Source organism: Maylandia zebra, linkage group LG9, assembly GCF_041146795.1.
Source record: "Maylandia zebra isolate NMK-2024a linkage group LG9, Mzebra_GT3a, whole genome shotgun sequence".
In the NCBI taxonomy this organism is placed as follows: Eukaryota; Metazoa; Chordata; class Actinopteri; order Cichliformes; family Cichlidae; genus Maylandia; species Maylandia zebra.
The window spans coordinates 32,596,910-32,668,834 of NC_135175.1; the positions used below are offsets into that span (position 1 = coordinate 32,596,910).

Consider the following 71,925-nt stretch of genomic DNA (forward strand, 5'->3'; position numbering starts at 1 on the left):
TACTAATTAAGCCACATGTATGTTAAAGTGTTCGCAGAAAGGAAACTGTTATATGTCATAAAAATGGCCTTCATATATTTATGTATATGTATATATGTGTTTTTGTTTTTTGGGGGGGGGTTTTGTTTTGTTTTTTGTTTTTTTTTCGTTTGGTTTCTTATTCAACCTTTTCAAGATGTTGTTGCACTAATGTTGTCTCCCAACGAGAGATTGTAATTGTCATGGTCCTGGGCCATGTGGGCCCAGTATTCTTAGTTTCTTGTATTTTTGTATTTCGTTCCTTATTTAGGTCATGTTTCCTGAGTTGTCCTGTTATGTTGTTCCTTATTTGACTTCCCCTTGTGACTCTTATCCCCTGTGTGCCCCTCTATGTATCTGTGAGCCCTCATCTCCCCTCCTTGTGTTTCATTCCATGTTTCCCCAGCCCACTATGCCCGTGCTCTCTCTCTCCTCCTGTTTGCACCTCTGTGTACTTCCTGTTTTACTTTGACAGTCTCCCGTCAGTGTTGTTTACTCCTGCCTTGTCTTGTTATGTTTATCTGTGTCAGCTGTGTTCCCATGTGTGGCCACTTCCCCTGATCATCCCTCTTGTGTATTTAGTCTCTGTGTTTCATGTAGTCTGTGTCGCGTCGTCTGTGTTACCACCCCCTGTGTTCCGTATCTCCAGCCATAGCTTTTCCTTAGTTTATGTCCAGTTTAGGTTTCTGTTTGAACTATTACTCTTATGCTGCCCTCACTCTGTTTTGTTCCTTTCATCAGCCAGAATAAAAGGCTCGCTTTTGTTTAACTCCACTCCTGCATCCTCGCTTGTGTTCGCTCCTGGGTCCACCACACACATTTCCGCACGGTCTGCCTCCGCAGACCGTGACAGTAATATGTGCATAAATTTAATTAAAGTATGAAAAAAAAAAAAAAAAAAAAGGACCTTGGCAGTAGTATGGAGAGCCCGGAGCTGTCGTTTACTCTGGCTTACGTCGTCCTCTCCTTCTGTTTTGTGTTCACGCCCAATGAGTTCCGCTCGGCCGGCCTCACCATCCAGAACCTGTTCTCGTCGTGGCTGGGCAGCGAGGACGTGGGCTTCATCCAGTATCACATCAGAAGGACCAGCATCACCATCGTGGTCCACTCCGCGCTGCCTTTAGGTTACTACATGGGAATGTGTGTCGCTGCTCCAGAAAAAAACCTGGTTAACATTTACCAGGTTAGTGACAACTGGAGAGCGTTTCTCCTTCTGTCTCTCTGCCTCCAGTCGGTCAGCTGGATAATTGTCTTCTACTGGTCCCGGCGTCGCTGGCACAATCATCCAATCAGTAAGGTGCTGCAGGCCCATGTGCAGCCCCCTTTCTCCAGCTGGGGCTCTGTGGCAGTCAGCATCAACACTGAGTTCAGACACATAGATAAGTTTGCTACAGGAGCACCGGGAGCTAGAGTCATCGTCACTGACACCTGGGTGTTAAAGGTGACCACGTATCACATTTACATGGCCCTGCAGAGCGATTGCCACGTCACAGTGACAGAGTCCACACAGAACCACCTGAGTCCGGATTCGGCCTCGCCCACAGAGATCCTGTCCCTGAGAGTTGACAGCATTAACCCTGCTGTCACACCATTCAATATCAAGCTCAACTCTACGGAGTACGCAGAGCTCCGGGAGAAGCTCCGGGCTCCCATCAGAAACTCTCCTAATGTGGTGATCCATCGAACACTCAGTGAACTCTTTTTGGAAACGTTCAAGGCTCAGGTGGACCTCAATCAGCCGTATGCCCTCCCCCACGGACAGGAGTTAGAGCCCTGTATCGGCCGCATGCAGGTTCCAGCAAACGCCAAACTGGTCACGCTTTGCCACGAAGCAGAGACCGATGATGACGATTCAGACTGCCAGCAGTGTCACTGCAGACCCATGTGGTGTCTGTTGTGTCTGGGTTGATGGTTCGCCAGCCGTCTAGACGAGCAGACACCGGAGACGTGGTTGTCCAGCAGGGTTCCCTGCCCTACTTGTAGAGCCAAGTTCTGTATTCTGGATGTGTGCGTAGTCCGATGACGGGCACACGTCTCCCCCCACACTGACTTTTAATGTTTCCAATGTTGACCAAGGGTTTCTGCTCAACATCCTCCAACCAGAGCGGCACCTGGACTGGATGTGGTCGTGTTCTATTTCTGCTTTTATGGAAACAAAATAAAAACAATTCTATGAGGAATCATTTATTTCATATTTGTATGTTGTTACAGCACCAAATCTTCTCATGAAGGGCCCTTTCTGCATCTTTTCTTATGCAGCGTAGCAACAAATATGAAATAAGTAAACATGAAAAGTTTTAGATGGAACATTTATCATGTAAGGGCAAAATTCTGATTACTGTGATGTGGAGCGAATGTATGAATCTACAGTTTAATAAAGTTTAACTCAACTTGGAAAAAAAAAAAACAAAAAAAAACACTAACTGGAAACACATGACTTCCACAGTAACAGGAAACACGTGACCTCCACATTAACCGGAAACACGTAAATTCAGTTTAATCGATTTTTACAGCGAAAACTAAATTGTGTTTTTGTTACTAGTGATGCTGCTGATAAATAAATTTGGCTCTAAGTGTTTTTAATACTCTGAGTTTATTTAAAAAACATCACCATACCTTCAGCTTGTTTGTGGCCAAAAGTGTCCATGTGTTATTTTTTATCTTTTCGTTTTTTTGTTACGTTTTCTACATAAAGGCTTTTTCATAAATTTAAAATAATCCTTCAAACGCCTTTTTCTAGTACAATGCACTTGTTTCAATACAACCTCAAAACTCAACATTTCATATATCAGCAGTGCTACTGGAAATTATTGTACAGTGGTCACTCGCTGTTTTTTAATTATTTATTTTTTACAGCACATTGTGTTGTGCATTCTGATTGCTGTGTAGACCATTGTCAATAAATCTAGTGCCGTGTCTCCTGTACAACAGCGGTTCCCAACACCCGGGCTCATTTGGTACCGGGCCACGAGAGTTGAGGCTCGGGTGGGAAGTGTATGGTTTTCAGGGTTTTTAATCGTTAAGTTGGTTTCCCCTGGGTCTCGTGTTGTAGTCATGTGTCTTATTTTGAAAGAACTATTTACGCGTTACCATAGCGACTAGAGAGCATCAAAAAGCAGAGAGGAGGATGTTACTCTCAGCGTTGTTGGTTTCAGGAGTACGCTGCTAATAAAGTTACACAATTACACAGTGAATGCGCGAAAATACCACAGTTTTTTTCTTTGTCTGTATCATTTTATTTTGTTGTATTTATCCGCGACATCTTAAAGGCCGGTCCATGAAAATATTTTCTGACATTAAACTGGTCCGTGGTGCAAAAAAGGTTGGAGACCGCTGCTGTACAGTACAAAATGCGTTCAGGTTGTCGAATTCATATAAATCTTCGATCGCGAGCAGTGTAACCCTGAAGTGCTGTGGCCTACTGTATGTTTGTAAGTTTTCTCCTCAACACAACAATGCCGATGAAACGTTTTGCATGGTTTCATTTGGTAATACTGGACTTATGTTTCTATGAAGGTTTGAACTTTAAGAGTGTTTAAACAAAAGAGAAACGTGTGAAAAGGTTCGTGCCTGTCTGAGAAAAGTGTATAAAGTGTGTAGTGAGAGGTTTTACGGTCTTAAAACATCTATAATAATTTTTCCAGGATAACTCTTCATTTGTAGGTTTTAGTAAACATTTTTATGGGACAAAGGCTTGTATTCCAACATTTGAGAGATTGTAGAAATGAGCAGTGATGCCCTTCTTGCCATCTTTCCAGAAATATAAGTGATCTGGAAGCTGTTAGGCTTACTTACAGCAGTAGCACTTTCTGCTTTAAAATTACAATTCAGTGTTAATTTTACATAATGTCACATGTAAATTTAGATTTTAAGTGTAATTTAACATAAATTTCCTGAATATTTACTGGACTTTCAGTTTGAATTAAGTGTGCTCCCTGTAGGATTTTGGGTTTTAATTTTTATATTTTATTTTATTCCTTACTAGTTAAATTTACCCTTCATTTTAATTTTCATATTTATTTCCTATCCTATTCATAGTCTTTTTTTCTTTAGGTCATGAGCAGTTGTCTAAGCATTTCACTGCATATTGTACTGCATACGACTGTGTATGTGACAAATAAAATTTGAATTTGAATTTGAATTTGATCTTCTTCCTTATCATCGCAGCAGGTCTCTGAGGATATGTGACCAGGGCTTGCTGGTTGTCCAGCATACAAGTTTAAAACAAAAGGTGACAGAGCGTTCGTATCAGTGGCCCCCAGACTCTGGAACTCGCTCCCTTTGCGTTTGAGATCTCTGGACTCAGTCATTTCTTGTAAAAAGCAGTTAAAAATGTATCTGTTTAAACTTGCTTTTGGTTGATTTTGTTTGTTTGGAGTTGTATGCCCGTTTCTGATTCTGTGAAACAAATCCTACCATGTGGATTCATGGATTTTTTTTTTTTCACATTCTGTCTCTCACAGTTGAAGTGTACCTCTGGTGCAAATTACTGACCTCTGTCATCATTTTAGGTGGGGGAACTTGCACAATCGGTGGTTGACTAAATACTTTTTTGCCCCACTGTATGCCACATTTGTTACAGATATCATTACTGCTAAAGGAGGCCGAGGAGTAACTAAACATCTGACACAATGAGCAAGAAAGTGCAGGAGGGACAGGTGAAGTAGCCATGGTGCTAATGAGTCGGCTACGAGCTAAGCTAAGCTAGCGAAACAGTACAGAGACAGTGAGTGAATACTTTAGCTATAAATTAGGTAGTAAGTACACAGAAAGTGTGCTTCGGATGAAGCACGTGAAGATTATACTATGAAAAAAGAATGTATGTAAAAGTTGTTCATTTAAATCGCTAAGCAAATAAGCTACTCAGAAACACCACTGTGTTTGAGCAGGAACAGGAAGTGATACTCTACCGCAGAGCGAGCGAACACCAAGTGACAGCGCCACCAAGAGAACGAGACCAAAGATGCGCTTTGTAAGAGTTTGTGGAATGTTCTTTGTCTGTGTCTCTGTATATAAGATGTAAGGACGGTGGCCACAATTCAGAGGTGGTCCTGATGTTTCACTGGGATGCTCTCTCCACATTGCAATGTGTTTATTAAACCCACTTCAAATCAAGCTCACTGGGTGTGTTGCGGGTTATTGTTAAATTTTCCACAACAAACAATTCAGGGAACTGACATGTACATCCTCTACCTAATCACCCAAAACCTCGGCTGATTGTGACCCACACCCAGTTTCACATCTTGGCTCAGGCAATTAGAGGATCATCAGGGGGTCCTTTTGTCCCTCTGTGGGGGGTTACTCCCACTAGGTTTATATCTGGGACTCTCCACCATTTGACCTTAGAACTGAAGAAGCTTCTCGGATGAGAGGTGAAACGTCTTCAAGTAACTTAAAGAAGTCCAGACGCTTTTCTTTGCAAGCTCCTTTGACTACGATGACCTGGATGGCTGAGAACCTTCACAGACACAACACTGCATTCTAAAATAAGTGCGCACATTTTAGTTTACACTGTTATGTATGATTAATTTTTTGTTTTCTGAGTTACCTTAGTTGCAGCTGTTCCAGTCCCTTGATTAAGGAGCCAAGAGGTGGAAAAGGGGCGGAGCGAGCTTTAAAGGAAGACTACAAATTGGTTCATGCCATAACTCGGGACCATGGGGGGGAATTGGAGTTCATTATGTTTGGTTTAGTTAGATTTTGTGTGTTTTACCCCTTCTTGTGTTTTTTGTGGGCTGATCAGCCACTATTTAAGTTTCCCCTTTGTCTCGTTAAGTTAGGTCAGTTTGTTTGAGTTATTAGTTGTGTTGTCAACTTTGAGTAGAGTTTTGATATTTTGACCTCTTTTATGGGCCCAAGATTTTGATTCTTTTTGCATGAGTTAACCAATTATGTTTTTTGGGTTAAATAAAAAATCTTTTTTTTGGACTTTAACCTGTGCCTAAGTTTCCTTCACTGCTCGGTCCATCACAGACCTGGATGACTGAGAACCTTCACAGACTCATCATGGTAACCTTATTCACCTGACTCCTGAACTCTGCTTCCTGACATCTGACCCACGTTAAACTCATGGACTGAAAATACACACAACCACCTAAACACACACAATGGACAAAAACAAACCAATGGACAACTGTACTCTCATACACACAAGAATAACATGGACTGAACCACCACTCACAACCACTAGCACTTTATATAACCTCTGTAGAAATTATCCACATATTTCACTTATCTTAACTGCACTACTGTATAATTCTGTATAAATAATCATTCTGTATAATACGATAATTTTAATTTTACAACTGTTTATAACTTGCATAGTTCATATTTCTGTATAGTTCTCATATTTATATCCTGTTCACAGCTTGTACACCACTACAGCCTGTACATACCTATAGTTATAGCATATTCATAACATACCTTCATACCGTGAACATTATAACATACCCAAAATGGCCCCATATTTTGTACTCTCATACCTATAACAGACCGATTTCTGTAATATATTTATATATCTACATTATTGCTAATATATATTTGTAATATATCTATATCATCGCTAAAGCACTTCTGGATGGATGCAAACTGCATTTTGTTGACTTGTACTTGTGCAGTGACAATAAAGTTGAATTCTATTCTATTATTCCCTCAACAATGTGGAGATCCAGCTTTTTTGGATTCAGTTAAAATCAAGGCACTCAAAAAGATCCTCTGGAAAAAGGTAGAATTCTTTTTTTTTTTTTGGCCTGTCCCATTTAGTTCTTTAGCCATCAGAATTGTTGTCTGAAGACCAACAAGGATACCCAATGGATTCATTTTGCCAAATGGATCATCGTGGCATTGCCGTATTGGTCCATTTGATCGACCTTTGTTTTTATTATTTATTATATTTTATTTTCAGATGTTACAGACGGGACAGACATGAGTGAGGGATAGGAAAGGGAGAAAGAAAGAGGAAGGAAAAGAAAAACAGAAGGGGAGAGGGACAGTGAGAAAGGGGAAAAAAAATCTCCTGGATCACCTGTTGAGAGTAGAAGAATAGAAAACAAGCAAAAAAAAAACAAAAACCAAAGCAACATACTAAACACAACACCATCGCATTAATCTAGCTAAGTGTAAACAGCAGTAAATACTAAATATTCAATGTTGTTGTGCAGCCCGCAGGACAGACAGCGCATAATGTGCTTTGAAGTAGCAGCCAAGAAAGGTGTAATTTAAGTCTACGAGCAGTGAACACCCGTGTGCACACCTGTGTGGATCAGCGCGCTTGTATTCAAATGGTTTCCACATGTAATGGTCTGAGAGGGTGTAGCGAGCCATAGCCCCGTCCCCCAGGGCATGAAGCAGGCATGGAGGAGATCCAGGCCCCAGACATCCAGAGGCCCCAGAGTGCTAGAGCCCAAGGAGGACCACCGGAGGGGCATCCGTGCCACCCTCATGGGAAGAGCTGAGGATCCCCAGACAAGGCGTCACCCAGTAGCCACCGAGCAGAAGCTAGAGGGGGCTGCACCGGCGTAGAATTCTTGGAACAGGGTTTAATATTTAGACTCATAAGAACAGGAAGAAAAAACATAGCTGCCAGAAGGCGAAAAAACTGAGGTGAGAAAAAACAATCCCAGGTGCATCCCCCGCAACCCAGGTTTGTTTACCAGATAGACTTTGGAAACGCTGAACACAACATGAGTCAATAAAGATGAGCAGAGAGAAAGAGTCCCAGGTGCACACTCAGTAAGTTTAATTAACTCTCGTCTCTAAACACACAGGTTAAGAGAAGGTTTGCAAATTTAAGTAAAACAATGACAACATTTAACAATTTCAATGTAACAATAGTGTATACATGTCAGTGTAAGTCCAGTGTATACAGGTATATATGTCATAAAAAGTCCACAACACTGCCATTGGTGGCTTTTTTGCATTCAGCAGTTGCCTCATTCTTCTGACACACAAAACAAACCTTTGGACGACACTACACACCAACTACACACTGCAAACACGGTAACCGTAGCAAATGTCTCACATCTCAAAACTTGTTCTCTTTCTTTTGATCACTCTCTCTATCTCACTGGCGTCACTCCTGAAACTTCCCCATCTTCCTAAACAACCAAATGCCAAATTTTTAACATGAATCTGGTTTTACATGGCCTGTCAACACAATTTAAAAACTGGTACATAGTTTGAAGTCCACACTTTCGACTCCAGTTGAAATGGAGACCCTGGGTTACTGCATCTTGTTGCTCTTAAATTGGTCATGTGATTTTGACATGCCGTTGACCCCTGAGGGTTAAAATGTTACTTGAGGAACATGTTCATTCACAGCTGTCTCATCAGATTTTTACATCTAAACTCTGTGGAGCCTGATCTCAAGGGTTTTAAGTCTGACGCTCAAACTAGAAGAGGATCTTTCTGTCTCTTCAGATTCACTGTGATGGGAGTGATTTCAGCCCTGAGTGATCACGCTGATGTTTGCACAGAGCAGACAATGAGGTGAATGTTTTGGCACATTGGTAACAGTGAAACAGTTTATTAGTAACGTGGGATCGTTTGTGTTTGGAGTATGAACTGAGATTCCTGAAGCTCTTGTCACACTGGTCACAGCTGTAGTTTCCTTCCATGTGTGTATGTTCATGATTGTTACGAGTACCTGAATGTGAGAAGCTTTTGTCACAGTGTCTGCACTTGTATGGTTTCTCTCCTGTGTGGACTCGTTTGTGTGTTTTAAGGTTGACTGCAGTGGTGAAGGATGACCCACACTGATCACAGAGGTGCTTTTTAACCCCACTGTGAATCAGTTCATGACATTTTAAGTGATGTGATGTGGTGAAGCTTCTCCCACATTCTTTGCAGTATTTCAGTTTGTCTCCAGTGTGTTTACGTTGATGTCTTTTTAGGGTGTATTGATCACTGAAAGTTATTCCACAAAGGTCACAGACAAACTCTTTCCCACCACCACAGTAATGACAGGGTTGAGAACTGGATCCATCTGTGTCGCTCTGCTTCTAAACAAAGACACAAACACAGTGTAAGTCAGTCCTTCAACATTTTTATCCTGAACGTCGCCTGAAATAAAGAGCATCTCTGCAGACGTCCAATTACATTTTACTGTTTCACTCAGTTTACTGGGCTGCAATAACTACAATACTACCATCATAATACTACAGTAATACTTATTTCATGTTACAGTAACATCTGAGTTACACTAAAGTACTACTATGCTAATATTTGCAGGGTACCAACACAGTGCTAAACTACTAACTGCAGTAATACTCATTTAATACTGCATTAATAATACTGTAACTGTGCAGTTATAACACTCAGCTCAATGGGACACAAGAAAAACACTACTACCCCCATGACACTGCAATTATAACATTAAATTAGTATTTTAACATTAATGTCTAAAAGTACTAAAGTTAAAAACAAGCAATGATACTACTGCTACAATATTACAATACCATTACGTAACGATACAACTTTGTTAACCATAAGAGAAGATTACAGAATGTTTTGGTTTTGTGCTTATTTTCATTTGTGTTTTATTTTATTACATGTGCTCCTGACAGAGGAATCAGGCTCTGTAAACAAAAGGCCTTTTATGCTGAAATAATAACAATATCATTATATACCAGGAAACTGCCTGAACATTAAATAACACCATCATATTAATTTTCAGGACTTTTAGTTTTTAATGATCGTGTAAACAAAAATCATAACTGACATGAAAATCTGAATAATCACTCAGAGCTGCTTTTCCATGCAGTAGAATTGCTAACATGCTAACACAGTTTAATGAGCAGAGTTGTTCCAAACAGTCAGGCTAAAATGACAAGATAACAATATAAATACATACCTCACAGTAACTGCACTTGTAGAGTCTCTTTCTGGTGTGGATCAGTTGGTGTTGCCTCAGGTAACATGGAGCTTTAAAAGTCTTCTCACACAGGTCACATTTATAAGGTCGTCCCTCAGTGTGGGTCAACATGTGTTGTTGTAACTGCCTGTTGGTTATAAACTGTCTGCCACACTGTTCACAGCAGTACACAACATGTCTGGTGTGAATGCGTATGTGTGTATTTCGGGTCTCTATGTGGCTGAAAGTTTTTCCACAAAAGTCACAGCTGTATGCCTTAATTCCAGAGTGGGTAACTAGATGCCTCTGTAAGTGGCCACTTTGAGTAAAAGCTGTGCCACACTGATCACAGCTGTACGCTTTAACTCCACTGTGGCTGAGTTGGTGTCTTTTTAGGGAACCCTTCCAGGAAAAAGACTTTCCACACAAGTCACAGCTGAACAGTCTCTCTCCAGTGTGGATGACCTGATGCTGTTTCAGGTGACACTTGGAAATAAAACCCATCCCACACTCGTCACAGGTGTGTTTTTTCTCTCCCTTTCTTCTGTGAGGTTTGTCGGCCTCCTGAGAGCGCTGACTTCTCGCTCCATGTTGGTCCTGCAGTGACAGAGATACAAACAGAGGCAGTGAGTGAAATGCAGTCGTGGAACAAACTCAACCTTCAAACTCCCTCCATTAACACTAGTTTTAAACCTGAAGGTGGAGTGTGGCACCAAACACCTTAAAGGTCTCTTATCACCACCTGCTGGTAGTTGTAACACATTACATCCAACTTGGTGTTAAAAATAATTCATGACTGTTCAAACACTAAAATCAAGCCCATCCCTCCTGCTGTACACAGTTATTAATGCTAGCATGCTAACACACTCAGAAAAGTATAAATGTTTACCAAGTCTATACTTTTATGTTTCCTATTATATATTTCTATCATTTTGTCATTTTTCAATATTAATAATTACAATGTAACATTTAAAAGTTGATTCAGTGAAGGAAAATATTTTACTTTTGCTCCCTACATTAGAAAAAGAAAATTGTATTTTGTACTCTTTACATTTACAAAACAGAAGTGTTACTTTTAAGGCATCTGAGGGCTTTATTTCATCACTGCAGGCATCAAACATCAAACCAACTTGAGAAACGGGAAAAGAAACACATGAAAGACAATCCTGATCGTGTACTAATCACCAGGGTTTGAAACATAAAAAGAGATGAAAGAGGCAAAACTGTGAGTCATAGTCAGGAGTTAAAGTGAGACGTTGTTCTTCTTTCTTTTTTGCACAGCACCTGAACAAACAGGTAATTTCAAATGCAGCGTTTCTATCAACAAACATCAGCAAACACACAAACTGTTTGTGTGCAGTTTGTCTCACAGTGTGTTGCTGGCTAAAGGTCCAGCTGCTGTACATCACAGGGAGAGAAAAGAAAGAGAGCTAACTTCACTCAGAGATGGAGAAAGATAAGACACACAGGACAGGAGAGGAAGAAGAGAGGTTAGATTTAAAGGGAAGGACTGCTCAGTGGGATTCGATCAACTGGAGATTAAAGCTTACATGTAAGTCCTCATGTGTTGAAATCAGATATTGGGTCTGTACATGTGACATTGTGTTTTTTTGGATAGTGAAAGATGCTGCAAAACAATCTGAGGCAGATTAACTGTGTTATTTAAAGACTGCATGAAGATCCTCTGCAGGTTAGTGCAGGATAAACAGGTTCGTTTGCTGAACTGTGATGGATTTAAAGTAAAGAACAGTGTGTGACTGGTGCACAGTGACTGTGGTGCTCATGTCACAGTTAGATTACATCAAGTGTAGCAGAGATTCATTTAAACTGAAGCTCATGATGCTGACACAATGTATAATCACACTTGCACAGTCCAATCACTTTGTAACCAGTTATAGTAGTTTCTCATAGGTAATACTACAACAAGCTTTATGAATATTCATGTGTGTAACCAATAAAACAACCTGCAGGGGGAAAGCAAGTTGAAATGGGTTGGAGACAACTGCTTCCCCCTCGCGAGTGAAAACTTGAGCTCTGTGTGACCTCGTTCCTGAGTGAGTTTCTGTTTATCCAGCAGTATCAGGGGTAAAACTCTGACAAATGTCCATTTGATTATTAATAATTTTGATGAATAAACCTTCCTTATTTTAACATGTGCTGTGGTCTCTAAAAAACAACATAATATGCAACACAGTCATATAACAGGTTGGGAGGATGAGAGTTTTAGACGTGACTGATTATTTGGTGAAACTGTGATATTTTCCTCACCTTCTGTGTTGAGCTCATTGTTTCCTCTGTAGTGACTCAGCTGAGTCCAGATGGCTGAAAATGTTCCTCTGCTGCTCCGTCAGACTCTTCTCCTCCTGCTGATCAGCTGGGACACAAAACAGATCTTTGTTAGGCTCCACACTGCACTGAAGAGTCAAAGTGTCTCATATGTTCATCTGACAACACAAAGTACAAATTTCACTCTGATTGCTTGTAGAAATCTTGTGAGACGTGTTGTGCTGCAAAGTGAGGAAACTCTCTCACTCACTTATACTTCAGGAGGAACTTTGTGACATTGGCTCTAATATTCTAAGCAGCCCTTTACTATGACAGGGCCAGAAAGTCCTATTTGAAGGTTTGGGAGAAGGACCATGTTAAAGGTGGATTGGGGTTTATACACTTTGTTATGATACAGGTAAGGCTGTAAGAGCCTGAGAAGGTGTCCTGAATGAACCTCTAAAACCAGTTTTCAGCTAACGACTCTGCTTCAGTCTGGAAAACAGCAACTACAAGTTTAAAGACTCCATCAACAATTCACACCCAGCAACAGCCTGAACAGCTCCTCCTGTGGTTTCCACAAACAGGGACAGACCTGTTACTCCCCCACCCCACACTTTCAACTCCTTCAGCCCCCCAGTTCCACCCCCCCACCCCCACCATTCATAATAACAGAGGCCCACACCTGATCACCACTTCACAAGTCTCTCCAGCCCCCATGGTGCCGCTCTCCAAACTCCACCATTCCCCAAACTTTGATTCTGTTCATCTGGACGTAGCTTTTTGTGGGAGAAACGTTTCATCACTCATCCAAGTGCAGCCGACTGCAGGTTTCCCCAATCTTCAACAGTGCATTTGCATAATGACTGAAACGAGCACCACTGAAGGAACAATGGGCTGGGAGGTCAGTTATTGAGCATTAATATGCAAATTCTCATGATCATTGATCAACAACCACTGATCCCTTGCAGCGGGAATGGTACTCATTGCCATTGATCAGCAGTCTTTGATTAATGAGCTTTGATCAGTGGTTTCAGTGCTTTCCTTCCTGCTTTGACTGCAGCTGTGTTTGACACAGGAAGACATTTTTACATTCTTCACAATTATACTTTATTCTTTTTGGGGGAAGTGCAGCTTTAAACCTTCACATGATTCAAGTCAACCCAACAAATCAATCTGGACGATCACAGGTGGGAAAAACTTCTGTAGATAAAATAAAACCCAACATTCACATGATTAAAAACACGACTTCACCAAATCACCAGGAGCTGCACATTAACCACCACAATATATTTTTATTCTCTGTGCTTCAAATATGAACACTGTTTACTTTCATCTCTGTTTCATTAGTTTTTGTTAACATCTTCCTGTTCCAGAGGGTGATGGGAGTCAAAGAGGAGGTACTGGTCCGTAGTACATCGAAGTTTACCGGAAGCCCACACATACGGACCAGTACCTCCTCTTTGACTCCCATCACCCTCTGGAACACAAACTTGGAGTAATTAGGACCCTACACCACCGGGCAGAACAGGTTCCCTCTAAGCCTGAAGGTAGAGCTGGGCGATATAAGATTTTTTCATATCACGATATGTTTTTTTCATTTCAGGCGATAACGATATATATCACGATATAAGCCAAATAACTATATTTGTAAGATTTAAATGTGCCGTTGCTCACAAGTAAAATGTGAAATAATCAGCAGCTTGTTTTTATTTAAATATTTATTTCCCATAATAAGTTCAACAGGGTAGATGTACTTAACACTGCCAGGCTTCTACCTTTCAACCTTTAAAAGCCGGAGAGCAGCCAAATGGCTGCTAGGCTTTTAGCTAAGCTTTAGCTTCAGCCAAGTGGAAGCTAAATTGGCTAGTCATTCATATGTATATTAGGTTGTTACCTGGGAATTCTGGAGGGAGGGGAGTGGGGGTGTGTGACTGAGGGGGTGGGGGAGCTGCTAAAAGCTGTGAACTTCCTTTTGTGTTTCATCTTGAAGCATTCTCAATCATCCAGGGAAATAAATCTCCAAAAGTCACCAACTTGGAGTGTTTCAGTTTGCCATCTTAGGGAGAAATCAACACACATGGGTGTATGTCCTTTGTTGCTGAGATTTATTGATGAAAACAGTACAAAAAAACCAACCATTTGCACACATATTTACAAATAATAATAAAAAGTGAGTGAATACATTTCAACATTTTCAGCAATGTCTTCAAGTAACTTAAAGAAGTCCAGACGCTTTTCTTTGCAAGCTCCTTTGACTGTGACCCTGATACTGCAGCAGATCGCTCTCATCCATTTCCTGTTATCACTTCAAATAGAAACGAGGCTGTAGAGGTTTGGTGCAGGCAGAAAAACAGCTGCAACGACAATGAAAAGACTTTTCTGCTCCAACTTCTCCCAGCATGCTGAGCTAATGATTAGTTGGTGTTTTTCTCCAAACACTCTCTCACTCTTCTCTCAACGTGTTCACAATAAACTGTGAACAGACACCGAGGAGAGCAGCAGAAGACCTCATTCAGGAGCTAAACTCAACATGAACTGAACTCACAGTAAAGTTAGCTCGGTGCTTACCTTTAGATGAGCCCACAAACCGAGAGAAACTCCGCGATGAAGCTGCAACTCTTTCCAAACACAGGAAACAGATCAGACCCACGTGGTTCACGCTGATCTCAGCTACGATCCAGGAGACAAGGGTGGGCAGATCGATGCAGATATCGATCCAAACGTTGGTTTAGTTTGTTTTATCATCCAAATTCAACCTTTTACTCGCTTTAGATTAAAAAATAGCTCCGTCATCCCGGAAGGCGCTTCGTCTTCTTTACATTGTTTATTGGCGGTTGTCAAACAACAAAATTGTCCTTTACTGCCACCAACTGGTGTGGAGTGTGAACTGGCACGTCGACCCTCAAACTGGAATAAGGCCCGATAACCTTACAATAAGATCCAGTTTCAGTTTTGTGTTTATGTTTTGGATCAGTCGCCCTCTCACAGTTTAATATAGTTTCCTTTTTCTTTTTTTTTCCTGTCCCGTTTGGCTCTTTTGCCATCAGAATTATTGTCTAAAGGCAAAGAAAGATGCCCAACGGATTTACTTTACCAAATTGACCATCCCAGCCTTGCCATAATGGTCCATTTGATTCACCTTTTATTGTTTATTTTATTTTCACTTGCTGAATACGGGACAGACTTGGCTGGGGGAAAGAAGGGGAGAAAGAAAGAGAAACAGCTGAGAAGAGGGACAGGGGAGAAGGGCAAAAAACAAAAACCAACACAATGGGCAGGAAAAAAAAAAGAAAAAAAAAGAAAAAGAAAATGAATATATCGATCATCTGGATCACCTGTTGAGAAAGAAAAAAGAAAACAAGCAGAAGAGAACAAGAGTAATAGAATAAACAACATCACAATGATATATGGGAATATGACAGTAAATACTAAATATTAAACATTATTGTGCAGCACATAAGATCAACAGAACACAGTGTGCTTTGAGGTAGGAGCCAAAAAGGGTGTAGTTTGTGGGTGTGATCACCCGTGTGTACACCTGTGAGCATGGACACGCTTGTTTTTTTAAAAGGTTCCTTCATGCAATGATCTGCTAGAGGGTGTGGGGGGGCCACAGCCCCGTCCTCCAGGGCATGAAGCAGGTATGGAGGAGATCAAAACTCCAGACATCCAGAGACCCCCAGAACACAAGAGACCAAGGAAGACCAACAGAGGGGCAGCCGCGCCACTGTCCCAGTAAGAGCTGAGGAGAGTCCCAGATGAGGGCTCACTCAGCAGCCGCGGAGCAGAAGCCAGAGGGAGTTGCAGTGACGCGCCCGTGAGCTCCGCCGGCAGCCAGCTGTGCCTGAGTGACCGAGCCCCAGGCCGAGAGGCTGGGGGCACCCCACCTCCGAGGTGGCCCAAGCGAGCCCCAGGATCCAGGCCCCGATAAGCGGCCGCCAAGGAGTGAGCCGGTGTGTACCTGGAAGCCCATCCCCAGACACAAAGAACCACCAACGCACCGATGTCTGAGGGAGTCCGCCACTGGCAGTGTAATGTAGTTTCCTCTTCTCTTTGATCGCCCAGAGATGTGGTGGCGAATATGCCATGAAAATCATTTGTTTGAAGCCAGCTCACCTCCTGCAACCAGAATACGTGCTTCTTTTGAAGTTCAGACTACTTCTGACATTTCTGTGGAGGAACACCAAAGTAACTGCTAAACCCTCCTGGGTCCAAGTATAATTTGCCATTTTTGACTACTTTTGATTTTACCTCTACAATATTATTATTATTATTATTATTATTATTATTATTATTATTATTATACAAACAGTTTATCTTGCCTTGTTTGGTATAATCTTTTCAGCACAACCTCAAATATCTGAAATTTGAGTTATTTTTTACATTTCGGCATACTATATTAGCACAAGTTATCTAAGTTCAAGCAAAAATTCAAACTCAGAGTAGAAAAAAGTTACATTTTTTTACTGTGAAACGCATAAAAATGTTTGAAGAATCATTTTCATAACTTGAAATGCAAATACAAAATTGTACATTTCTAAAAATTCTGCACATGTTTTGGAAACAACAGTTATCTGGTACTATTCGCTGCATCAAATAAGAAGGCACACAAATTATTTGTGCCAGTCCAAAAAAATAGTTTGTGTTCAGTATAAGACAGAAGAGAACACCACAGGCCTAAACCCTGCAGGTCTGACAGCAGGAGGTGGATCAGTCCAGTTTTTTCCACTTCACTGATGAACCGTTTAAACACACCATCAACATGGAAAATAAATGATCAATAATCCCTTTTAATAGCAGAAGTCTGTGTGCCAACTTCAACAATATAAAGGAATATCTAAATGAGTTGACAAATCCATTTGGAATTATTGCCATTTCTGAAACATGGACCAATGCTGAGAAAGGACTGGACTTTGAACTGGTGGGATTTGATGTGAATTTTGTAAATAGAAGGAACAAAAGTGGAGGGGGAGTAGCTGTGCATGTGGATAAAAACCTAAATTACAAGGTGGTGGAAAGTATGACAACTGCGATTGATAATTTATTAGATGGTATAACAATTGAAATTTATAAGGAAAGAGAGAAAAATCTAGAAAAAACTAGCTGTATATATAGAACACCTTTCTCTATTTAATGACTTCATAGAAGAAATATTCTCTAAAACAAATCAAAAATTTATGTTTATCTGTGGTGATTTTAATATTGACCTGTTGAATAAAAAAACAAACAAACATAAAATGACCAACAAATTTCTAAACACTATGTACAGTTTGAGTTTACATCCTAAAACAACCAGGCCTAGCAGAATTAAACCACATTGTGCCCCCTTACTTGACAATATTTTTTACTAACAATATGTAAAACAACGTTTTGAGCGGATTATTAATTAATTACATCAGTGATCAAAAATCTCACGGTTCGGATTGGATCATGGTTTTAAGTCACGGATGGGATCAATTTTCGGATCAGCAAAAGTAGAAAAAAAAAGAAAAATTCAAGTATTTTTGCCTATTAAAAAACATTCAACTGAAGACTCATTCCACGCACTTATATAAAAACAAATTAAGGTGCAATATGGACATTATGGACCATGCTGGGCATCCTCTGTACACGGCCATAAACAACCATAGGAGTCTGTTCAGTGAGAGGTTGGTTCTCCCAAAGTCAAGGACCAGCAGACTTAAAAAGTCCTTTGTCCCACACGCCATCAAACTGTTTAACTCCTCGCTGGAGGGGAAACAGGGACAGAGGAGGGGGGAACAAGTAAGCTGTAGTGCCTTTTCACTGTGCAATAATTTTTGTTAATAACCAACGGTGTAATAGACTCACAATATTTGAAATGTGCCGTTTCCTTGGACTGGTTCTTATATAGCGCTTTTCTACTCTTCTGAGCACTCAAAGCGCTTTACACAACTTGTGCATTCACACCCATTTGCACAAGCACATTGTTCTAGGTGCTTTCTAAGTAACATTCACACACATTCATACTCCGATGAATGCATCGGAGAGCAATTTGGGGTTAGTATCTTGCCCAAGGATATTTGGCATGCAGCCAGGGAAGCCAGGAATCGAACCACCAACCTTCCGATCAGTAGATGACCTGCTCTACCGCCTGAGCTACAGCCACCCCTTGTTTTCTTATTCCTATTTATTCTATTTATCCATTTTGTATTCTCTGTATTTATATATGTGGTATATTTCTGCTCACATTCTGCAACTTCTGCCGGTGCTGTGTTACAGGAAACTGAATTTCCCGGCGGAACCCACCCGAGGGATAAATAAAGTTTCATTTAATCTAATGTAATCTATAGGGCAGTACGGGCCGTTGCCCTGGAGGTCCACCCATTTGTAGTTGGGAATTAGCGTGGCTCAAGCATGTTCATCATAGTTTAAACCCCTTGTTTTGCACAACGGAATACGGCCTCTTGTCTTTTGTAATAGCTTTAGCCCGGTTGGATTGGGCAGCAAAGGGCTGCTTAAATGCCGCAACTTCCTCTGCTCCGGCACTTGGACTGCTAGCGCTGACCATAACTATCCGGTTATGGATAGTTATGGCAGGGAGTTAGGGAGTTAGGGAGTTAGCTCGCTAGCTTCTATCTAAATACAATATAGCATGTCCTAACTGCGGGGTTTTGGAAACAAATTAAAATGTACAGCTCTGTTATCACTTCCAACATAAATGAAGACAGAAAACTAAACAGCAGTGACGTTTGTAGGGTTACTGAAGTTGGGCTAGCTGGTATATAATGATGTGCTACATGACTGCTAGCGACACAGCTATGTTAGCATAATATAAACAAGCTAACTTTTTTTTCCACTCGATAAAAGTTAACGTGAGTGGTCAGGAACAAATGTAATCGCATGGCAGGATGCTGTAAAAGGACCAAACTTCAGCCAGGAGAACAACTGAGATAATCCATCCACAATATGAGGTTAGTCATTCATATACTGCTGCATGGGCTGGGCTGTAGTTACAGCCTAAGGTTTTAAAAACTGAGCTTAAATAAATGATTAGCGGTAATAAAAGCCGAGGGAGGTCAACAGGGATCACTGACTGTTTTAGGAGCTTTTTGAGATCAAATAGAAGAAAATACATAACATTAAACATGTTAACAACACAAAAGCCATATTAAACGCAGACTACTTTAGGCCCAGAAGTAGGATTCGTCACGTCATCACTGAACAACCGGATTGCTTGACAGACTGACCACGTGCACCATACACATACCTTTTTTTTCTTTTTTGAATCTTCAGATCACATGCGTACCGAATCGTGGCGTGGGATTGGATTTCACATCAACCGTGATCCGTTGCACCTCTACTAACCTGTAAATTTAGTCTTTTCAAGAAAGCAATTTTTTCTTTTTTACACCATAAAAGCCTTATTTTTGTTGATTTCCTACTGCTAAGCAGAACACACATGAACTTTAAGGCCTGGATAAATTTGAAACGTTGTTGTCTACAATGGAAAATGGCTAAAAAATAAAAACAGGTATTCAGATCCTAATTTTATAAATTCTCTACTCAGCTTTGCTGCCTCCAATATCACTGAAATGCTGCTTGTTTCTTCACATTTTCCCAACATGCTTGCATTTAAATCGGTCCCGTCTTCTCTCTGTGTACCTGGCCTGTACCACCGCACTTGCTGTCTTTGGAGCGTCTGCCCCCCTTCCTTCTTTCTCATAATGACATGATCCCAGTTTGTCTTGTTAAAGTGAATTGTTAAATGTTGTCATTTTTATGCTTGCCATCTCTACATTGTTTCAACTCTGTGATAAAAGGAATTCCTTTGTCCCCCTCCCCAGCCTCTCGAGGTTCCGGAGGGGGGGGGGTTGTTTGATGTTTGGTAAGCTTCCTGCCCTTTGTATGGCTTCACTGTGTTGTGTATGGTGAACCAGTAAAGGAATTGAACCATATATTGGGTGTGGGGGAGATTATGACTAAGGATGTTGTTAGAAACAGTTGGAAGACACGCACACAGAGACACACACACGCGCATACAGATGTTTACACATTGTTGCAAAATCTCCCAATTCTTTTAATCTTTGGGCTGAAGGAAAGACAGTACTCGGTGTATTTATGCTCAATCAACAATCATTTATTTCCATACAATTCAACACTCATGAGCATTAGAACCATCATGATGGGGAGACATGCATGAAGAGGGTCACAGCAAATCTCAAAATGGTGACGGGTTACACAGCCTCTTATAGCTCCTAGCGGCCCCGACATAGTCGTAAAAGCCTAAACATTCACATTCTTTCTCTCTTACGGCGCCTAAATTATGACCTCGGCTCCCTGTCTTTCTGCTCTCTGTAAGGTGGGGGTATGGAATGTGGTCTGTCTCTTCTGCCCTAGACACAAAGTCTCCTTCTTACAACCTTCTTTTTATGATTCAACAATAAAGCATGTCAAGAAAACAGTGCAAGACAGTCACAGCAGATCAAGGATACAGAGTGATGCACACTTATCTGATGAACTACAAAAATGATTGTTCTTTTAACCCAAAAGTATAATGAGGACTAAACTACATACACAGCACACCATCTAAACTAAAGGATAATATATGTCCTACAGCTGTTATCATAATTCAACTACTTTGATTACATATATAAGGTAACATATGATAACAGAATAATATCACAACATACACACACATAGTGCCTTGTCTTAGAACCATGTGGGAGGTGCTTTGCTGTGATGTGTATTGTGTGAACTGTTTTCCAACAGTCACATATTTTCCCGGACCGGCATTTAAGGTGTTGAAGATAAATACAACAGAATAAAATGATATGACCAAGACAAAAACTGCGGTATTTTGTAAATGTAATAATAATAAACCTGTATTCACTAACTTTATTAGCAGGCTCCTCCTGAAATGCACCAACAACACTGAGAGTAACATCCTCCTCTCTGCCCCTTAATGCTCTCTGGTCACTATGGTAACATGTAAATATTTGAAATTTATTCATAACACATGGGAGAAGTCCCAGGGAAACAGAGTTAATGATAAAAACCCTAAAAACCATACATTTCATCTTCGAGCCTCAACTCTCGCGAATTGGTACGAAACAAATGACCTCCATGAAGACCACCTGGTATTATGAAACATACCCAGTTTTACAAAGGGGATCCCATTTTCTTCACACAGCTTCTTCAGTGTAGCATTTTTTTTTGCTCCACTTTTTTTTGCAAATAAAACTGCATCAGCTTGACCACACAGCGATTAAACGTCTCACAGTTAGGAACTTTGCGATCAACTGATTTTAAGCAATTCTTCAGTGTGTGTGCTGTGCACAGAATGTGCACAAGAGAGTCTTCAACTGTAGCAAGTTGCCGGTGTTTTGGCACAACGCCATTGAAGATACCCACGTTGATAGCAGCCTCGTTTGTGCACGCAGCGACCAACGTTGTTGTCCAGTCATCCAAGCCTGTGTCCTCAAGAAGTCTCACAAGTCCATCCCTACGCGGTGCGGTCAGCACCCAGTTCAATCAGTCCAAGAAAGTCAGGGTTAAACTCTCCTTTGCTGGACACAGACACAATGTAAATGATTTCCTGCTCGACTTTTGTGATGTCCACAGATCCATCGGAAAGCATCCCCAAAGTCACTTATTCGAAAAAAGTATTTTCTTCGGCTCTGGCTCTGGTTGGTGTTTCTTAGGTGGTGGCGAAACACCAAAGAAGCTGCAGCAACACGTGTCAGGTTGAATGAGATGGTCAAGTACGCAAAGGCGCTTGGTAACATAAATGTCACTACGCATTCGTAATTTTTGACACACATACGCACCTGAGTAGCAGCTAGGTGCATCCTGTCTATAACACAGTTTAACATGTTTATCTACTCATCAGCTGTTTAATTTTCCTCAGTATACAAGACGAACATGTTCATTCACAGCTGCCTCATCACATTTTTACATCTGAACTCTGTGGAGCCTGATCTCAAGGGTTTTAAGTCTGACCCTGAAACCAGTAGAGGATCTTTCTGTCTCTGCAGATTCACTGTGATGGGAGTGATTTCAGCCCTGAGTGATCACACTGATGTTTGCACAGAGCCCATAATGAAGTGAATGTTTTGGCACATTGGTAACAGTGAAACAGTTTATTAATAACGTGGGATCGTTTGTGTTTGGAGTATGAACTGAGATTCCTGAAGCTCTTGTCACACTGGTCACAGCTGTAGTTTCCTTCCATGTGTGTATGTTCATGATTGTTACGACTACCTGAATGTGAGAAGCTTTTGTCACAGTGTCTGCACTTGTATGGTTTCTCTCCTGTGTGGACTCGTTTGTGTGTTTTAAGGTTGACTGCAGTGGTGAAGGATGACCCACACTGATCACAGAGGTGCTTTTTAACCCCACTGTGAATCAGTTCATGACATTTTAAGTGATGTGATGTGGTGAAGCTTCTCCCACATTCTTTGCAGTATTTCAGTTTGTCTCCAGTGTGTTTACGTTGATGTCTTTTTAGGGTGTATTGATCACTGAAAGTTATTCCACAAAGGTCACAGACAAACTCTTTCCCACCACCACAGTAATGACAGGGTTGAGAACTGGATCCATCTGTGTCGCTCTGCTTCTAAACAAAGACACAAAGACAGTGTAAGTCAGTCCTTCAACATTTTTATCCTGAACGTCGCCTGAAATAAAGAGCATCTCTGCAGACGTCCAATTACATTTGACTGTTTCAGTTAACACACTCAGTTTACTGGGCTGCAATAACTACAATACTACCACCATAATACTACAGTAATACTTATTTCATGTTACAGTAACATCTGAGTTACACTAAAGTACTACTATGCTAATATTTGCAGGGTACCAACGCAGTGCTAAACTACTAACTGCAGTAATACTCATTTAATACTGCATTAATAACACTAACTGTGCAGTTATAACACTCAGCTCAATGGGACACAAGACAAACACTACTACCCCCATGACACTGCAATTATAACATTAAATTAGTATTTTAACACTAATGTCTAAAAGCACTAAAGTTAAAAACAAGCAATGATACTACTGCTACAATAATACAATACCATTACGTAACGATACAACTTTGTTAACCATAAGAGAAGATTACAGAATGTTTTGGTTTTGTGCTTATTTTCATTTGTGTTTTATTTTATTACATGTGCTCCTGACAGAGGAATCAGGCTCTGTAAACAAAAGGCCTTTTATGCTGAAATAATAACAATATCATTATATACCAGGAAACTGCCTGAACATTAAATAACACCATCATATTAATTTTCAGGACTTTTAGTTTTTCATGATCGTGTAAACAAAAATCATAACTGACATGAAAATCTGAATAATCACTCAGAGCTGCTTTTCCATGCAGTAGAATTGCTAACATGCTAACACAGTTTAATGAGCAGAGTTGTTCCAAACAGTCAGGCTAAAATGACAAGATAACAATATAAATACATACCTCACAGTAACTGCACTTGTAGAGTCTCTTTCTGGTGTGGATCAGTTGGTGTTGCCTCAGGTGATGTGGAGCTTTAAAAGTCTTCTCACACAGGTCACATTTATAAGGTCGTCCCTCAGTGTGGCTAAACATGTGTTGTTGTAACTGCCTGTTGGTTATAAACTGTCTGCCACACTGTTCACAGCAGTACACAACATGTCTGGTGTGAATGCGTATGTGTGTATTTCGGGTCTCTATGTGGCTGAAAGTTTTTCCACAAAAGTCACAGCTGTATGCCTTAATTCCAGAGTGGGTAACTAGATGCCTCTGTAAGCTCCTACTGTGAGTAAAAGCTCTGCCACACTGATCACAGCTGTACGCTTTAACTCCACTGTGGCTGAGTTGGTGTGATTTTAGGGCACTCTTCCAGGAAAAAGACTTTCCACACAAGTCACAGCTGAACGCTTTAACTCCAGTGTGGATGACCTGATGACGTTTTAGTGACTCCTTCACAGTAAAACCCATCCCACACTCGTCACAGGTGTGTTTTTTCTCTCCCTTTCTTCTGTGAGGTTTGTCGGCCTCCTGAGAGCGCTGACTTCTCGCTCCATGTTGGTCCTGCAGTGACAGAGATACAAACAGAGGCAGTGAGTGAAATGCAGTCGTGGAACAAACTCAACCTTCAAACTCCCTCCATTAACACTAGTTTTAAACCTGAAGGTGGAGTGTGGCACCAAACACCTTAAAGGTCTCTTATCCCCACCTGCTGGTAGTTCTAACACATTACATCCAACCTGCTGTTAAAAATAATTCATGACTGTTCAAACACTAAAATCATGCCCATCCCTCCTGCTGTACACAGTTATTAATGCTAGCATGCTAACACACTCAGAAAAGTATAAATGTTTACCAAGTCTATACTTTTATGTTTCCTATTATATATTTCTATCATTTTGTCATTTTTCAATATTAATAATTACAATGTAACATTTAAAAGTTGATTCAGTGAAGGAAAATATTTTACTTTTGCTCCCTACATTAGAAAAAGAAAATTGTATTTTGTACTCCTTACATTTACAAAACAGAAGTGTTACTTTTAAGGCATCTGAGGGCTTTATTTCATCACTGCAGGCATCAAACATCAAACCAACTTGAGAAACGGGAAAAGTAAGACATGAAAGACAATCCTGATCGTGTACTAATCACCAGGGTATGAAACATAAAAAGAGATGAAAGAGGCAAAACTGTGAGTCATAGTCAGGAGTTAAAGTGAGACGTTGTTCTTCTTTCTTTTTTGCACAGCACCTGAACAAACAGGTAATTTCAAATGCAACGTTTCTATCAACAAACATCAGCAAACACACAAACTGTTTGTGTGCAGTTTGTCTCACAGTGTGTTGCTGGCTAAAGGTCCAGCTGCTGTACATCACAGGGAGAGAAAAGAAAGAGAGCTAACTTCACTCAGAGATGGAGAAAGATAAGACACACAGGACAGGAGAGGAAGAAGAGAGGTTAGATTTAAAGGGAAGGACTGCTCAGTGGGATTTGATCAACTGGAGATTAAAGCTTACATGTAAGTCCTCATGTGTTGAAATCAGATATTGAGTCTGTACATGTGACATTGTGTTTTTTCAGATAGTGAAAGATGCTGAAAAACAATCTGAGGCAGATTAACTGTGTTATTTAAAGACTGCATGAAGATCCTCTGCAAGTTAGTGCAGGATAAACAGGTTCGTTTGCTGAACTGTGATGGATTTAAAGTAAAGAACAGTGTGTGACTGGTGCACAGTGACTGTGGTGCTCATGTCACAGTTAGATTACATCAAGTGTAGCAGAGATTCATTTAAACTGAAGCTCATGATGCTGACACAATGTATAATCACGCTTGCACAGTACAATCACTTTATAACCAGTTATAGTAGTTTCTCATAGGTAATACTACAACAAGCTTTATGAATATTCATGTGTGTAACCAATAAAAACAACCTGCAGGGGGAAAGCAAGTTGAAATGGGTTGGAGACAATTGCTTCCCCCTCGCGAGTGAAAACTTGAGCTCTGTGTGACCTCGTTCCTGAGTGAGTTTCTGTTTATCCAGCAGTATCAGGGGTAAAACTCTGACAAATGTCCATTTGATTATTAATAATGTTGATGAATAAACCTTCCTTATTTTAACATGTGCTGTGGTCTCTAAAAAACATAATATACAACACAGTCATATAACAGGTTTGGAGGATGAGAGTTTTAGACGTGACTGATTATTTGGTGAAACTGTGATATTTTCCTCACCTCCTGTGTTGAGCTCATTGTTTCCTCTGTAGTGACTCAGCTGAGTCCAGATGGCTGAAAATGTTCCTCTGCTGCTCCGTCAGACTCTTCTCCTCCTGCTGATCAGCTGGGACACAAAACAGATCTTTGTTAGGCTCCACACTGCACTGAAGAGTCAAAGTGTCTCATATGTTCACCTGACAACACAAAGTACAAATTTCACTCTGATTGCTTGTAGAAATCTTGTGAGACGTGTTGTGCTGCAAAGTGAGGAAACTCTCTCACTCACTTATACTTCAGGAGGAACTTTGTGACATTGGCTCTAATATTCTAAGCAGCCCTTTACTATGACAGGGCCAGAAAGTCCTATTTGAAGGTTTGGGAGAAGGACCATGTTAAAGGTGGATTGGGGTTTATACACTTTGTTATGATACAGGTAAGGCTGTAAGAGCCTGAGAAGGTGTCCTGAATGAACCTCTAAAACCAGTTTTCAGCTAACGACTCTGCTTCAGTCTGGAAAACAGCAACTACAAGTTTAAAGACTCCATCAACAATTCACACCCAGCAACAGCCTGAACAGCTCCTCCTGTGGTTTCCACAAACAGGGACAGACCTCTTACTCCCCCACCCCACACTTTCCACACCTTCAGCCCCCCAGTCCCACCACCTCCACCATTCCCCAAACTTTGATTCTGTTCATCTGGACGTAGCTTTTGCAGTAGGAAAAACGTTTCGGCCCTCATCTACGTGACTTCTTCAGTTTCAGCTGACTGCAGCTTTCCCCAATCTTCAACAGTGCATTTGCATAATGACTGAAACGAGCACCACTGAAGGAACAATGGGCTGGGAGGTCAGTTATTGAGCATTAATATGCAAATTCTCATGATCATTGATCAACAACCACTGATCAAATGCTGTGATTGCAGCGACTCCCCAACTCTCTGAATGGTACTCATGGCCATTGATCAGCGGTCTTTGATTAATGAGCTTTGATCAGTGGTTTCAGTGCTTTCCTTCCTGCTTTGACTGCAGCTGTGTTTGACACAGGAAGACATTATTACATTCTTCACACTCTCCTGCACATTAACCACCACAATATATTTTATTCTCTGTGCTTTCAAATATGAACACTGTTTACTTTCATCTCTGTTTCATCAGTTTTTGTTAACATCTTCCTGTGCATCACTTTACAGCAGCCACACTCATTAAAATGAGACTTTGTAGGAGTTCACTTCCTCTCATGTGTTCATCCACAGCAGCTGGACAATAAAGTTTATTGTGACCCTGATACTGCAGCAGATCGCTCTCATCCATTTCCTGTTATCACTTCAAATAGAAATGAGGCTGTAGAGGTTTGGTGCAGGCAGAAAAACAGCTGCAGGGACAATGAAAAGACTTTTCTGCTCCAACTTCTCCCAGCATGCTGAGCTAATGATTAGTTGGTGTTTTTCTCCAAACACTCTCTCACTCTTCTCTCAACGTGTTCACAATAAACTGTGAACAGACACCGAGGAGAGCAGCAGAAGACCTCATTCAGGAGCTAAACTCAACATGAACTGAACTCACAGTAAAGTTAGCTCGGTGCTTACCTTTAGATGAGCCCACAAACCGAGAGAAACTCCGCGATGAAGCTGCAACTCTTTCCAAACACAGGAAACAGATCAGGGAGCAGAGACCCACGTGGTTCACGCTGATCTCAGCTACGATCCAGGAGACAAGGGTGGGCAGATCGATGCAGATATCGATCCCAACGGTGGTTTAGTTTGTTTTAGCATCCAAATTCACTATTTTCTTCGCTTTGGATGAAAAAATAGCTCCGTCTGTCATCCCGGAAGGCGCTTCGTCTTCTTTACATCGTTTATTGGCGGTTGTCAAACAACAAAATGGTGCTTTACCGCCACCAACTGGTGTGGAGTGTGAACTGGCACGTCGACCCTCAAATGCACACAAACAATTTACTCCCTTTTAAAAACTGGAATAAGGCCTGATAACTTTCACCTCTTGTTGAATATTGAAATATCTTTTGAATTAGTTAAATGTCAGAATAAAAAGAGGGAGCTGTCTATGTTAATCACTTTCATCAAATTTAGGAGTACATGTACACTAAGTTTATTGTTAATTAATAAGAAAACTCTAGACGATTCCATTCTGAGCTGAAGAAGCTTCTGATTGGTTAGTAGAGTCCATGTGAGTAAATTGGTGGCACAGCTGTGGATGCATATAAGGCAAAACACAGAGCCTGTTTCTTTGCCATGGGAAAATCAAGAGACGTCAACCAAAACACCAGGAAAAGAACTGTGGAGTTCCATAAGTGTGGCTCAATTTTGAATACAATTTGGTGCCATTTACAATTAAGAAATACAGATTAAATAAAGTTAACAAATGTTTTTTTATATTTATCAATCTAAAAAAAATAAACATTTAGTCTGATTTGATGTTACAATTAAAAAAGTGTTTGTGTTTTGATCTGAAGAGTGTGTAAATATCTGATTTCAACTGTATATTTGATGATTGTCAGCACAAAGAGGGAGAGAGAGGAACAGAGAGGGAGATGGAGAATGAGGACAGAACAGAGATGGAACAAGAGCAGGTGAGACACACATGTTAGTCAAATGGTTGTTTACCAAAAGTATCACCGTATCATAGGTACTCATGTATCTCGTACCTAGTGTTTCTTTTTAGGTTTGCTATTTTTAAAATTCTACATTTATTAAGTTATGCAGGCTTTTTTGCACAACAAGGCTAAATAATTATATACATTTTTCTCAATCTAAATATTGTACTTTGGTAGAATTTAAAAAATAAGTGTAGTGCAGGTCTATGATGATTTTTAGTGCTACTATCATCTAGTTCTGATTCTGGTTCTGTCTTGGTTACTGTTGTAGTCCTGTTTTAAATCCGGATCAGTTCTGGGTCTGGTTGAATTGGGGTTTAGTCCTTGTGTCTTGATGCAGCCCCGACTTTGTTTTAAAAAACTAGTTTAAGGTGTCCTGCATATGTGATATATTTTTCCCTATATGAAGTCATTCTTTTTGGAACAAAACTCAAAACAGAGCCTATTAATCTTTCAGTCATTTCTACCCCCCCCCCCAAAAAAAAAAAAAAAAAAAAATCCCACATGCATACTACCCTTTAGGGCTAAGCCCTGGGTGTTTCAAATGTCTGGCTCCACCTCTGATGGGTAGATAAGGCCTTGTGAAGCGTTTCAGCACATTCCCCAAACTGTATCGATACTGTGTCGACACAGTGTTGCTGTTTTGCTCCATACTGACACCTGCTGGGTCTTAAATATCATTGCAGGCAACTGACTTGAGACTCACAAAAGACGCTGATTCAATGATGTAGTCATACGTGTATACACTGTAGGTATTGTACTTTCCATGCAATCATTTTATATCTTTTAGATTTCACATATTGTAGACATATTTAAAATATAGTGTGAAAGACATTAATTAAAATTTTTTTTAAAAAGTAGGGTTAGTATTAGTAGTATAAAAGTATTGTGAATGTAATATTACCCATTTTAATGTAATTGACTCAGAGTTTATTCTAAACTTTTATTCAGAAAAATAATTTTATCCAATGTTTTTGCATTCAGTCTATTGCGTTTAGTTGAGACCATTTCCCCAGCTTTGGAAAACACACGCTCACACTCCAATATCAACGAAATGTAACCAGATGCTGTTAATTGTTTCTTCACTTTTTCCCGACATGCTTGCATTTAAATCGGGCTCCTCTTCTCTCCGTGTACTTGGCCTGTAACACTGCACTTGCGTTCTTTGGAGCGTCTGCCCCCCCTTCTTTCTTTCTCATAATGATATGATCCCAGTTTGTCTTTGCCTTTGTATGGCCGTACGGTGTTTCTATCAAAATAAAGTCTATGGGCATGGATTCTCAGCATGGCTGAAGATGCGGCTCCCATTTACCGATGTGCCATTAATAACTGACGTATGAATTTATCTTGCAGGTCGGATGTAATTGCATCGTGGGCCAGATATGGTCTGCGGGCCATAAGTTTGACATCCCTGGTGTAACAACCTGCTCTGTACAATGAGTCTAGTTTTCCTCGATCATCTTGTAGACTTGCTGTTCTTTACTTTGATAACTGAATAAATTATTCCTTCCTGCTCATGTGAATTCCTCCCCATCCATATAAAACAGTAAACTGATTTAAGGATGTTATAGAAAGTCAACAAGCTGTAGAAGTTGTGCTTTATAATAAATACACAGTATGTGACTGTTTTCAAGAGTCTTTTAACACAAACACTGACTTTCAAGGAATCACTGAGGCCAGTTTTCCTTTGAGGAAAAAAAAAATCCATCTGACGCCACACTTGTTGGTATTGCCTGCATCAGTATTTTCTCTCTTCATTATAAGCTATTTGAGTTTGCATCACTGCAGTATTAGATAAAAACCTCAACAAGCAGACGACCCCCTATGAGCAAACACTTTGTGATGGTGGGAAGGAAAAGCAGAGAAAAGAGTCTGTTTCCCAAATCCAAACTGTAAGCTAGTTCGACAGGAGAGAGGCCTGATATCTGAAGGCTCTGCTCTCCTCCAAAAGTACAACTGCAGTCTGAGAGCGACGTGCTCTGTTGGGATCATACGGTACTACAGTATAAGGTCTTTAAGAAATGATGGGGCCTGATTATTCAGGACTTTATATTCAATTCTAGATTTAACATGGAGCCAGTGTGTTATGTTTCGGCTGTGTGCTGGCAGGAGAAGGACCCAGACTGACCAAAGCCAGAGCAAATGTCCAAAACCAAAAAAAAAAAAAAACCAAAAACATGGAGCTCATGAAATAGTGCAAAACAAAAGTCTACGAAAAGCACTGATGCTCAGGAAACAGTCCAAAAGCACCACTCAGGAGGACGACCCGGAGGACGGCCGCACACGAGACTATCCAGTTCAGGGGGGCCGAAGGCTCAACAGTCCATGACTGAACAGCTCAGGGGGCTGACCACGGAGCCAGCGGTGGCAACGAATCAGGTCAGGAGGCCGGCCACGGAGCCACCGGTCAAGAAGTCCAGTCAGCGGCCTGGAAGGTGGCCACTGAAGCCAAACCAGGCAGGGACGAAGTTTAGCAGGACTAGGCCAGGCAGGACCAGGCGAGGAAGCTACTGGTGGTGGTAGCGCTGCAGGTGAAGGCGTGGAAGCCGCAGGTGGTGGAGCAGCTGACAAGGAAGGTTGCTGGTGGGGCTCTCAGCCGGTCTGGAAACCAAAGCAGGGACCAGCTGGACCTCAACCTCCCTCACCCGAGGGACTGGTACAGGTGCAGGAGAAAGCTGGGCCCGAGCTGCCCTGAGTGCAGGGGCAGGAGGCAGAGAGTGGAGCTCAGGAACATTTTCACTGACAGTTTCTGTGTAAATGGGCTGGTGAGTAGCACACTCCAGGGATAAAGCCATACTAACAGTCTCATGAGATGCTGCCTGAACAGTGTTAATGGGATGGACACAAAAGCATGGTGAGCTGGGTCGAGGTTAAATGGTTCTGAAACACAAAACTCAACTTGATTCAATAGTTTCGCGGCACTGAGTCCAAGCTTCCTAGCCAGTTTTAATATGGCAGATGGCACTCTGTTGCTAGTCACATTTTCCATCTGAGGCACAGAAAAAATACAGTGAGGTACTGGTGGAGCAACACTGGGAGTCTCAGACACAGGAGCAGGATTATCGAGGTTCAGAGGAGTCAGTTGAAAAACCAAAGTGTTCATAGAAGGAGCGTGACTAACCATAGATGAAATGGTAGTTGGTCTGGTACCAGAATGTGAAGAATGTGGCAAACAGTCATTTTCACTCACAAAAGTTGTCTGCTCAGCTGCCATGGAGCGACAGCGGTGTGAATGCTGCTTTCTCCTGGAAGAGGGAGGAGACGAGCCGTCCCATGAATCCTCCAGCGGACTCGGCTGAAAATCCTCCGGCTCTTCACAGAAGCGGCTGCTCATACAAGATCTACAGCAACACAGAAATATCCATACCTCCAGTAGTGCAAACTGTGTTGATGAACCCAACAGTAACAAAATAAGTTCTGAACTGAAATCGGACTACCTCTTAAAAAAACAAAAAAACCTATCACATGAAATGCAAATGGCTTGGGATGTGGCACAAATACCTAAAACTTTACACCACTGTATCTGAGGATTTATATGGTCGTTATAAGACACTATGCCCCTAATGCTGAAGGACTGGTTTATCTTCAGAAGGCTGGAAGATAAACACTCGCAGGAACACAGTGAGATGGACCGTCTGATACCGCAACAGGGCGGATAGTAAACTAATGTCGATAGCAAACAAAAAGATTTATTTTTTTATTTTTCAAGTCTCCAACTGTAGCAAGTTGCCGGAGTTTTGGCACAACGCATTGGACATACCCACGTTGACAGCAGCCTCGTTTGTGCACGCAGCGACCAACTTTGTTGTCCAGTCATCCAAGCCTGTGTCCTCAAGAAGTCTCACAAGTCCATCCCTGTGCGGTGCGGTCAGCACCCAGTTCAATCAGTCCAAGAGAGTCAGAGGTAAACTCTCCATTGCTGGACACAGACACAATGTAAATGATGTCCACAGATCCATCGGAAAGCATCCCCCAAAATTCGGCAGACTGCAATTTGGCTCCTAACTCCCCGCTGATGGTGTGATGCTCTGCACGATCTGTGCCCCCTTCACGTGAATGATATGCATGTCTGACATTTACTCCTAGCCACCACAATAATAATATCCTCAGAATATAAATGTGGACATTTCTTCTCAGCTAGCTTGTTTATTAGCAATGACTTGCACCACATTTCAGTGCACTCATTGTTAGCTTCAAGCCACGGCACTTTGAGCCACCTTTTCGAAAGAAGTTTTTTCTTGAGCTCTGGCTCCGAAGCTGTAGGAACACCTGTCAGGTTGAATGAGATGGTCAAGTACACAAAGGCGCTTGGTAACATAAGTGTCACTACGCATTCATAATTTTTGTCACACATGCACACCTGAGTAGCAGCTAGGTGCATCCCTGTCTATAACACAGTTTAACATGTTTATCTTACTCATCACCAGTGTTTGGTAAGTTACTTTAAATTAGTAACTTAGTTACATTACTAGTTACTTCTATCAAAAGTAACTCAGTTACTTCAAGTTACTCGTTACTTTCAGAGTAACTAGTTACTAGGGAAAGTAACTTTGGTTTTACTCAGAATTCTCTTGTTAATGTGTTGCTTCCGTAACTGGATACCCAGCAAGAGTGCCAGTCTTCTAGCTTGCTTACTTGCCACAAGTGCACTGTGCCACCTACCAATACAGGGAGTGCAGAATTATTAGGCAATTTTTGAGGAATAATTTTATTATTGAACAACAACCATGTTCTCAATGAACCCAAAAAACTCATTAATATCAAAGCTGAATGTTTTTGGAAGTAGTTTTTAGTTTGTTTTTAGTTTTAGCTATTTTAGGGGGATATCTGTGTGTGCAGGTGACTATTACTGTGCATAATTATTAGGCAACTTAACAAAAATCAAATATATACCTATCTTCTGCCCTCAGCTGAATGTCTCTATCCAGCTTATGCAGTGAGCTAAACATAAAATGGCTTCAGTAAACACTCAGGAGACCGCGTGCCATTCTTCGGAGCTTTACTGATCCTTATTTTCCTTTTTTGTAAAACTGTAATAACAGAAACAGAATACAGTGTATTCACTCTCCATACAAATACACAAAGATTACATTAAATATTGTTGACTTATGTAAACAGTCACTACACAATCAAGAGATACAGAGATGGTAAGAGATACAGCTAACACCACATGCTGGTATGCTTCATGTTAGCAGGCTAAACAAAGGGCTAACAGCTAGCTTGTGCTAGTAATGTAACAAACTCGCTAAAAACACAAGAAGCTCATTACTTTGCTGAACAAGGTACTAATAAGTGGGAACAATAAACCGTTTTGCCACACTTACAGATTATGCCTTTTCAAGGGCGTCAGATGCAGGAATTTACAGAGACACAGCCAAATGGACCTTCCCTGTCGAGCGCTGGGAGAAAACCACTGCTTGCGCTCTAACATGGTGCTACCCTGTCAACCCACTAGATGGCAGGCTTTGCCCAGACAAGATCAGGAATAAACATATTTTCTGACATGTTGCAACAGTTAATTACAGAACGAATGATTATGACCCGCCATATAACAAACTTATAAAAAACATGCCTTAGAAATAACAGGAGGGACAGAATAACCTATTTCAATTATTTATTTTTACCAGTGACACCAATATAACATCTCCACATTCACAAATATACATTTCTGACATTCAAAAACAAAACAAAAACAAATCAGCGACCAATATAGCCACCTTTCTTTGCAAGGACACTCAAAAGCCTGCCATCCATGGATTCTGTCAGTGTTTTGAGCTGTTCACCATCAACATTGCGTGCAGCAGCAACCACAGCCTCCCAGACACTGTTCAGAGAGGTGTACTGTTTTCCCTCCTTGTAAATCTCACATTTGATGATGGACCACAGGTTCTCAATGGGGTCCAGATCAGGTGAACAAGGTGGCCATGTCATTAGTTTTTCTTCTTTTATACCCTTTCTTGCCAGCCACGCTGTGGGGTACTTGGACGCGTGTGATGGAGCATTGTCCTGCATGAAAATCATGTTTTTCTTGAAGGATGCAGACTTCTTCCTGTACCACTGCTTGAAGAAGGTGTCTTCCAGAAACTGGCAGTAGGACTGGGAGTTGAGCTTGACTCCATCCTCAACCCGAAAAGGCCTCACAAGCTCATCTTTGATGATACCAGCCCAAACCAGTACTCCACCTCCACCTTGCTGGCGTCTGAGTCGGACTGGAGCTCTCTGCCCTTTACCAATCCAGCCACGCGCCCATCCATCTGGCCCATCAAGACTCACTCTCATTTCATCAGTCCATAAAACCTTAGAAAAACCAGTCATGAGATATTTCTTGGCCCAGTCTTGACGTTTCAGCTTGTGTGTCTTGTTCAGTGGTGGTCGTCTTTCAGCCTTTCTTACCTTGGCCATGTCTCTGAGTATTGCACAGTCACAACATCACACTCCAGTGATGTTGCAGCTCCGAAATATGGCCAAACTGGTGGTAAGTGGCATCTTGGCAGCTGCACGCTTGACTTTTCTCAGTTCATGGGCAGTTATTTTGCGCCTTGGTTTTTCCACACGCTTCTTGCGACGCTGTTGACTATTTTGAATGAAACGCTTGATTGTTCGATGATCACGCTTCAGAAGCTTTGCAATTTTGAGACTGCTGCATCCCTCTGCAAGATATCTCACTATTTTTGACTTTTCTGAGCCTGTCAAGTCCTTCTTTTGACCCATTTTGCCAAAGGAAAGGACGTTGCCTAATAATTATGCACACCTGATATAGGGTGTTGATGTCATTAGACCACACCCCTTCTCATTAAAGAGATGCACATCACCTAATATGCTTAATTGGTAGTAGGCTTTCGAGCCTATACAGCTTGGAGTAAGACAACATGCATGAAGAGGATGATGTGGACAAAATACTCATTTGCCTAATAATTCTGCACTCCCTGTAGAAAGGAAAAAATAATGTGCACATTTCCACGAGAGAAATCCCACGCCTGATTCTATCCTAGCCATTCTATCCTCGCTTTTTACATCCAACACAAAAACTGCAGTCGTGGTGCTTTCGATTGTACTCAGAACTCGGAAATTCTGCCTTCTGAATAGGAAGATGTAGGTAACAACAGACTGCAGATGAGCTGCATACAGAGCTGGACTGGGACAAAAAAATCGTCCCGGGCATTTTGACTAGAGACCGGCCCACCATTATAGGAAAAACCATAAAGCCTTTGAATGAAAATAAACGCTGTTGTGACAGTGATGTACACTGTTCTGATGGTATATATGTATCAATCTATCAATTGTTTGTTGTAAGACTCAGATAATTATTTTTTTAAAAGTGAGACATTTTAAATGAGAATAAGAAAGTATTTCCTTGTGCCCCCCTCTCCCTTTTAATGCCCTACATGGACCCCTGGCAACACTTTGCTAGACCCGCCCCTGCACAGTTACCAGCTGTCAGCTACTTAGAAAAGGATCCTGGTGTTATTTGTCTCTCAGAAACAGTTCATAACTTCCCTTCAACTCATTTATGTCACCTAAAAGGCAAACCTGTTTCTCCATCACCTGTTCAGCTCTGATTCAGTAAGGACATCTCCTTGTTTCATCTTCATGTTTCCCTCTCACCACATAACCAAACCGATATCATGACCAGCAGATTTACAGCTGTGGCTCCAGCAAACATCAGCTGATACTAGAAATTAATATTAAATAAATTCTAACAACAGCTGATCAAGCTTAAACGTGCTGCTGTTGTTTAGCGCGACATCCGCTGGTTTCCTCTTTCTGGCGCAAAGTGGGCGATAAACAAACAAGAGAGAAAAGCCGATCAGCTGATCATTGATCACTTTCACGATTGAAGCAGAAACAGGAGAGAAGAAGAGGCAGCTGTGCAGCAAACACACAGTAACTCCAGCTTTGTGTCTTTTTCATTGTAGCTGAAGTCCGGGACAAACTGTGTTTCTTTTCACCTAAATACGAAACGCGTAATATTTTCTCTGAATACGAGACGATTCCGTTTTTTACGGGACGGTTGGCAACTCTAATAATTAACCTTATGAACAAAATAAAGTTCAACATCAGTAACATAGCACCCACCCAGCTGTATAGAAACTCCGTCATGCTAGCTAGCACGCAGTACGAAAAAGTCAGCATAACGAAAATAAACTCCAACTAAACTTGGTTCATATCTGACCCAGATGGACTGCAGGTCATAACTTCTTACCTGAAGTTCAGTTCACCTGACACTCTCGGACCAGCGGCCGCTTCGGGTCTCTCCTCTTGCCTCCCTTTTCCTTCATCCACCTGCTGGCTTCCACCACTTGCTAATGTTATTGAATCTGTAGAAGCTCCGCGATAGCCACCACTCGAAGTAACGAATAACGACCCTATCTAAATCCCAGTAACGAGTAACGTGTTCCTGGTTTTGGCATAATAACTAGTTACTGTGCTCGTTACCACAATAATACGTTGTTAGTCCCAACACTGCTCATCACCTGTTTAATTTTTCTCAGTACACAAGAGGAACATGTTCATTCACAGCTGAACTCTGTGGAGCCTGATCTCAAGGGTTTTATGTCTGACCCTGAAACCGGAAGAGGATCTTTCTGTCTCTTTAGATTCACTGTGATCCAGTGATGGGAGTGATTTCAGCCCTGAGTGATCACGCTGATGTTTGCACAGAGCAGACAATGAGGTGAATGTTTTGGCACATTGGTAACAGTGAAACAGTTTATTAGTAACGTGGGATCGTTTGTGTTTGGAGTATGAACTGAGATTCCTGAAGCTCTTGTCACACTGGTCACAGCTGTAGTTTCCTTCCAAGTGTGTATGTTCATGATTGTTACGATTACCTGATTGTAAAAAGCTTTTGTCACAGTGTCTGCACTTGTATGGTTTCTCTCCTGTGTGGACTCGTTCATGTCTTTTAAGGTTGATTGCAGTGGTGAAGGATGACCCACATTGTTCACATAGGTTCTTTGTAACCTCACTGTGAATGAGTTCATGTTCTTTTAATCTACCTGATGTGGTGAAGCTTCTCCCACATTCTTTGCAATATTTCAGTTTGTCTCCAGTGTGTTTACGTTGATGTACTTTTAGGGTATGTTTTCGACTGAAAGTTATTCCACAAAGATCACAACGAAACTCTTCCCCACCACCACAGCGATGACAGGGTTGAGAACTGGATCCATCTGTGTCGCTCTGCTTCTAAACAAAGACACAAAGACAGTGTAAGTCAGTCCTTCAACATTTTTATCCTGAACGTCGCCTGAAATAAAGAGCATCTCTGCAGACGTCCAATTACATTTGACTGTTTCAGTTAACACACTCAGTTTACTGGGCTGCAATAACTACAATACTACCACCATAATACTACAGTAATACTTATTTCATGTTACAGTAACATCTGAGTTACACTAAAGTACTACTATGCTAATATTTGCAGGGTACCAACACAGTGCTAAACTACTAATGTAACACTGCAGTAATACTCATTTAATACTGCATTAATAACACTGTAAATGTGCAGTTATAACACTCAGCTGACTGGGACACAAGACAAACACTGCTACCCCCATGACACTGCAATTATAATATTAAATAAGTATTTTAACACTAATGTCTAAAAGCACTAAAGCTATAAATAAGCAATGATATGTTACAGGAAAAATGATTCTATGTTTCTTTACCTTCTTTTAAATGTGCAAGCATGCCCTTTTGTCTATGGTTAGATTAGTTTAGAATTATCTTTTTAGACTTTCTCAGCAAAGACATACTGTTTTGGGACATATTGTTTTAGATTGTTTTATCTCTCACAGCCTTCTCCCAGCTCTCTGCTGACGAGACTAGCGCCACATATGGAGTTGTTTATTTTATTTGTTTTGTATTTTCTTATCCTGTTCTCACTGTCTTTCCTATAAAAAGTGCCCAGCCTCTGTACACGGTGTGAGTTGTTCTTGGCAGCTCACCCGTGTACACGTTTGATAAAGAAAGTAACTTTGTCTCATTGTGTCTTTATTTCTCCTGGGTTTTTTACAGAGTTTTCCCCCCACATGATACTACTGCTACAATAATACAATACCATTACGTAATGATACAACTTTGTTAACCATAAGAGAAGATTACAGAATGTTTGGTTTTGTGCTTATTTTCATTTGTGTTTTATTTTATTCCATGTACACCTGACAGAGGAACGAGCCGCTGTAAAGAAAGAAGAAAGAAAAGAAAGAAGGAAAGTGTACTTTATTTAGTCCCCGTGGGGAAAATCCCTCTCTGCATTTAACCCATTCACTCAGTGAAGCAGTGGGCAGCCATTGGGCGCCCGGGGAGCAGTGTGTAGGGGTACCTCAGGGTAGCTGTTCAGGGGAATCGAACCCCCGACCTTCCGATCATGGGGCCACCACTCTACCTACTGAGCTATCCCTGCCCAAAATGCCCAAAAGGCCATTTATGCTGAAATAATAACAATATCATGATATACCAGGAAACTGCCTGAACATTAAATAACACCATCATATCAATTTTCACCACTTTTAGTTTTTCATGATCGTGTAAACATGTAAACAAAAACCATAACTGAAATGAAAATCTGAATCACTCAGAGCTGCTTTTCCATCCATCCATCCACTACCGCTTTTCCTTTTCAGGGTCGCGGGGGGCGCTGGAGCCAATCCCAGCTGTCGTAGGGCGAAAGGCAGGGTACACCCTGGACAGGTCGCCAGTCTGTCACAGGGCCAACACACAAGGACAGACAACCATTCATTCACACCTAGTGACAATTTGGATTTTCCAATTAACCTATCCCCACAAACTGCATGTCTTTGGACGGTGGGAGGAAGCCGGAGTACCCGGAGGGAACCCACGCAAACACGGGGAGAACATGCAAACTCCACACAGAAAGACTGACGGTGGAATTGAACTTAGGACCTTCTTGCTGTGCGGCAAAAGTGCTAACCACCGTGCCACCGTGCTGCTAACGCAGTTTAATGAGCAGAGTTGTTCCAAACAGTCAGGCTAAAATGACAAGATAACAATATAAATACATACCTCACAGTAACTGCACTTGTAGAGTCTCTTTCTGGTGTGGATCTGTTGGTGTCGTCTCAGGTAACGTGGAGATTTAAAAGTCTTCTCACACAGGTCACATTTATAAGGTCTCTCCTCAGTGTGGGTAAACATGTGTTGTTGTAAATCTGTGCCTGTTATAAACTGTTTATCACACTGATCACAGCAGTACACAACATGTCTGGTGTGAATGCGTAGGTGTGTATTCCGGCTGTCTATGTGGCGAAAAGTTTTTCCACAAATGTCACAGCTGTATGCCTTAATTCCAGAGTGGGTAACTAGATGCTTCTGTAGTTGGCTACTTTGAGTAAAAGCTCTGCCACACTGATCACAGCTGTACGCTTTAACTCCACTGTGGATGAGTTGGTGTTTTTTTAGAACATCCTTCCAGGAAAAAGACTTTCCACACAACTCACAGCTGAACGGTCTCTCTCCAGTGTGGATGACCTGATGACGTTTTAGTGAACCCTTCACAGCAAAACCCATCCCACACTCGTCACAAGTGTATGTTTTCTCTCTCTTTCTTGGTTGAGGTTTGTCGGCCTCCTGAGAGCGCTGACTTCTCGCTCCATGTTGGTCCTGCAGTGACAGAGATACAAACAGAGGCAGTGAGTGAAATGCAGTCGTGGACCAAACTCAACCTGAACAATCATTATAATTTCCTTTATTTCCTTTATATTTGAAAATATAAAGGATATAATAAAGGCTTATCGTATTATTTTATTATATTATTTTACTGTATTATTTTTATGGATTGGATTTATATAGCGCTTTTTGAGGCACCCAAAGTTCTTTACAATGCCCTATTCATTCACTCTCACATTCACACACTGGTGGAGGCAAGCTACAAGGCAAGCTTTTATTCATCAAAATAGATAGAAAAGACCAATGAGACCATCAAATAATTGAAATGCAGTCGTGGAACAAACTGAGCCGACTGTCTTCAGCACATCTCTGAGAAATGGTGTAGGTAACATATCCAAGGGGCACGTAGTTGGTTTCATGTGCATTATTATATCAGTGAGATGGGATAATGAAACCGGTTTAAATTCTGAAAAAAGGAATGAACATGTATGTGGTTCAGAGGGGTCTTGGGATGGGAGCGGGATATGTGCTCAGATATCATTAATTTTTTCAGTAAAGAATTTTTGAAAATCCTCAGACGTGTGTGGGGCAGTCTCAGATATGATTGATGTGGTGGGATGCAAGACAGAGTTGATTGTATTGAATAGAACTTTAGGATTACCAGACTTCTTGTTAATGATCATGGAGAAATAATTTGCTCTTTCTACCTTGATGGTGCGCTGATAGTTATTTAAGCAATCTCTAAACACTTGATAAGAAACGTGGAGCTTATCTTTCTTCCATTTTCGTTCTGCTTTCCTGCATTCCTGCCTGACGGCACGAGTGACCTTATTTAGCCAAGGCTGAGTTTAAAATTTTTGCCGTCTACTTTTTAAAGGAGCAATTGAGTCCATTATGTTGGTACAAGCACAATTAAAACATGCAAGAAGCTCATCAGGATTATTGCTATGAGGAGAACTTTCATCAAAGGTGGCTAAAGGAGATGCAGCGAAGGCAGCTGAGAATTGGGGAGCAGTTTCAGGTGTTATAGGGAGTATAAGAGAGGGGGCCTGGGTTTGTTTGGGGGATGAGTGAGGAATTGGAATATTAAACAAAATGAAATTATGGTCAGACGGACACACATCAATCACTTCAACGCCAATCACTGAGAGCCCGATGACAAGATGAGGTCAAGAGTGTGGCCCTGCTTGTGTGTAGGGCCGTTGACAGACTGGGTCAGGTTAAATGAGTCCAAGAGTTGTAAAAACTCCCTAACCAAAGGTTTAGAGGGGCAACACATATGGATATTGAAGTCGCCAAGGATTAGAAGCCTATCAGTGGTTGGATAGAAAATCCGAAAATTCCTTAATGAAGTCTTTGTTAAGGTGAGGAGGCCTATAAGCTAGAGCACAGAGTACAGGAGAGGACAGATCCAGCAGTTGCAGTTCAAAACTGGTGTAGACATTTCTGGGTAGCATTCTACATTTAAAGTGATCTCTGAAAACTGTTGCCAGGCTGCCTCCACGACCAGCAGGTCCTAGGTGTGTTGAGGAAGTTACAGTTTTCAGGAGTCAGTTCCACAAAAGCAGCTAGATCATCAGTAGGTAGCCAAGTTCGAGTAATAAAGAGAAAGTCCAAGCCATGAGAAACAACCAAGTCACGGTATATGAAAGTCTTGTTCACCACGGACCTTGCATTGACTAATGCCAATTTAAGTGGTGAAGAATCTGAGAATGAATGTGTGACAGCACCAGATGGTACAAATTCCAGATGCTGAATCGTATGGTTAAAAGGGGAATCATAGTTTCTCCATTTGTTCACACAGCCAAGTTAAAACCACGTTAGCCAGCATGCCACAGCCACGAATTACAGCCCAGTGCCAGAAAAGTGTCTTCATAGTTTTATTTTTGAAATACACCAATTTTTATATACTGCAGGAAAAAATAAATAAATATTATAATGCAAATTGCAAAAATTAAAACAAACTATTTCCAGCAGTGCAATATGAGTCCGAAGCATCCCAGAAACGACACAGAAAGTCATGAAGTCAAATATAACTTTTAAAAACAGCAGTATAGGCTCACAAGGCCCTGATGGTAAAAGGCTACATTTCCGCAAAACGACATCACTTCCGGTTTCGGGCAGGACATGGAGGACATGCGATAGTTCGCGCTGATGGAGTATGAAGTGTTACGAACAGCTGATCGGATCGGCAAAGCGTGTTTCTGGAATATTATGTCTTTGTTGCTGCAAGTGCTTTTTATGCAGTTTTTGCAAAGCTTTATGTGGAAGGAAACCGTGACTTAGGACAAGCTGATGGCATAAGATGTAAGTACAACTCCTCCGGTTTTCAAAAAGTAGTGCGCTAGCTTACGTGGTTGCAGTGCTACCGGGATTTAAAAACAGTTACACAAAACGGAGCGTGCCCGCTCTGACCGGCTTTAAAGGGTTAATAAACTGGAAATGTAAAGCTTACATGTAAGTCCTCATGTCTTGAAATCAGATATTGGGTCTGTACATGTGACATTATGTTTTTTCGTAAACTGAAAGATGCTGCAAAACAATCTGACGCAGAATATTTAGTGAAGTGATTGTATATATAATAATATACAACACAGTCATATAACAGGTTGGGAGGATGAGAGTTTTAGACGTGACTGATTATTTGGTGAAACTGTGATATTTTCCTCACCTTCTGTGTTGAGCTCATTGTTTCCTCTGTAGTGACTCAGCTGAGTCCAGATGGCTGAAAATGTTCCTCTGCTGCTCCGTCAGACTCTTCTCCTCCTGCTGATCAGCTGGGACACAAAACAGATCTTTGTTAGGCTCCACACTGCACTGAAGAGTCAAAGTGTCTCATATGTTCATCTGACAACACAAAGTACAAATTTCACTCTGATTGCTTGTAGAAATCTTGTGAGACGTGTTGTGCTGCAAAGTGAGGAAACTCTCTCACTCACTTATACTTCAGGAGGAACTTTGTGACATTGGCTCTAATATTCTAAGCAGCCCTTTACTATGACAGGGCCAGAAAGTCCTATTTGAAGGTTTGGGAGAAGGACCATGTTAAAGGTGGATTGGGGTTTATACACTTTGTTATGATACAGGTAAGGCTGTAAGAGCCTGAGAAGGTGTCCTGAATGAACCTCTAAAACCAGTTTTCAGCTAACGACTCTGCTTCAGTCTGGAAAACAGCAACTACAAGTTTTTAAAGACTCCATCAACAATTCACACCCAGCAACAGCCTGAACAGCTCCTCCTGTGGTTTCCACAAACAGGGACAGACCTGTCACTCCCCCACCCCACACTTTCAACTCCTTCAGCCCCCCAGTCCCACCACCTCCACCATTCCCCAACGACCACTGATCAAAGCTCATTGATCAAATGCTGTGATTGCAGCGACTCCCCAACTCTCTGTGAATGGTACTCATTGCCATTGATCAGCGGTCTTTGATTAATGAGCTTTGATCAGTGGTTTCAGTGCTTTCCTTCCTGCTTTGACTGCAGCTGTGTTTGACACAGGAAGACATTATTACATGTGTCACGATTATACTTTATTCTTTTTGGGGGAAGTGCAGCTTTAAACCTTCACATGATTCAAGTCAACCCAACAAATCAATCTGAACAATCACAGGTGGGAAAAACTTCTGTAGATAAAAAAAAAAAAAAAAATTCAATCCACAACATGATTAAAAACATGATTTCACCAAATCACCAGGAGCTGCACATTAACCACCACAATATATTTTATTCTCTGTGCTTTCAAATATGAACACTGTTTACTTTCATCTCTGTTTCATTAGTTTTTGTTAACATCTTCCTGTGCATCACTTTACAGCAGCCAGACTCATTAAAATGAGACTTTGTAGGAGTTCACTTCCTCTCATGTGTTCATCCACAGCAGCTGGACAATAAAGTTTATTGTGACCCTGATACTGCAGCAGATCGCTCTCATCCATTTCCTGTTATCACTTCAAATAGAAACGAGGCTGTAGAGGTTTGGTGCAGGCAGAAAAACAGCTGCAGGGACAATGAAAAGACTTTTCTGCTCCAACTTCTCCCAGCATGCTGAGCTAATGATTAGTTGGTGTTTTTCTCCAAACACTCTCTCACTCTTCTCTCAACGTGTTCACAATAAACTGTGAACAGACACCGAGGAGAGCAGCAGAAGACCTCATTCAGGAGCTAAACTCAACATGAACTGAACTCACAGTAAAGTTAGCTCGGTGCTTACCTTTAGATGAGCCCACAAACCGAGAGAAACTCCGCGATGAAGCTGCAACTCTTTCCAAACACAGGAAACAGATCAGGGAGCAGAGACCCACGTGGTTCACGCTGATCTCAGCTACGATCCAGGAGACAAGGGTGGGCAGATCGATGCAGATATCGATCCAAACGTTGGTATTACTTTATTCTCTTTGAATGAAAAAGCAGCTCTCTGTGCAAACACCTCTTCTCGTGGAGCGTCCTTACTTTGTTCCGCCCTGTCACTACCCGATCCGTACCGGAAACCCGATCGGTACCCCGCATGCGCAAGTCTTACGTCACTTCCTCTCTTTGCCAACATTCAATATATTAGAATGATCGGATGACACTACATTATTCCTAAAAGATGAAAATCAAATCTCTATTGCTATTGAAACAATCTCCACATTTTCCAAAGTTTCTGGATTGTACTTGAATATTCCTAAATGTGAACTTATGGCGATAAAAGAATGTTCGAAAACAGCTTTGTGTAACATTCCAACAAAACAAGAAGTTTGTTATTTAAGATAAGATAAGATAAGATAACCTTTATTAGTCCCACACGTGGGAAATTTGTTTTGTCACAGCAGGAAGTGGACAGTGCAAAAGTTATGAGGCAAAAATTAGAATACAATAAGAATAAATACAGTACACAACTGTACAGAATAGAATAAAATACTATATACAGTAGAATAAAATAAAATAAATATACAATAAGATAAAAATAGAATACAAATACAAATACTATATACAACTGAGTAAAAATACAACGATGACAGAAAGGATTATTTAGGTATCATAATAACCAAAAATCAGGAAAGTAGAATCACTCAAAATTTTTATCCTATTCTAGAGAAACTCAAACACAGATTTAATCAGTGGCTCTTAAGAGATTTGTCGTTAAAAGGCAGAATATTAATAACTAAAGCAGAAGGCATCTCTCGTCTTACATACGCTGCATTGGCATTGCACCTTGATAAAAAACTTATAAAAGAGGTTGATAAGTTACTTTTCAACTTTATCTGGAAAAATAGGACACACTACATTAGAAAAACAGTTCTTATGAACTCCTGTGTCAATGGAGGACTTAATGTGTTAGATTTTAACACTTTAAATAGCACATTCAAAATAAATTGGTTGAAGAATCTAATTACTAATCCTACTTCCATTTGGAATACTATACCTGTGTTCATGTTTTCTAAGTTAGGTGGCACTGAATTTTTCCTTACTTGTAATTTTGATATTGATAAAATCCCTTTAAAAATCTCTGCTTTTCATCGTCAAGCTTTTTTAGCATGGACTCTTATTTACAAGCATAACTTTAGTCCACACAGTCATTATATCTGGAATAACAAGGATGTTTTATTTAAAAGAAAATCTCTCTTCTTAGATAGTTGGTTTAAGAATAACATTATTTTAGTCAACCAATTATTTGATTCAAATGGTACGATTTTCTCCTATGAAGAATTTTGTTTACATTTCTATTTAGCTATAAATTGTCATGATTATACCAAAGTATTTGGCTCAATACCATCAGGGGTTTGTATGCTGTTTAAGAATCAACCTAATATCACTTCATTCCACAGGCCGTTGGCATCTCCCATACAAACTTTTGTTGGCAAGATTTGCTTTTCTAAGCAATCTAAAAACAGCAATAAATCGATTAGAGCTTTATTTCAGAGTACCATAACCACGCTACCATATGTCATTTTTTTCTTGAACCAGCTGTCAGATGGTATTATGTGGAACGAAGTTTGGAAACTCCCTAATCAGTTTTTAATTACCAACAAAATTAAAGATATTTCTTATAAATTAATACACAGAATTTATCCTTCTAAAGATTATCTTCAAAGCAAATTCAAATTAGACATTGATACAAGCTGTAGCTTTTGTAAAACTTCCAAGGAATCTACTATACATCTTTTTTGGTTTTGTAACCTTGTACAAGATTTTTAGCAGAGTTTATGTGTTTTTATTTCAGAAAATATATTTAAAGGATTTGTACTGTTTTGGAAATATGTTTTGTTTGGTCTACACAAAAACCAAAGACAATTACACTTTGATAACAGATATATGATTAACTTGTTACTTTTAATGGCTAAATTTCATATTCACAAGTCCAAATGTTTAGGAAGACATCCCTCTTTTTATGTATTCTCCTTTGAACTTGTACAGAATCTTAACTCAATTAAGAACTCCACTAACCCAAAAGCTATAAAAACTATTGGTGTTTGTGAAAAAATCAAGATCTTTCAATCACTTTATTCTTTGGCTTGATCAGTTACTTTCCCCCTAGCATATTTATATTGTTGTTTCTGAATACTGTTCGTGTATTTGTTTATCTATGCATACAATTCTTTTGTAAGTACAACACCATTATTGTAGTACTGTTTAATTCCGTTTTGTATTGTACTGATGTTTAAATAAAGGTTTGAGAAAAAAATATATATATATAAAAAAAAAAAAAAAAAAAAAACACCCAGCACGCCCCTGCGGGCGGTTTATCCTTCAAGCTCGGGTCCTCTACCAGAGGCCTGGGAGCTTGAGGGTCCTGCACAGTATCTTAGCTGTTCCCAGGACTGCGCTCTTCTGGACAGAGATCTCCGATGTTATTCCCGGGATCTGCTGGAGCCACTCGCCTAGCTTGGGAGTCACTGCACCTAGTGCTCCGATTACCACTGGGACCACCGTTACCTTCACCCTCCACATCCTCTCGAGCTCTTCTCTGAGCCCTTGGTATTTCTCCAGCTTCTCGTGTTCCTTCTTCCTGATATTGCTGTCATTCGGAACCGCTACATCGATCACTACGGCCGCCTTCTTCTGTTTGTCTACCACCACTATGTCCGGTTGGTTAGCCACCACCATTTTGTCCGTCTGTATCTGGAAGTCCCACAGGATCTTAGCTCGGTCATTCTCCACCACCCTTGGGGGCATCTTCCATTTTGACCTCGGGACTTCCAGGTTATACTCGGCACAGATGTTCCTGTACACTATGCCGGCCACTTGGTTATGGCGTTCCATGTATGCCTTGCCTGCTAGCATCTTGCACCCTGCTGTTATGTGCTGGATTGTCTCTGGGGCATCTTTACACAGCCTGCACCTGAGGTCTTGCCTGGTGTGATAGACCCCAGCCTCTATGGATCTTGTGCTCAGAGCTTGTTTTTGTGCTGCCATGATTAGTGCCTCTGTGCTGTCTTTCAGTCCAGCCACTGGTAGGATTTCTGGATATCAGCCACCTCCTCTATCTGCCGGTGGTACATACCGTGCAGGGGCCTGTCTTTATGTCAGTGGCTTCTATCTCCTCCTTTGGCCAGCCTATTACCCCAGCAGGGTACCTGATCACGGGCAGGGCATACGTGTTGATGGCCCGGATCTTGTTCTTACCGTTCAGCTCTGAACGGTAAGATGAGATATATAGATATCTATATCTATATATCTATATAGATATAGATATCTATATAGATATAGATATCTATATAGATATAGATATCTATATATCTATATAGATATAGATATCTATATCTATATATCTATATAGATATAGATATCTATATATCTATATAGATATAGATATCTATATCTATATATCTATATAGATATCTGTATCAAGCTGTTGAGAAATGCTAGGAGCTAACTGGGCGCTAACCGTATCATTCAAATATATCTATATATATCTATATCTATATCTATATATATAGATATATATAGATATAGATATATATAGATATATATAGATATAGATATAGATATATATAGATATAGATATATTTGAATGATACGGTTAGCGCCCAGTTAGCTCCTAGCATTTCTCAACAGCTTTTTCATTGCTCAAAATAAGCGTCACACTCACAGGAGGCCGGTAAACCAGTTGAAACGGTGTGCAATTTATCAAGACTCAACCCCAGGTAGGCCAATTATGGATCTTCGGATCAACATTATGTCAGCAGCTGTTCTCAACTGTGAACTACGTTAAAAACAAACACCGTTCACGCCTCACAGATGACAGCTTACAGTCCTGTGTAAAGATGAAAGGGACTTGGTACAGCCCCGATTTGCAGATGCTGTGCGCAGAGGTTCAGGAGCAGAACCTCTCCGCTCAGGTGCGTCCGCCTGAGCGTTTATACCGCTGTCTGCTTTGGTCGCAAAGCCATCATGGATGTCTGTGGAGATCTGGCTTTTTTTAGATTCAGTTAAAATCAAGGCACTCGAAAAGATCCTCTGGAAAAGAGTAATATTCTTGAAACAGAGTTTAATACACAGAATTATAAGGACAGTAAGAAATTACACACAGAATATAGCGAGACAGTTAGCAGAAAGCAAAGTGAAGCGAACCCCATGGTGAAGAGCCTTTAAGCACAAACATAACAAATTTGCAAAGGGATAACAAACAGTCGTTATAATTAATCACACATTGAAATATCAGACAAATCAACAATACAGCTCTTCCAATTAGCTGCTCGTTAATATTATGCTGAACACAGTCCAAAAGATTCAACAAGTCACATCAGTCTCTGTCTGTCTACTGTTTACTATAATAGCCAAGAAGCTAAAAAAGGTAAACAGCAGTTTTCTCAATTCCTACTGAGTGTTATCGTTTCAGGACAATACCAGGTAAGCAGATGTGTCGTTTACTTTTGTGGGATTTTACACAACCCAGGAAAAATAATTAATACATAATAGGCTTGGAGTGAAGATATGAATCATAATCAAGCAGCCCGCCCCCTCCCCTTTCGACAGGTTGTGTGTGAGACTTCAGCACAGCATCAAGCAGGCGCACCGAGGGCCCTGACACTCAGTTTTTACATATATGCTGTCAACGTTAACGCTGTCATCAAGATTGACACAATTACAATTTTTAACCCATCTGGAGCGCAGAATGCACGAACTTTGGACAAACTGTCCGAAATACATTGACAGAGACATTTCAGGGATTTCTGATTTCTGCGCTCCAGAACGGATTAACTGTGTAAAATTTTTAATCACGTAATCGTGATGTCAGCATTGACATTAAGTTTAACCCTCAAACCTCAAGAGAATCTTTCCTTCTCTTCAGATTCACTGTGATCCAGTTATGGGAGTGATTTCAGCCCTGAGTGATCACGCTGATGTTTGCACAGAGCAGACAATGAGGTGAATGTTTGGGCACATTGGTAACAGTGAAACAGTTTATTAGTAACGTGGGATCGTTTGTGTTCGGAGTATGAACTGAAATTCCTGAAGCTCTTGTCACACTGGTCACAGCTGTAGTTTCCTTCCATGTGTGCCCATTCATGAAAAATACGATTACCTGATTGTGAGAAGCTTTTGTCACAGTGTCTGCACTTGTATGTTTTCTCTCCTGTGTGGACTTGTTTGTGTGTTTTAAGCTGACCTGCAGTAATGAAGGATGACCCACACTGATCACAGAGGTGCTTTTTAACCCCACTGTGAATCAGTTCATGGCGTTTTAATCTACTTGATGTGGTGAAACTTTTCCCACATTCTTTACAGTATTTCAGTTTGTCTCCAGTGTGTCTACGTCGATGTACTTTTAAGGTGTATTGGTGACTGAAAGCTTTCCCACAAAGGTCACAACGAAAGTCTTTCCCACCACCACAGTGAGGACAGGGTTGAGAACTGGATCCATCTGTGTCGCTCTGCTTCTAAACAAAGACACAAAGACAGTGTAAGTCAGTCCTTCAACATTTTTATCATGAACGTCGCCTGAAATAAAGAGCATCTCTGCAGACGTCCAATTACATTTTACTGTTTCAGTTAACACACTCAGTTTACTGGGCTGCAATAACTGAGAAGGCAGACCTCCATCTGTGGGGAAAGAGCGAGACACCTGCCTGTCCCCTGTGCTTTGGAAGAGGGACCCTAGAACACCTCCTTAGCAGCTGCCCAAGGGCCCTGGCCGATGGTCGGTATCGTTGGCGGCACGACCAGGTGCTCAGAGTAGTTGCTGAAAAGATTGCCTCAGCAATCAGCACCAGCAAGCATCATCATGCTCCGAGGAAGGCAATCTCTTTTATTAAGGCTGGTGCGCCCACATTTGACAACTGGCCTCCTCAACACAGCCTCTGATTGGCAGCTACAGGCTGACCTGGGTAAACAACTAAAGTTCCCTCAGAACATTGCAAAAACATCACTCCGGCCAGACATGATAATTATTTCTGAGGCCTCAAAACAGCTGATCATGCTGGAACTCACAGTGCCCTGGGAAGAGCGGATTGAGGAGGCCAGTGAAAGGAAACGAGGAAAGTACCAGGAACTAGTGCAGGAGTGCAGGGGAAGGGGCTGGAAGACTTTCTATGAGCCCATAGAAGTGGGTTGTAGGGGCTTTAAGATAAGATAAGATAAGATAAGATAAGATAAGATAAGATAAGATAAGATAAGATAAGATAAGATAAGATAAGATAAGATAAGATAAGATAAGATAAGATAAGATAAGATAAGATAAGATAAGATAAGATAAGATAAGATAAGATAACCTTTATTAGTCCCACACGTGGGAAATTTGTTTTGTCACAGCAGGAAGTGGACAGTGCAAAAGTTATGAGGCAAAAATTAGAATACAATAAGAATAAATACAGTACACAGCTGTACAGAATAGAATAAAATAATATACTATATACAGTAGAATAAAATAGAATAAAAATATACAATAAGATAAAAATAGAATACGAATGCTATATACAACTGAGTAAAAATACAACGATGCCAGAAAGGATTATTGCACTTAGTGTTATTGCACATGTAGGCCGGCTGGGCGTGGCTGGGGCAGCCAAGAAGAGGGCCATCCAGGCTGTGAGTGAAGCGGCAGAGAAAGCCACAAGGTGGCTGTGGATCAAGAGGGCTGATCCGTGGGTAGCTACTGGTACGCAAGTCGGGGCCTGATCACCCCCGGCTGGGTCGCCTGGGCGAGGGTGTATGACCCGAAACACCTGATGACCTTAGGATACATCACTGAAGATGAGTACCAGTGCATCCAGGAGATGTGTCTTTATAGCAATATTACCACCATAATACTACAGTAATATTAAAATCATAACTGACATGAAAATCTGAATAATCACTCAGAGCTGCTTTTCCATGCAGTAGAATTGCTAACATGCTAACACAGTTTAATGAGCAGAGTTGTTCCAAACAGTCAGGCTAAAATGACAAGATAACAATACAAATACATACCTCACAGTAACTGCACTTGTAGAGTCTCTTTCTGGTGTGGATCTGTTGGTGTAGGCTCAGGTTAAGTGGAGATTTAAAAGTCTTCTCACACAGGTCACATTTATAAGGTCTCTCCTCAGTATGGGTAAACATGTGTTGTTGTAACTTCGCATGTGATGTAAACTGTTTGCCACACTGATCACAGCAGTACACATCTTGTCTGGTGTGAATGCTTAGGTGTCTATTTCGATTCCCTATATGGCTGAAAGTTTTTCCACAGATGTCACAGCTGTATGCCTTAATTCCAGAGTGGGTAACTAGATGCCTCTGTAAGCTGCTACTGTGAGTAAAAGCTCTGCCACACTGATCACAGTTGTACGCTTTAACTCCACTGTGGATGAGTTGGTGTTTTTTTAGAACATCCTTCCAGGAAAAAGTCTTTCCACACAAGTCACAGCTGAACGGTCTCTCTCCAGTGTGGATGACCTGATGATGTTTTAGATTACCCTTCTCAGTAAAATCCTTCCCACACTCGTCACAGCTGTATGTTTTCTCTCCCTTTCTTGGTTGAGGTTTGTCGGCCTCCTGAGAGCGCTGACTTCTCACTCCATGTTGGTCCTGCAGTGACAGAGATACAGAGGCAGTGAGTGAAATGCAGTCGTGGAACAAACTCAACCTTGAAATTCCCAACATAGTATGGAGCCCTGCAAGGGACATGAGAGGAAAAAAAATAAAGATGAACTTTTGCGAGATTTTGCAAAAGCCTTCAAATGCAACCTGTGAAGGATGCAGTCTATTTTGCAAGATCTTGGAAAACGTTTGTTCATCTCAATATTTTTCTCCAATGTCCCTTGCGGGGCTCCGTAACATTAACACTAGTTTTAGACCTGAAGGTGGAGTGTGGCACCAAACCCCTTAAAGGTCTCTTATCCCCACCTGCTGGTAGTTCTAACACATTACATCCAACCTGCTGTTAAAATAATTAATGACTGTTTAAACACTAAAATCATGCCCATCCCTGCTGCTTGTACACAAATATTAATGCCTCCATACTAACACACACAGAATAGTAATACACGTTTACCAAGTGAATACTTTTATACTTCCCATTTCCTATCATATATTTTTATGTTTTTTCTAATTTATTCAACATTGTGTGCAATTTTTCTCTTTTTTTTCTTCTTTTCTTTTTTTTCTCTTCTTTTTTCTCTTATTAGAATACAGAAAATGTTCAAGTAATTAGACGCAAATTCCACTAAAGGACGGATGGCAGTTGCTGTGACATTCTTGGAAAGGAAGAAAACTAAACCAGACAGAAGATAAAGTAAAAAAGCTAAAAAATGAAAAAGAGCCCCCAGAAGACATCAGCGCAGCTCAAAGGGGTCACAGCCCAATGGATCAGTGGTTGTATTTATTACAACAATCTCAAATGAGTTGCGTTAGAAACTCTACATTGGTAAATCATTCATTTAGAACAGTCATCGACAAACTGTTTGTGAATCAAGCCATTCTATGTAGGCAGCTACTGAAATAAGGATAAAAACAGGTCAGCGCCGTGAATGCTGCAGTGTTTTGTAACATAACTGTGTAGGCTGCTGACTCCCATTCTAAGACTCAATCTCTGTCTCTCCATTCACAAGAGAAACAGACAAGACAGACTGACAGTGGGAGGGAGATATGATTAAAGTGGAAATGAGACAAAAAAAAGATCTGAGAGAGACTGAAGAGGACCGAGGACAACATAAAGGTCACCCACTCACAAAGGAGAGCAAGATGAAGAACATGCCCAGAATAGCAGCAGATAGGTCAGATGAAGAGAGAATCAAATAAAGTCATTAAACAATTCTTAAACGGGAATCACACGAAAGCAACACAAATAACAACAACAAAAAAAGTCTGTTTTTCTCTTACAGGTCACCGCTGCAACTAATATGGCGTCCACCTACAAATCACGAGCAGCTAAGCAGCAGCTTTTTTTTTTTAGGGCTCCCTCTGGACACATATATCTTTAGTTGTTTGTCATCTGCCATTCAAAACACAAAAGACAAAACCAAGCTGCACAAGATCGTGAGTGCTGGTTACACAGAGGCTGATGAATATGGAAAATGAAGCATAATAGAAGCGGCTTCAAAGAGCAATATACTCCTCTGAGCAGTGAATGGTCAAGCAAGCATGTTGTTATTCAATCTGTCACAATGTTAGAGGGCTACAAAAAGGGAAGGCAGATGAGGTGATGTACACAACACAGAACTAATGGTGTTAAAAAACAAAACACTATTGGTTTAAAAAGTTGCTATTTCAATTTTAATAAAATCTTAATGTGTGTGTGTGTGAACACACACTTGGTAGCAATGAGGAGGGAAACTGCATTTTATAACCTGTGGAAAAAACCACAGGCTCTGGGTGGTGCAGTAATTATCACCACTCTCTCTGTGTCTGTGTATGTTCTCTCCGGGTACTACTCCTCCTTCCCATAGTCCAAAGACATGGGTGGAGATGGTTAATTAATGATTTTATTTTATTTTTTTGCCTGTCCCGTTTGGCTCTTTTGCCATCAGAATTGTTGTCTAAAGGCAAAGAAAGATGCCCAACGGATTTACTTTACCAAACTGACCATCCCAGCCTTGCCGTAATGGTCCATTTGATTCACCTTTTATTGTTTATTTTATTTTCACTTGCTGAATACAGGACAGACTTGGCTGGGGGAAAGAAGGGGAGAAAGAAAGAGAAACAGCTGAGAAGAGGGACAGGGGAGAAGGGCAAAAAACAAAAACCAACAGAATGAGCAGAAAATTTTTTTTTAAAAATGCATATATCGATCACCTGGATCACCTGTTGAGAAAGAAAAAAGAAAACAAGCAGAAGAGAACAAGAGTAATAGAATAAACAACATCACAATGATATATGGGAATATGACAGTAAATACTAAATATTAAACATTATTGTGCAGCACATAAGATCAACAGAACACAGTGTGCTTTGAGGTAGGAGCCAAAAAGGGTGTAGTTTGTGGGTGTGATCACCCGTGTGTACACCTGTGAGCATGGACGCGCTTGTTTTTTTAAAAGGTTCCTTCATGTAATAATCTGCTAGAGGGTGTGGGGGGGCCACAGCCCCATCCACCAGGGCATGAAGCAGGTATGGAGGAGATCAAAACTCCAGACATCCAGAGGCCCCCAGAACACAAGAGACCAAGGAAGACCAACAGAGGGGCAGCTGCGCCACTGTCCCGGAAAGAGCTGAGGAGAGTCCCAGATGAGGGCTCACTCAGCAGCCGCGGAGCAGAAGCCAGGGGGAGTTGCAGTGACGCGCCCGTGAGCTCCGCCGGCAGCCAGCCGTGCCTGAGTGACCGAGCCCCAGGCCGAGAGGCCGGGGGCACCCCACCTCCGAAGTGGCCCGAGCGAGCCCCAGGCTCCAGGCCCCGATAAGCGTCTGCCAAGGAGTGAGCCGGTGTGTACCCGGACGCCCATCCCCAGACACAAAGAACCACCAACGCACCGATGTCTGAGGGAGTCCGCCACTGGCAGGGGAAGTGGTGGTGGGGGGAGATAGCCCTCCATACCTTGGAGGGCCTGAGATGTCCCCAGAGAGGTGGCGCCTGATACCCAACCTGACATATAGACACAGACATACAGGCACACACATATACAAACATCCATTTCCACCCATATGCAATTACCCAGCACTCAACCAACGTGCAATTTTTCTCAGTGTGTTGCTAGCTGCTGTTGTAGGTTCGGCTGCTGTACATCACAGAGAGAGAAAAGAAAGAGACCTAACGTCACTCAGAGATGGAGAAAGATAAGACACACAGGACAGGAGAGGAAGAAGAGAGGTTAGATTTAAAGGGAAGGACTGCTCAGTGGGATTTGATCAACTGGAGATTAAAGCTTACATGTAAGTCCTCATGTGTTGAAATCAGATATTGGGTCTGTACATGTGACATTATGTTTCTTTCATAAACTGAAAGATGCTGCAAAACAATCTGAGGCAGATTATTTAGTGAAGTGATTGTATATATAATAATATACAACACAGTCATATAACAGGTTGGGAGGATGAGAGTTTTAGACGTGACTGATTATTTGGTGAAACTGTGATATTTTCCTCACCTTCTGTGTTGAGCTCATTGTTTCCTCTGTAGTGACTCAGCTGAGTCCAGATGGCTGAAAATGTTCCTCTGCTGCTCCGTCAGACTCTTCTCCTCCTGCTGATCAGCTGGGACACAAAACAGATCTTTGTTAGGCTCCACACTGCACTGAAGAGTCAAAGTGTCTCATATGTTCATCTGACAACACAAAGTACAAATTTCACTCTGATTGCTTGTAGAAATCTTGTGAGACGTGTTGTGCTGCAAAGTGAGGAAACTCTCTCACTCACTTATACTTCAGGAGGAACTTTGTGACATTGGCTCTAATATTCTAAGCAGCCCTTTACTATGACAGGGCCAGAAAGTCCTATTTGAAGGTTTGGGAGAAGGACCATGTTAAAGGTGGATTGGGGTTTATACACTTTGTTATGATACAGGTAAGGCTGTAAGAGCCTGAGAAGGTGTCCTGAATGAACCTCTAAAATCAGTTTTCAGCTAACGACTCTGCTTCAGTCTGGAAAACAGCAACTACAAGTTTAAAGACTCCATCAACAATTCACACCCAGCAACAGCCTGAACAGCTCCTCCTGTGGTTTCCACAAACAGGGACAGACCTGTTACTCCCCCACCCCACACTTTCAACTCCTTCAGCCCCCCAGTCCCACCACCTCCACCATTCCCCGACAACCAATGATTAAAGCTCATTGATCAAATGCTGTGATTGCAGCGACTCACTCACTGTGAACCGTAATCATGGTCATTGATCAGCGGTTTCAGTGCTTTCCTTCCTGCTTTGTCTGCAGCTGTGTTTGACACAGGAAGACATTTTTACATTCTTCACGATTATATTTTATTCTTTTTGGGGGACGTGCAGCTTTAAACCTTCACATGATTCAAGTAAATCCAACAAATCAATCTGAACAATCACAGGTGGGAAAAACTTCTGTAGATAAAATAAAAACCAACATTCAATCCACAACATGATTAAAAACATGATTAATTTTTTTTTCTACCAAATCACCAGGAGCTGCACATTAACCACCACAATATATTTTATTCTCTGTGCTTCAAATATGAACACTGTTTGCAGTGCTAATGATTAGTTGGTGTTTTTCTCCAAACACTCTCTCACTCTTCTCTCAACGTGTTCACAATAAACTGTGAACAGACACCGAGGAGAGCAGCAGAAGACCTCATTCAGGAGCTAAACTCAACATGAACTGAACTCACAGTAAAGTTAGCTCGGTGCTTACCTTTAGATGAGCCCACAAACCGAGAGAAACTCCGCGATGAAGCTGCAACTCTTTCCAAACACAGGAAACAGATCAGGGAGCAGAGACCCACGTGGTTCACGCTGATCTCAGCTACGATCCAGGAGACAAGGGTGGGCAGATCGATGCAGATATCGATCCAAACGTTGGTACTACTGTAGTCTCTTTGAATTAAAAAGCAGCTCTCCTGTGTACCTCTGTCACTACCCAATCCGTACCGGAAACCGAATCGGTACCCCGCATGCGCGAAAGGTGTCTACTTCCGGTCAAAGCGTTTTACGATAGTTACGGGTCAGAGTATCTGTTAAGAATAATAAGTATCTCTTAAAACGTTTCCAATAATGAAACATTTCAATACAATGTAGACAAAAACGAAAAATTTAAAGATAGTTACGGATCAGGACTCCCCGATCCCTACCGCTCATGCGCAAGGGTTTTCTTCTTCCTCTGTTTGTTTATTGGCAGTTTACTCCCCAGTGTACGAGGACACTGCCACCTGCTGACCGAGCGAATAAACCCTATTGTTAACTGAATTAGCGTCATTACAAACGTGTGTTAAACTTGATTTAGTGATAGTCGAGTGTGTTTATGCTTGTCTGTGTGGAGAGGATTGTTGGAATAGTGATGATGATGTCCACTATCACTGTCAGTTGTCAGGAAACACTTCACCTGGCTGATGAATCTTCACGTGACATATTACAAAGTCTGTATTATTAACTCTGTAATTAGGCGCCATTCTTCTTATTTTACGGCGCTGTTGTTGAGGAGAAAAGCATGAATTTGTTTGTATACGGATTATTTATTTTGTTTAAATGTCCCGATAGTCGAAAAGGAGGCAGAACTGTTGAGAAATGCTATGAGCTAACTGGGTGATAACCGTATCATTGAAATATATAGACGAGACGACGAGGCTCCAGTTACAGCAGTGCAAGTAAACAAACAATAAATATAAGAAGAGTAAGAAAATAAATATACACTTTAGGACAAGGGGTAAAAGGATCAATAACAATTTAAAATTTATATTTTGATGATTTAAAGTCTCACACACAACCCGTCAAAAGGGGAGGGAGACCTGCTGCTTCCAAATAGAGCACATTTCATTCATAATGTTGTCAATCCAAGCCCATCATGTATTCATGATTTGAATCGTGGGTTGTACAAAATCCCAGAAAAAAAACTATGAACTAAGGTGTAGGTCTATTAGGTTATGTTGTGGTGATTCTCGGGTTGAGGGATGGGTGTTCATACTGGAGTGCAAAATTAAATGCTAATGGAAGATGGACAAGAAAAGTTCAAAGCCATCAGGTGCTCAGTTTAGAAAAAGAGAAAAGAAGAGGAGGAGTAACGAGCAAAAGATACAGGTAAGCAAATGTGTCATTGGATAATGGCAGGTCATCCTGAAACAATCAGAGTCAGAATACTTTATTAATCCCTAAGTAAATTATGTGGGTTACAGTTGCTCCAAGAAGAAATAAAAAAAAAAAAAAAAGTAACAGTAACAGACTAAACTCCAAACAATACATTATGTTACAGATTTGACAAATTTAAGAAATAGCACTAATATACTCGCCCAGGGCAACAAACAGACTACGACCGCCCCTGCATATTAGTATATTCTGAAGTCATTTGTTTCCCCAAATACCTCAGACCATTCACGGACCATCGAAATTGTTTAAATATACTATGAGGGCAGTGTCCTGACATAGGCATTGCATATATCCCAATTAACATGATACCCTGAAAGCGATGTAAAACTTTCTATACATTGTAATAGGGATGGAATAGACTTCCCAGGCTGCGTCATAAGTAACAACATATCATCTGCATTTTGTAGATATTTATGTTGATTTTACCCATCGAAATCCCAAATATGTTTACGTTATTTCTTCGTTTTTGTGCAAAAGGCTCTATAGCAATTACAAACAGCCTGGGGCAAAGGGGACAGAAGAGATTAGATATAAATCAGTTTGTCAATACGTGTGCTGAAGGCGAATCATATAATGTTTTTATCCACCTAATAAAATTGTCACTAAAACCAAATTTTTCTTATGTCTTAAACAGATCTTCCCACTCGACACAATCAAAGGCTTTAGAAGCATCCAGCGATAAGGCTACGTAATTTGGTAAATTGACCAGCCGCCTAATATTATCTGAACCATACCGGTTCAGAACAAAACCAGATTGCGCTGCATGTATCTTTGTATGCAAAGGTATGGGACGGTAACCGCTTGGGTCTAGAGGATCTTTCACAGTTTTAGGGATAAAGGTTATAAGTCCAGAGTGCATTAACTGAGGTAATGAACCCACTTTAAACGCCTCATTATAAACATCGAACAGCATGGGGACTCAACATATCCTCCAATGCTCTATAGAAATCCAACGGTAACCCGTCTAATCCTGGAGCCTTATTAAGTGACATGCTGTTAATTGCGTGGGTAATCTCCTACTGTAATTGGAGCCTCTGTAATCTGCTGATCAGTAATAGAAAGCAGTGGCAGATTTAGATCAGTAAAGAATGCTTCAAATTCCTGTTCATCTAAACTACCTTGTGTAGAGTAAAGATTGTTGTAAAAGGCCCTGAATCCATCATTTATCTGTCTGGTAGAAGTTGAAATAATCCGTTTCGATTGTCATGTACCTGGGATGTGGTTCATACTGCCTTTTTAAGACCATATGCTAATAAATGGCTCGGCTTTTCTCCCATTTCCCAATATGCTTTATTTATACGAAATAAAGAATATTTTGTCTTTTTGTTATACAGGCCATTCAACTTATATTTAACATTATCAATTTTATTCAACTCCGTCTTTTGTATGAGAATGTACTACCGTTAACTCTGCCTCCGGGTCTTTAATTAAGGCCACATTTAAATGCCACCTGCAGCTTCGAGGTGTCTCCAAAATATTTCAAAGAAATAGGAAAAATTGGCACATGTTCTGAGATTACTAGATTACCAATACTTGAATTTACAGAATTATTCGCTAAGGCTTCCGATATAAGAAAGTAGTCAATTCCAGTATAAACGTTATGAGGAGGAGAGTAGAAAGAATACTCACATTTCCTTCCTTTCTTTTTTTTTTGCCCCGTCTCTGTCCTGCCAGGCCCTCATTGGCCTTTCACGGCCAAAAAGGGAGCCCTGATTAATTGCAGTACCCTGTGATCTGTCAGGGCATGTGTCCAATTAGGGATGAGGAGGCGGGAGAGGAGTCTCTCTGGGACAATTCAACAAAAAGTACAGTAAAAGCATCCAATAAAACCATAAGAACAAAACACTGTACATTATTAAAAGATGATGAAAAATGATAAAACACAGCAACCCATGCAAGAATGATTAAAACAAAGTTACACCCATCTATTCCATCCTGTGACCTGACACTACTTCATGAAAGAAAAAATCTAAAATAAAGATAAAACACTTGCAGTATTAAATACAAAAACAACTATTGTTCCTTTATTCACACGCCTGATTCAGAATTATTTTCACACCAGATATCTTTCCTGACTGAACCTAAAAGCAGTATTAAAAAGAAAACTGCATCACAGATGATTTAGAAAGACTGCTTTAGAGGTTAGTCACAGCTGAAGCTTCCTGCGATCAAATGGCTGCTGGCAAAGATGCATGTTGTGCTGCGGTTCGTGTTTCTGTGGAGCTGAAATGCATCAAGTGCCTTAGAAGCACAGAGATACTTGTTTAAATGTTTAATGCAAGTAAACCCACAATGTCTTATAATAGCACTGACATGACAGGATACTGTGTTTATCCTTTCTACTTCAACATTTAGTAACTAAAACTATTTTGTAATTAAAACCTTACCCACCAGGGGGCAGCGTTGTACCAGAAAGTTTTACTTTGGTTGCCAACCCTGCAATAATAAGAAAAGCAGCACATGTTCTGTACTGATTACATAAGCATTATATGCTCTCGAACACACCTTTAAGGTTAACTCTACCATGAGTGCCATGAGGAATTTGAGGGCCCATAGAAAAAAAATATCACTTTGGATTATGTAAAACTTTCTGTACACTTTGCATCCAGATAAAATCAGGGCACTCAAAAAGAACCTTTGAACAAAGGTTTAGAATTCTTGGAACTGAGTTTAATACACAGAATCATATGAACAGCAAGAAAATACATACAGAGTATAGCGAGACATTTACATGGCAGCAAGCAAAGCAAACCCTGTGGTGAAATGCATTTAAGCACAAACAGCAGAGAACCACAACATGACCGACACAAAAAATAGCAACCCGGGGAATATCAACCTCCTCCTGCCGTTGGGTACCCTTTCATCCTTTGTTCTCTCAAGGTCGATATGAAGTTTTTACCTCATAAGTAAAGTTTCAAATTCAAAAATGTCCTATAAACCCAATTATCAATGTGATATGCTCATCAATATTTTCCATCAGTTGTTAATCATGCTTGTACTTTGCTTCTTTTAATCTTACACTTATGTTCCATAGCTGTCTTTTTTCCACTAACTTTATGGCACTATTTCATAACTTTCTGAGTGCCAGTCCGAGAATCCATTATTTTTTAATTCTGTCCCTTTGTCAGTTTTATGGCCAAAGTGAGTCTGCAAAACGGCATTTGACAGTTAATCATTTTGACCATTTTTTAAGTGTGTGTGCCAGAAGTAGACTACTATCTATGATAAGAAAATGGTTTTCTCGCTTTCTGGCAGCTGAGGCAAGAAAAACAATCCCAGATGCATCCCCCGCAGGCCAGGTTTCTTTACCAAATAGGCTTTGGAAACACTGGACACAACATGAGGCAATAAAGATGAGCAGAGAGAAAGAGAAAGTTGAATTAGTTCCATGTTTGCACTTATCATTGTTGGCCATAGCACAATCAAAGGTTACTCATTGATCCCAATTATCTCATGTTATTGATCAACATGTGTTCATACAACAAGTCGTGCAAACACCATTAATATAATTGTAGATAATATTTGACCTAAATATGTTGGTCTTGTGGTTTTAAACATGTAGGTTAGATGCTTTTCACAGTGATTCCATTATATAAACACTTCAGAGTGTGTGTGTGTGTGTGTGTGTGTGTGTGTGTGTGTGTGTGTGTGTGTGTGTGTGTGTTGTATACGAGTAAATATGATTGCGTAGTATATCTGTGAGTATGTCCAGTCCAGTATATACATGTTACCAAAAAAACCAAAAACTAAAAGTTCATACCATTTCTTCCCGCTGTAAATAACACTGTTTTATTCAGGAAAAACCCAAACGTTTGCATTTTTTTTTTTAAATCATCACTCTGTTTTTACGTGGCCTATCATTTTAAAAACTGGTATAAAGTTTGAGTCCACACTTTCAACCTAAGTTGAAATAGAGACTCTGGGTCGCTGCACCTTTGTTGTTGCATCTTAAACTGGGCATGTGATTTTGACACGCCGACACGTCCGTCGACCCCTGGGGGTTAAAATGTAACTACTGGAACATTTTCATTCACAGTTGCCTCATCAGATTTTTACAGGAGATTTCACCTGAACTCTGTGGAGCCTGATCTCAAGAGTTTAAAGTCTGACACTGAAACCAGAAGAGGATCTTTCTGTCTCTTCAGATTCACAGTGATGGGAGTGATTTCAGCCCTGAGTGATCACGCTGATGTTTGCACAGAGCAGATAATGAAGTGAATGTTTTGGCACATTGGTAACAGTGAAACAGTTTATTAGTAACGTGGGATTGTTTGTGTTTGGAGTATGAACTGAGATTCCTGAAGCTTTTGTCACACTGGTCACAGCTGTAGTTTCCTTCCATGTGTGTACATTCATGCTTGTTACGATGACCTGATCGTGAGAACCTTTTGTCACAGTGTCTGCACTTGTATGGTTTCTCTCCTGTGTGGACTCGTTTGTGTGTTTTAAGCTGACTTGAAGTAGTGAAGGATGACCCACACTGGTCACAGAGGTGCTTTTTCACCCCACTGTGAATCAGTTCATGGTTTTTTAAGTCACCTGATGTGGTGAAGCTTCTCCCACATTCTTTGCAGTTTTTCAGTTTGTCTCCAGTGTGTTTACGTTGATGTTTTTTTAGGGAAACTTGCCAATTGAAAGTTTTTCCACAAAGGTCACAACGAAAGTCTTTCCCACCACCACAGTAATGACAGGGTTGAGAACTGGATCCATCTGTGTCACTCTGCTTCTAAACAAAGACACAAAGACAGTGTAAGTCAGTCCTTCAACATTTTTATCCTGAACGTCGCCTGAAATAAAGAGCATCTCTGCAGACGTCCAATTACATTTTACTGTTTCAGTTAACACACTCAGTTTACTGGGCTGCAATAACTACAATACTACCACCATAATACTACAGTAATACTTATTTCATGTTACAATAACATCTGACTTACTACCATAAAAATATTTGAAGGGTACCAACACAGTACTAAATTACTAATGTAACACAACAATACTAATTTAATACTGCATTAATAACACTGTAAATGTGCAGTTAAAACACTCAGCTGACCAAGACAAGAAAAACACTACTACCCCCATGACACTGCAATTATAATACTAAATGAGTATTTTAACACTAATGTCTGAAAGTACTAAAGTTATGAGGAAGCAATGACACTAATGCTAAAATACTACAATACCATTACGTAACAATACAACTTTATAAACCATTTATGCAGAAATAATATCACTGCCTGAACATTAAATAACAGAATCATATCAGTGTTCAGCACATTTCGTTTTTCACAATAGTGTAAACAAAAATCATAATTGAAATGAAAATCTGAATAATCACTCAGAGCTGCTTTTCCCTGCAGTAGAATTGCTAACATGCTAACACAGTTTAATGAGCAGAGTTGTTCCAAACAGTCAGGCTAAAATGACAAGATAGAAATATAAATACATACCTCACAGTAACTGCACTTGTAGAGTCTCTTTCTGTTGTGGATCTGTTGGTGTAGTTTCAGGTAATGTGGAGTTTTAAAAGTCTTTTCACACAGGTCACATTTACAAGGTCTCTCCTCAGTGTGGGTAAACATGTGGCGTTGTAAGTGTATGTCTTTAGCAAAGTGTTTGCCACACTGACCACAGCAGTACACATCTTCTCTGGTGTGAATGCGTAGATGTGCATTTCGGCTTCCACTCTGGCTGAAAGTTTTTCCACAGATGTCACAGCTGTATGCCTTAATTCCAGAGTGGGTAACTAGGTGCCTCTGTAAGCCGTTACTGCGATTAAAAGCTCTGCCACACTGATCACAGCTGTACGCTTTAACTCCACTGTGGATGAGTTGGTGTGTTTTTAGGGAACACACGGAGGAAAAAGACTTTCCACACAACTCACAGCTGAACGGTCTCTCTCCAGTGTGGATGACCTGATGACGTTTTAGGAATGCCTTAAAAGTAAAACCCATCCCACACTCGTCACAGGTGTGTTTTTTCTCTCTCTTTCTTGGTTGAGGTTTGTCGGCCTCCTGAGAGCGCTGACTTCTCGCTCCATGTTGGTCCTGCAGTGACAGAGATACAAACAGAGGCAGTGAGTGAAATGCAGTCGTGGAACAAACTCAACCTTCAAACTTCCTCCATTAACACTAGTTTTAAACCTGAAGGTGGAGTGTGGCACCGAACACCTTAAAGGTCTCTTATCCCCACCTGCTGGTAGTTCTAACACATTACATCCAAACTCATGTTAAAAATGACTGTTCAAAAACTCTAAGGCTATGTTCACACTGCAAGTCTTAATGCTCAATTCCGATGTTTTGATCAAATCAAATTTTTTTTGTCTGGTTGTTTACACTACAAATAAAATGTGACAGCAAACGTGCTCTAGTGTGAATGGTACACGGCCCTCAAATGGGCTGACATGCGCAAAAGAAGACGTCACACACAACACGCTCCGTTTAGACCCAGACCAGTATTGTTTGACTGATGGCCCTTAATGTAAAGACTTGTTTTGGACTTTACGTTTCCCAATTTTGCTTTAAGTCATAAAGTTATTTTGTTATTTACATATGGCCTATTAATTATCCTTATTGAAGCCCCTCTCTAAAACAGCAAAGGATAGTTGCAGATTTCTGTCAGAAGCTGCAGATTACACAGTACAAACAAAATGTTCACGTTGTCTTCCCAGCAGTTTCACTAACATCTACACTGAATGGCCAGGAAGCGTTCGCGATGTCTTCTCGGGCGCTTCTCTGGCGTTGAGAATCGGCGTCTGTCTTGTGTCAGTGACGTAAAAGATGGATTTAATGCGACATGACCGTTCAAACAGCAGTCGCTTTCTACAACATCAGATATGTATCGGATTCAGTACCACATACGAAAGTGACCCAGATTGGACTTAAAAATATAGGATTTGTGTCATTCACACTGTCATAGCATGATCAGATATGGGTCGCATAGGGCCAAAAAAAGTCAGATTTGATGCGCTTTCGCCTGCAGTGTGAACGTAGCTTAAAACCATGTCCATCTCTCCTGCTTGTACACAAATATTAATGCCAGCATACTAACACACTCAGAATAGTAATAAATGTTTAGCAGCTCTATACTTTTTTATATTTCCTCTTTCCTATAATAAATATGTATAATTTTCTAATTTATTCCATTATAATAGAGAGTTTGCAGCTGTGAGATTCTGACTGTGCTTCCCTTGCAAAAGTTAAAACCGATCGATCTCCGTTTGTCTCCCTTTGTTCACGGAATAAGTCTCTGAGTCAGCAAGGGCTGCTAGCGAAAACCTAACAATTGTGAGCTGTGACTCCTTTCCCCACGCTGCCAAAACTGCAAAACACTTAGCTGTGTCTCTAATAAAAACTCTGTAACTTTGCTCTGCTTCACTTCAGCAGCATCAGGTAAAGTTCATATGGTTTTCTTTCGTTTTTGATGTACTGCAGAATATTTTTATAAAATCCCAGGCGAGGAAAATCACCTTCAGGTTTCTCTGTGTTTTATCGTCAGTTACTTTGACACAAAGGCATCTGTTGTGATGCTTACACCTTTGATAAAGTCTCACAACTGTCAGCTTTGTTTTTATAGATATAAAAAATGGAAATGTACTGATGCATGATCTGAATTATAATATTTCCGACTGTCTGAGGCAAAATTTTTGCAAACAACAAGTTATTCGTACCCATTTACTTTTTACCCTTTTTTAAAAATAACCATTTCAAACTATTTACAGAACAATCATGCCACACAAATTATTTGTGCCACTCCAAAAATAATTTCTGTCCACTATAAAGGAAACATCACAGCCTGATGCCTGCAGGTCTGACAGCAGCAGGTGTGTCACTCCTGTTTCTACCTGGAGACAGCAGTCGCCTCATTGTTCTGACACACAACACAAAACTATCCACAACACTACACACTAACTACACAAGGCAACACATTAACTACACACTCCAAACACGCTAAACGTCACAAATCTCTCACGACTCAAAACTCGCTCTCTCTCTTTTTCTGCTGCCTCTCTCTCTCTCTCTCTCTCTCTCTCTGTCACTCTTAAAACTTCCCTTTTTTTTGTTTGTCTTTTTGCTCATAAGCAGAGAGTGCTCGCTGCGCTGTCCTTAGACAGTAAACGTGACGAAACTATTCAGGAAAAAACAGCGCGTATATATTGTTTATAATGACTCTGGTTTTACGTGGCCTATCAACACAATTTAAAAACTGGTATATACCACCTTGTTGCTTTGTCTTTAAGTGGTCATGTGATTGGCTTACCACGACTACTTTATTCTTCCTCAGTCAAACACTAAGCACTCATGCGATTGTTACTTGTAATGCCGTTATTCCCATCACTGTTCCTCAAAGCATTTCAACACAGTCCTCTTTGGTGACATCTGCTGGCCAAAAATATGAAGAACAGCTTGAATCTACAAATTATAATGAAGAGCTCCATTATAATTGCTCACTCTACAGAGCTCAGCTAGCAATAATGATAGTAATAATAATAATAATAATAATAATGTACTTCCACAGCATGTCTTTTATCCTGTCTTCCCTGTTTCATCCCAGCCGGTCAGAACAGATGAAACTGTGATATTTTCCTCACCTCCTGTGTTGAGCTCATTGTTTCCTCTGTAGTGACTCAGCTGAGTCCAGATGGCTGAAAATGTTCCTCTGCTGCTCTGTCAGACTCTTCTCCTCCTGCTGATCAGCTGGGACACAAAACAGATCTTTGTTAGGCTCCACACTGCACTGAAGAGTCAAAGTGTCTCATATGTTCATCTGACAACACAAAGTACAAATTTCACTCTGATTGCTTGTAGAAATCTTGTGAGACGTGTTGTGCTGCAAAGTGAGGAAACTCTCTCACTCACTTATACTTCAGGAGGAACTTTGTGACATTGGCTCTAATATTCTAAGCAGCCCTTTACTATGACAGGGCCAGAAAGTCCTATTTGAAGGTTTGGGAGAAGGACCATGTTAAAGGTGGATTGGGGTTTATACACTTTGTTATGATACAGGTAAGGCTGTAAGAGCCTGAGAAGGTGTCCTGAATGAACCTCTAAAACCAGTTTTCAGCTAAGGACTCTGCTTCAGTCTGGAAAACAGCAACTACAAGTTTAAAGACTCCATCAACAATTCACACCCAGCAACAGCCTGAACAGCTCCTCCTGTGGTTTCCACAAACAGGGACAGACCTCTTACTCCCCCACCCCACACTTTCCACACCTTCAGCCCCCCAGTCCCACCACCACCGCCATATCATACCGTTCACGGTGATACCAGTATAATGTTGGGCAACGATAAGGAAATGAAACATCACGATAGAATGTGGTTAAAACGCGCATGCGCAGTGGCTTTGTTTTCATACGCACATGGCGGAAAAAGCATGGCAGCGAATGAGAAGAGCGAAAGTGGATCATTAAATGAAACGGATGAACCAGAACTGGTTTGTAAAAATGCTGCAACTTCAGTGGTGTGAAACTGGTTTAGCTTTCGTCCGTCAGACACACAACAAAGCACTATTTTTGGTAGAGCATGCTAGCGGGCCGTCGTTATTACCATGTTGTTTGGAAAATACGGCGCACTTAAAATCAATCCTTTTATTTTCTGAAAATCGACAGTGCCCCTTATAATCCCGTGTGCCTTATGTATGAATTCTGGTTGTGTTTACTGACCTGAAAACAATTTTACGTACACGGCGCTCGAAAATCTGTAAAATGTTTCAGTACGACTTTGCTATGCTACGAACCCGCACCGCTTGATGGATTGTCGGAGCATTACGTGTAAATGACCTTTAAATTTGTAAATATTTTTACGTTTGTTTGAAAGGCACTTCGGTTTTATTTTGAAATCCATGCTTTTATTTTGAAACAGGAAACTGGCACAAAACCGTTAAAGGGCTGTTAGTAACGTTTCTTTTAGGATATGGTAAAATAGTGTGCCTTAAAGTGAAAAATATGTACGTTTACTTTGCCAATTAGTACCTGGCTGACAGTGGCACAAGGTTTGTTAATGTTTCCTTTAACGGAATAAGTTACATGCAATCAAAATGTCGTTTAATAGAGTTTATGTTGTTAACCTTGACCTTGATGTGTAGTTGTAAGTTAGTGAGGTGATATAATGAATTGAGTGATGTAAATTTGATGTATATGCTATATGTGAGCAGGAGAAATTTGTTTCCTTTGATCTTATGGTATTAATATTGCTGGTTTTGTTTTGCTCCTAGCTCTTACGGTGTCTTCACTGAATGTTTCAATAAAAACATTTCCAATAAAACCTCTGTGAAGCATCAGTATAAGAGACCATCATTCAGCCAGGGATGCTACAGTAAGAGCTTCAGCCTCACGAGTTTCACCTGACTGCCAAAGTCTATGATGAAAGAAGAGGGATTCATTGTGATGGTCTAAATGTGACACTCGCTCAAAATGGAAGCATCTCAGATATTAACTGCAGAAGCAGAAGGCTCAGATCAAATAAAAGACATCTGTCAAGCAAGCAAGGATGAGGAACTTCGCAGATCTGATCGCCCAAGAAATCCCACGGAGAAGATGCTTACATTTCAGAGAGAGGAGGCATACAAAAGGGAGAAGCGGCTCATGCACCTTTATGATCAATGGAAGATACAGGCACGTAAGGCAAGAAATCAGCTAAAGCTAGACATTCCAGAAAGTGAAATCGCAGCTCTCATTGATATCTTAGAGAAATGCATGAATGATATTACGGACATTTATGTACAAATCAGAGATCACCTCACACCATCCAGTGAAACGAGACGTCGTGTTGATGCATGTGAGGCCGTAACAAAGGACATTATTAAAATTGCATATGAAAGAATATCAGGCATAGACGAAGACTATGATAGTGAAGCAGTCAAAGAACGCCTTCGTGAGCTCCTTAACAGAGACTATGCTCATTCCATATATGGATCCACAGTTTCACCTCCAAGTCAACACACTATAGACTCCATTGTCGCAGTAAAAAGAGCAGATGCTGCAGCAGAATTAGCAGCAAAGGAAGCAGAATATGAGTTGTTATTGGCGGAAGGAAAACAAAAGGAAAGGATCCAGCTCTTAGTAGAGCGACAGAAAAGGGATCTTGAAGCTCAAAAACATGAACTAGAAAGACTAAGGGCTGAAAAGGATATAAGAGCAGCACGAGCAAGATTGTCAATTTACAACCAAGATGTAATGCAGGAGGGCAGCTTGTGCTCTGCTAACAGCAAACTAAGGAACCAGGAACATATGCACCCACATCAAGCTGTGTCTCTGGCTCCAGTTCAGCATCTCATAAGATTTCCAGCTTCACCTCCACAGACAGATGTGTCCCACTTAGCTCAAGCAGTACAAGACAGCATAGCCATGAACAGACTTCCAATGCCAGAGCCACCTGTATTCACCGGCGACCCAATCCAGTTCATTGAATGGAAATCTTCATTCATATCCCTCATAGATAAAAGGAACATATGTTCAGCTGACAAACTGCATTACTTGAGAAGATATGTGGGAGGTCCTGCACGAAAGACACTTGATGGTATCTTTTACAGGGAGGATGATGAAGCGTATAAGGATGCATGGGATCGCCTTAATAGCAGGTACGGTCAACCATTCGTCTTGCAGAGAGCTTTCAGAGAAAAACTAGCTAGCTGGCCAAAGATCCACTCAAAGGATGCAGAACAACTCAGAGCATTCGCCGACTTCCTACATGCATGTCAGCAAGCCATGCCTCATATTAAAGGGCTGGACATTCTGAATGACTGTGAAGAGAACCAAAAGCTGGTCCAAAAGTTACCTGAGTGGGCAGCTTCAAGGTGGAACCGCAAGGTGACCCAGTTTATGAAGGACAGACAGGAATTTCCAGCCTTTCAGGACTTTGTCAACTTCATGTCATTAGAAGCAGAGATTGCCTGTAACCCAGTAACTTCCCTCCATGCATTACGTTTATCAGACTTACCTGCAGAGAAACATCATTTGAAAGAAAGGAAAAATAAATCTACTGTTCTCCATACACAGACACTTACAGAGAATGAGAAGAATGTACCATCCAAGACAAGCTTAAAGCCCCCTTGTACATTCTGTCATGATAACAAACACCGCCTACATAGTTGTCCAGAGTTTAAAGTAGAGCTGGGCGATAGAACGATAACGATATGTATCGCGATATAACTTTTACTCGATAGAGAAATTAAGCTATCGCGATAGACTTCGCCGCTCTTGTCCTCTTAAAATAAAAAAAAATAAAAAGGTCAGCCAATCCAAACTAAGTAGCGCAGAGCCGAACCAATCACAGCCGCAGCGTCACGTCGCGTGACTTGTTACGTACAGCACAAGTGCCAAGCCGCACGTGTGTTTGTTTGGGAAGCAGGCAGTGGGTAATAATAATAATAATAATAATAATAATAATAATGGATTGGATTTATATAGCGCTTTTCAAGGCACCCAAAGCGCTTTACAATGCCACTATTCATTCACTCTCACATTCATACACTGGTGGAGGCAAGCTACGGTTGTAGCCACAGCTGCCCTGGGTAATGGAGCCAGCGCGTAATGGAGGAAATGAGTGTGCCGACTAGAAAAATCTACCGAGCGTGACCGAAGAGAAAACAGATGACGGTTCCAATGCCGGAGAGATTGTCGAAGGGAAGAGCCATAGAAGTTCCGTAGTGTGAAGGTATTTCGGCTATTTCAAGTCTGACAAAAAACAGAGTAGCGTGCACTGTAAATTGTGCCGAAAGCAAGTCTGGAAATACAATAAACTGGTGCATGCGTCACACTGTGCGCCACGTTATTGTTTCGGTGAAATGAATTTCTACAATACTGTTACTGTTAATTCTACTCTGCAGTGTTTAAATGCTTACATATACACACAGTTACTGTCCGTCCACACGTACGACTCGGGTCTGCTTCTATGCCCCAGCTTTGTTTACTTTTTCCCACCGAGGCTTCTAGACTTCTGATTGGCCAACATTTCTGCACGGTTAGGAATCTAGCGCCACCTGCTGCTTTGGCATGTTCATAGCAGCGTTTTCCTTCATTTCTGCCTTTATGTGTGTACGGGATTATTTTTTAAAACGAAAACGGAAAATCTCCGTTTTCAAAAATACCCGTGTACGTGTGGACGTAGCCTCAGTCTCTGACTGGAAGCGCTAATTCGTCATTCGGCTTTTGTCAGACTAAAGTAACTGTTAAAACTGTTTGAAAAGCTCAGCTATACAACAAGGAGAGATTGAGAATTTCCTTTTAGTTCTCAGTTTATTTGATACTGACAAAAGTTAGTTTTGTCTGTTCTTCTGTAAAACAAACTAAGATTTATTTTTAGAATTAATATTTTGTTTCTAAGTGGAATTGACAATTTAGTCTGTTTTTGTTTGTTCTGTTTTGAAACTTAAACGCTTTAGCGGCTGCCTTTTGTGTAGTTTGCAATATTTGCCTTTATTTATCTGAAAAAGTCTCATGTTCCTTAAGTACATCTACCCTGTTGAACTTATTATGGGAAATAAATATTTAAATAAAAACAAGCTGCTGATTATTTCACATTTTACTTGTGAGCAACAGCACATTTAAATCTTACAAATATAGTTATTTGGCTTATATCGTGATAGATATCGTTATCGCCTGAAATGAAAAAAACATATCGTGATATGAAAAAATCTCATATCGCCCAGCTCTAGTTTAAAGGAACGCCTCTGGAAGAGAAAAGAAAGTATGTAAGGGAAAACAAACT

At 40.8% G+C, this 71,925-nt stretch overlaps 4 protein-coding genes and 1 pseudogene across 12 annotated transcripts in view; 1 reads left to right on the top strand and 4 right to left on the bottom strand.

The window, feature by feature from the left end:
• Positions 1-927: 927 nt before the first annotated feature.
• Positions 928-2,408, top strand: LOC101469745 (E3 ubiquitin-protein ligase TM129 pseudogene; annotated as a pseudogene).
• A 5,326-nt stretch (positions 2,409-7,734) lies between these two features.
• LOC143420366 (uncharacterized) lies at positions 7,735-14,956 on the bottom strand. Of its 4 annotated transcripts, none has more exons than XM_076888387.1 (5): positions 14,705-14,956; positions 14,103-14,192; positions 12,137-12,242; positions 9,869-10,465; positions 7,735-9,017 (listed from the first exon to the last, which is right to left on the bottom strand). In XM_076888387.1, exons 3-5 carry the CDS (start codon positions 12,152-12,154, stop codon positions 8,439-8,441), a joined length of 1,194 nt encoding a protein of 397 aa, XP_076744502.1. In that variant the 5' UTR covers positions 12,155-12,242; positions 14,103-14,192; positions 14,705-14,956; the 3' UTR covers positions 7,735-8,438. The 4 variants fall into 4 exon arrangements, with proteins under 4 accessions (XP_076744502.1, XP_076744503.1, XP_076744504.1 ...); XM_076888388.1 differs by having other exon boundaries at positions 14,103-14,490; XM_076888389.1 differs by lacking the exon at positions 14,103-14,192.
• Positions 14,957-20,212: 5,256 nt separating this feature from the next.
• On the bottom strand, positions 20,213-44,559 carry LOC143420367 (uncharacterized). Of its 3 annotated transcripts, XM_076888393.1 has the most exons (5): positions 44,271-44,559; positions 42,729-42,834; positions 39,455-40,051; positions 23,571-24,167; positions 20,213-22,712 (listed from the first exon to the last, which is right to left on the bottom strand). In XM_076888393.1, exons 2-5 carry the CDS (start codon positions 42,744-42,746, stop codon positions 22,134-22,136), a joined length of 1,791 nt encoding a protein of 596 aa, XP_076744508.1. In that variant the 5' UTR covers positions 42,747-42,834; positions 44,271-44,559; the 3' UTR covers positions 20,213-22,133. The 3 variants fall into 3 exon arrangements, with proteins under 3 accessions (XP_076744508.1, XP_076744509.1, XP_076744506.1); XM_076888394.1 differs by lacking the exon at positions 44,271-44,559 and having other exon boundaries at positions 20,213-22,709; positions 42,729-43,237; XM_076888391.1 differs by lacking the exon at positions 44,271-44,559 and having other exon boundaries at positions 42,729-43,237.
• Positions 44,560-48,157: 3,598 nt separating this feature from the next.
• On the bottom strand, positions 48,158-57,026 carry LOC143420369 (uncharacterized). 3 transcript variants are annotated; one of them, XM_076888398.1, is made up of 4 exons: positions 56,774-57,026; positions 55,543-55,648; positions 51,452-52,048; positions 48,159-49,923 (listed from the first exon to the last, which is right to left on the bottom strand). In XM_076888398.1, exons 2-4 carry the CDS (start codon positions 55,558-55,560, stop codon positions 49,351-49,353), a joined length of 1,188 nt encoding a protein of 395 aa, XP_076744513.1. In that variant the 5' UTR covers positions 55,561-55,648; positions 56,774-57,026; the 3' UTR covers positions 48,159-49,350. The 3 variants fall into 3 exon arrangements, with proteins under 3 accessions (XP_076744514.1, XP_076744513.1, XP_076744512.1); XM_076888399.1 differs by lacking the exon at positions 56,774-57,026 and having other exon boundaries at positions 48,158-49,920; positions 55,543-55,997; XM_076888397.1 differs by lacking the exon at positions 56,774-57,026 and having other exon boundaries at positions 55,543-55,997.
• Positions 57,027-60,866: 3,840 nt separating this feature from the next.
• LOC143420368 (uncharacterized) overlaps positions 60,867-71,925 on the bottom strand; it is a 16,922-nt gene continuing 5,863 nt past the window's right edge. The window contains exons 2-4 of one of the 2 annotated variants that reach the window (XM_076888396.1): positions 66,809-66,914; positions 63,669-64,265; positions 60,867-62,941 (exon numbers count right to left, since the gene is read on the bottom strand). In XM_076888396.1, coding sequence (XP_076744511.1) covers positions 62,366-62,941; positions 63,669-64,265; positions 66,809-66,826 — 1,191 coding nt within the window. In that variant the 5' untranslated portion in view covers positions 66,827-66,914 and the 3' untranslated portion in view covers positions 60,867-62,365. Of the gene's footprint in view, positions 62,945-63,668; positions 64,266-66,808; positions 66,915-71,925 lie in introns of both variants that reach the window. The other variant, XM_076888395.1, reaches the window with a different exon arrangement.

Bases quoted from the DNA above. Each gene is read 5' to 3' on its own strand.
- LOC143420366 (XM_076888389.1), bottom strand. The intron at 9,018-9,868 runs GTATGTATTTAT...GTCTTTGTTTAG, and splicing joins ACAAGTGCAGTTACTGTGAG to AAGCAGAGCGACACAGATGG.
- LOC143420367 (XM_076888393.1), bottom strand. The intron at 24,168-39,454 runs GTATGTATTTAT...CTGTCACTGCAG, and splicing joins ACAAGTGCAGTTACTGTGAG to GACCAACATGGAGCGAGAAG. The intron at 22,713-23,570 runs GTATGTATTTAT...GTCTTTGTTTAG, and splicing joins ACAAGTGCAGTTACTGTGAG to AAGCAGAGCGACACAGATGG.
- LOC143420369 (XM_076888398.1), bottom strand. The intron at 49,924-51,451 runs GTATGTATTTGT...GTCTTTGTTTAG, and splicing joins ACAAGTGCAGTTACTGTGAG to AAGCAGAGCGACACAGATGG.